This window comes from Halichoerus grypus, chromosome 3, assembly GCF_964656455.1.
Source record: "Halichoerus grypus chromosome 3, mHalGry1.hap1.1, whole genome shotgun sequence".
NCBI classification, from domain to species: domain Eukaryota; kingdom Metazoa; phylum Chordata; class Mammalia; order Carnivora; family Phocidae; genus Halichoerus; species Halichoerus grypus.
Genome location: NC_135714.1, coordinates 101,214,582 through 101,286,670, shown reverse-complemented (window position 1 = coordinate 101,286,670; position 72,089 = coordinate 101,214,582).

The window sequence follows — 72,089 nt, the reverse complement described above, 5'->3', positions numbered from 1 at the left end:
GGAATCTTTTGCTAGTTTCCGTATGACGTAGCAGAGGTGAAATAGTAGCCGAGTACTTTTCTAGATGAGCCACAATTTGCAGAGGAAAGCCAATGTGTTTGGAGCCATGGGAGCTCATATTGCCCAAGCCACCTAGGATGCGCCAGTCATGAGCAGAGGAGCTGACTGTTGTCGCCATTGTGTAGCGAGGAAACCATGGCTTTACCCAAGGTTACAAGTCCCTCAGGGATTAGACTGAGAGTTGAACCCTGACTGGTAAAGCTCCAAAGCCCAGGTTCTTTTCTATCGTATCACACGACTCTTCTGTCTCTCGTTTAGTCAGTCTAGTGTTTAGTCTCCTGGAGGGGGAAGAAGTGACTCGACTGCTCCGAGTTTCCCGTTTAACGACACCCCTTCCCAGACCCCAGCAGAGTAGGAAAAAGAACTCTGCCACTCCACAGGGGCCTAATGAAAATGTGCACTCCACAAAGTTCCATCCGTCAGAGTTACTACTGCACATGTCCGGTTCAAAGTAGGGATTCTACCCCTGGGGGACAAAAATGAGAGCTCTCATTACCTTTTTTATCAAGTTGTCTTCCAATTCCAAGCTGCCCGATTTAGGTGGGCAAAGAAGGCTTGGAGCTATACATGCTGATAAATTATAAGCTGTCATCTGATTGGATGAGGAATGTTGCTCAATGTTGTATAACACTCCAAAAAGGTATCGCAAGAGAACAACATTTGCTCTTGGCAGCTGGGCTAAAAGCCTAAGGTCAGAAAAATACACTTTTAAATTAGGCAAGTGATTCCACTTAGGAGGTTGGAAATACAGAGACAGGGAACAGGATAGATCCTTGTGTATCTAGCACACAACCCGCTGTAGCAGAGTTCCAGGCATGAATGTATACAAAATTGTTGCACTGAATTCAGTTCCTGAGCCAGATAAACACTTCTCTGGTTAGTTAAATGTTTGACAGACTCTTAAGGTCATAGCCCTGGCAGTCGATGCTCTTGCATCTGTCCTGGACCAGGGGATGTCGTCTACCAGTTTCATGGATTCAGAAGGTGTAAAACGGCCAAGGATTCCACATTAATAACATCAGGAGAAGAACAATAAGAGCCCTAAAGCGTGCCTCTATTCTGAAGCTGACCCCCATGGGTGTGAAGAATTGAAACTCTCTGGAATCGGTCATGATTTTAGTGGGCAAAGCTGCAAAACGTAAGCCAATGTTCTCCTAATAGGATGTTGGCTGTATTTCGGAGATGTGACCAGAGTAGAGTAATTATTGCATCATTACCTCTGGGCTGCAGTTATCTTCTCCTGTTCGTTCCCTTGATCAATAACACCGAGCCATTTGTCATAGAGATCGGTTAACAATACACTTCCTGGGATATTTCTAAGAAAATCCTTATGGAGATAAAAAAATATGTATATATATTATAGAAAATATGTATTGGAAATATTACAGAGAAAATATGTAGTTAAAAAATTCAGTTCAGCCCCCACTTCCTTCACAGATAGCCAAACTGTGACCCACACGGAGCTCGCCTCTGACTCTCCGTTGACTGGCACACGCAGGAGCAGGTGCTTGGATTTTCTCCCGCTAAAACTTAGAGGCAGAAAAGCAGAGCTTAGGCTGTGGTGGAAATGAACATAAAGCTCCCTTCTATCATCTGGAACTTATTTTTTGTGTGTGCTTTTTTTGCAAAGTACCACAAACTGACAGGGTCTGGCTATAGACCATGCTAAATCCTATTAGCTTCTTGGACAGAAACACACATATCCATGTTGCTTGTTTTAAACACAGTGCTAGCTCTTAATTCTAGCAAGAAAAGTTCTGAAACAATCAAAACACAAACAGGTGGGCTCTTGCACACATATTAGGAAAGAACTAGGTCTTCTCACTCGGGGTATGTGTGCTCCCTGGAAGAAAGCTTCTCTCATAATTGCTTCATTCTTCCTTTTCTTAGCTGTCTAAAAGGCGAGAGTCTACTGGCAGACTCACTGTGGTCCTGAGGATAGATTCATTTCTAGTCTAGGCCAATTCTCCAGTTAGTTTGACATGATATTATCAAGGCCAAGATAGCAGAGACTGATTCTCCACCAAGATCAGTCAACTTCAGGAAGAGAAAACTTTAGAAATGTCTAAACACTATACCCACAAGTGCTCACCCTCTTCCTAGTCGGTGCTTATCACACGGAATCAGGAAAGAACCTACTCACTCTTGCTAGAAAATCGATTCCATGTGTGCACCTTACAGAGGGCAACACCCATCTTGCTACCTAGTGTATCATCATTCTTCTCCTGTCTCCTGATGCCTATATGTATATTACTACTGGATATCACTATGGCCCCAGTGTAAGAGTGGTTACCTAAGTCATTTCTGGACTTTGCTATTTATCACATCTTCGAACATTCATGGGGGACAAGGGAAGACCAAATGTGACTGAGATTCTAAGACTGTACTCATTACTACATTAACATAGGGTTGTTCAGAGTTGGTAATAAGTGCCAAGGTGGATGGATTAAATTCTTTCCCTGTTCTATTTCTTGTGGAAACTTTGCCTTCATTAGGAGGGTGGTGAGGATGTTTGCTTTGGTAAACCACTGTTTATGTATGTGTCAGTGCGTATTTTGAAATTTATTATCATGACTTGTAGTCATTTCAGTATTAGTATTTTGCATGGAGACTTCAGGAGTGAAGGTGGGGAGGGCGGTGTGTGGTGAAAACAGAAAGTATTACTAACATATGGGGCTTTTAACTCCTAAAGTAGCTTCCTTAAATTTTGAATTTGTCAAGCGTTTTTCAGTTTGTCAGGTTCTTAATCTATTATGCCCATTATGGTCCTTGAGCAGTCATGATGAAGGACACCAATCATAGCTTCAGTTACTCATGTGTGCATAATGCTAGAACCTTCCCTACCTTTAAGACGGATGCGACCACATGAACAGATTCGTTGTACGGGTTCACTTTGACCCCAGAATTGAGTTTGTCCTTGAGGATTCTGCAGGATTTTATATTGGCTGATTTGCTGAAGATGCCTTCTGTGAGTGGCCCTCTTCGATTAAGAAAGGAAAGCATACCCTGTAGGAAGAAAAGAAAAATATATGGCATCTCATATCCACAAACGCAGAGCACAAGCTTGCCTCCGTTTTGAAAGAGGAGGGGAATGTCATGGCACACTGTTTTAGAGCAGGAAGGACGAAAGTCAATTTAGATTGGTTTTTTTTTCAGTGTCTCTCTCTATACTTTCTACCCAAATATCCATTTTACAGTCATACACTGAAACATTTTAAACACTTCTTTTAATCAGATTTTCCTTTCCATTGAGTTTACACTTTTAAGTCAAACTTCTCTGCTTCAAGGCCTTTGCGGAATCACCGTCTGTTTCCTACTTTACCATTCTTTTCTCATTATTCCCTTACATAGATGCTCTTCCCCAAGTAGGGAAGTCGATTTAGGAAATACTCATTTCCCATTTGTTTATTTCTCTTTAAGTGCCTGTATACTCCATTCCTACTTGTTCTATTTCCTTCCCTCTTTTAAAGTCAGGCTCAAAAACTCTCTTGTCCTTCTCTGATTACCCTCCCTTCTCATGAGTCTTTCATTGTCTTTTGCTCTATGTTCATGTCCTCTCCCTGCTGTGTAGAAAGTTAATGAGGGCTGCACTCAGGGAATCCAACGGATCTGAAGTCTATTATGCTACGTATCTATTGTGTGAGCTGGGGCACATACATACTGTACTGAGGCTTTTCTGATTCGTTTGGGAAGTGCGGAGGATGATAATCCTAGCTAGCCCCTAAATTTGCTGTGATGCAAGGAACTGGGGGAGTAGCTAGCAGGTAACATGCTAGCTAATATGATACATTTCTTCATGTCTAGCAGAACGTTCCCTCCATCCCGTACCGTGCTTGCAGAGACACCGAATACTCAGTGAATGTCAACACTGACAATTCACTATAGCAGTTTGAGATAACACAGCCCAAACTCTGGGGCTTTCATGTGACATACTCTGTTAGGATTAACAGATTCCTATTTGCCAGAGGATGAGTCTATGCTCGTGTCAGATGTTTGCAGTTGTTAGACTGAGTAGACTCCGCTGAAGGAGACTTGAGACTAATGTGAGTTCAGGAAGGCAATGAAGGGAGAGTGTGAAGCTGAGCTGGACTCTCAGAGACTCACATACACAGCGTCCAGTTTGACTGATCTGAACAGGCCTCCGTGGGTCTTTGTGGAAACAAGACACAAGTGGAATGGACAACAATGTCTTTTCCTGTTGTATTTGCCTCATGACTCTGCTGGACCTAAATCAGATTCTGTTCTTTGCAATAACAGTAACAGAGCTTCTCAGCCAAAGCCAGGGGCTGTCTAATGACTTCTCCATTTGGGGATAGATTTGGTTGAGGACGCTTGGCCTCTCAGAGTTTCCCCTCCTCAGGAGGGCTATAGAAGACCAAAATGAGATGACCTACCAGAATTGGGAAGGCCAGGTTGTCTTTATCACACACATCCGTGAGGGAAACTCCAAAGAGCTGTCCTGGCTTTGCAGAAGGTGGGGCTGTGCCCTGGTTGTCCTGGCAAGTGCTGCAAGCCCGACCAAAGGCCCTGTCTCCGAAAGAACGGCTTTTCACTGTCTTCTGGCCGGAGTCTAAGGAAGAAGTGAGAGTACTAGTAGTAGTAGTTGTTGTTTAATACGCTGAACCTTCTTTTTCCTTCTTTTTTTTTTTTAAAGATTTTATTTATTTTTTGACAGAGAGAGAGAGACAGCGAGAGAGGGAACACAAGCAGGGGGAGGGGGAGAGGGAGAAGCAGGCTTCCCTCGGAGCAGGGAGCCCGATGCGGGGCTCGATCCCAGGACCCCGGGATCATGACCTGAGCTGAAGGCAGACGCTTAACGACTGAGCCACCCACGTGCCCCAGACTCATCTTAATTCCTGATGACTTGTATTTTCCTAAAGGTTTCCTCAAAGCAATGTGGTAAGCATCATAAAACCAAGAAATGTCAAAAACATGTAGGGATTGATGATACGTGTCTCCAGGTTCTGAATCGAAAGTCTACCTTCTAAGGTGGACTGCTGCCAGTTAGCTGTGATTAGCTAGGCTCAAATCATACTAGCTCTAGTCTCAGGGGCACTTCTCCTAGTCCTATTAATGGCTTTTTTTGGATTACATCCATCATCTTATTTAATCTACACAACAATTCTAAGATTTAGACCTTATTTTTATCCACATTTTAGAGATGAATAAACTGATGCTGAGCTAGAATAACTGGCCAAAGATAATATAGCTGGTAAATGGGGGCACAGGACTTTACACTCTGGAGAGGTTGTTTGACATCAAGTCAAGTCCTTTTCTCTCAATGATGCCAGTTCTTTTCAACCTGTTCCAAAGGGCACTGGAATCCTGTGGTGCCTCAAGAGCCCCTGAGCGAAAAGAGGAGGGAGGAGAAGAAAAGCCCCTTGCTCTGGCTTCAACCAGAGCACATCTAATATACATAAATATATACATTATGTTTATATATTTATATAGTATAAGTATCTAATGATATATCATATATATAACTACATACATATGTATGATGTTATATATATATATATATAGCACCCGTTTAGAATTTTGTTAGAAAATATTCCCAGACACTGTAGCATACCATGATGAGTCCTAATGCCGTTATGATCTGCACTAGAAACTTCTTGAAGTCAGAGACCTCATCTTATCCTTTCTTTGGTCTCACAACAGTGTGGAACCTCCCTTGACCTGTGAGCCAGCCTTCGGAACAAGGAGCAGATGGAAATCATTGCCCTGGCGATGCTCTGGGCTCCAGAAGAGCGCTGTCTAAGCATCTCCCATGACCCCTGGCAACCTTGCTGTCTGCTTCTCACTAAAGCCAATTAAATGATTCCCGGTACCTGCAGCCTTCTCGCTGTTAGCACGACTCATTGAGTTCTCTCCCAAGAGGGAAGTGATGTCTTCTCCAAATATTCTGAGGCAATTTTCAATGAGAAATGCGACAAGAGAAATCTGTAACACAAAAAGACAAAAATGGGGTGCTGTCTTTCATAGGGCATAGTGATAAATCACATTTTGTATATAGACCTTGGATCTAAGAAAAAATGTGAAAGACTTCCCAGAAAAATTCAGAGTTGAGAAAAATACAGAGAGACCAGGAGCGCCTGGGTGGCTCAGTCAGTTAAGCGTCTGCCTTCGGCTCAGGTCATGATCCCAGGGTGCTGGGATCAGCCCTACATCGGGCTCCCTGCTCAGCGGGAAGCCTGCTTCTCCCTCTCCCACTTCCCCGGCTTGTGTTCCCTCTCTCGCTGTGTCTCTCTCTGTCAAGTAAATAAATAAAAGCTTAAAAAAAAACAAAAAACAAAAAACATAGAGACCAGAGTTCTCTAAGAAATAACTTCGAAAGAGTGATACTTTCCTGTGTACTTTGGGTACACATTTTAAAATACTGCTCATCAGTGGGCTAAAGTTATAATGCGTGGCCTAGTTTAATAGCTAACATTTTGGGATCAGTGGTGACGTCTTGAAGCCTAGGATACATTTCGGGGCCCCTCAGTTGAGCGTCTGACTCTTGATTTCGGCTCAGATCACGATCTCATGGTGGTGAGATCCAGCCCCACTTGGAGCCAACTTTGGGCTCCGTGCTCAGCGGGGAATCGGCTTGGGCTTCTCCCTCTCCCTCTCCCTCTCCCTCTTCTTCTGCCCCTGCCCCGCTCACGCTCTCTCTTTCCCTCTCTCAAATAAATACATATCAAAAGATAAATAAAACTAGGATCATTTTCAAAGTAGCCTACCTTAGTAAAGTTTACTTAGTTTTTGTTTTTACATTTTGTTTCCAGTTTTATTGAGCTGTAACTGATGTATAACATCTTATTAAACTTTATAAAGTATGAACAAAAACTTAAGAAAACCATTTCTTAACTGAAGAAGTATCTCAAAGTTGGGAAGCAGAGATTTTTGTGGGGTTGTGAGGGAAAACCCACACAGCTGGAGAGAAAACGTATCTGTCTGTCTAACTTCAGTCCCTTCTCATGCATTGCTTTGCCTCATGCTGGCTCTCTGTGTGCGCTTGGGGAAGACCTGTCATCTTGTTAGGATGTTCTGGAATCTTTTGCTAGTTTCCGTATGACGTAGCAGAGGTGAAATAGTAGCCGAGTACTTTTCTAGATGAGCCACAATTTGCAGAGGAAAGCCAATGTGTTTGGAGCCATGGGAGCTCATATTGCCCAAGCCACCTAGGATGCGCCAGTCATGAGCAGAGGAGCTGACTGTTGTCGCCATTGTGTAGCGAGGAAACCATGGCTTTACCCAAGGTTACAAGTCCCTCAGGGATTAGACTGAGAGTTGAACCCTGACTGGTAAAGCTCCAAAGCCCAGGTTCTTTTCTATCGTATCACACGACTCTTCTGTCTCTCGTTTAGTCAGTCTAGTGTTTAGTCTCCTGGAGGGGGAAGAAGTGACTCGACTGCTCCGAGTTTCCCGTTTAACGACACCCCTTCCCAGACCCCAGCAGAGTAGGAAAAAGAACTCTGCCACTCCACAGGGGCCTAATGAAAATGTGCACTCCACAAAGTTCCATCCGTCAGAGTTACTACTGCACATGTCCGGTTCAAAGTAGGGATTCTACCCCTGGGGGACAAAAATGAGAGCTCTCATTACCTTTTTTATCAAGTTGTCTTCCAATTCCAAGCTGCCCGATTTAGGTGGGCAAAGAAGGCTTGGAGCTATACATGCTGATAAATTATAAGCTGTCATCTGATTGGATGAGGAATGTTGCTCAATGTTGTATAACACTCCAAAAAGGTATCGCAAGAGAACAACATTTGCTCTTGGCAGCTGGGCTAAAAGCCTAAGGTCAGAAAAATACACTTTTAAATTAGGCAAGTGATTCCACTTAGGAGGTTGGAAATACAGAGACAGGGAACAGGATAGATCCTTGTGTATCTAGCACACAACCCGCTGTAGCAGAGTTCCAGGCATGAATGTATACAAAATTGTTGCACTGAATTCAGTTCCTGAGCCAGATAAACACTTCTCTGGTTAGTTAAATGTTTGACAGACTCTTAAGGTCATAGCCCTGGCAGTCGATGCTCTTGCATCTGTCCTGGACCAGGGGATGTCGTCTACCAGTTTCATGGATTCAGAAGGTGTAAAACGGCCAAGGATTCCACATTAATAACATCAGGAGAAGAACAATAAGAGCCCTAAAGCGTGCCTCTATTCTGAAGCTGACCCCCATGGGTGTGAAGAATTGAAACTCTCTGGAATCGGTCATGATTTTAGTGGGCAAAGCTGCAAAACGTAAGCCAATGTTCTCCTAATAGGATGTTGGCTGTATTTCGGAGATGTGACCAGAGTAGAGTAATTATTGCATCATTACCTCTGGGCTGCAGTTATCTTCTCCTGTTCGTTCCCTTGATCAATAACACCGAGCCATTTGTCATAGAGATCGGTTAACAATACACTTCCTGGGATATTTCTAAGAAAATCCTTATGGAGATAAAAAAATATGTATATATATTATAGAAAATATGTATTGGAAATATTACAGAGAAAATATGTAGTTAAAAAATTCAGTTCAGCCCCCACTTCCTTCACAGATAGCCAAACTGTGACCCACACGGAGCTCGCCTCTGACTCTCCGTTGACTGGCACACGCAGGAGCAGGTGCTTGGATTTTCTCCCGCTAAAACTTAGAGGCAGAAAAGCAGAGCTTAGGCTGTGGTGGAAATGAACATAAAGCTCCCTTCTATCATCTGGAACTTATTTTTTGTGTGTGCTTTTTTTGCAAAGTACCACAAACTGACAGGGTCTGGCTATAGACCATGCTAAATCCTATTAGCTTCTTGGACAGAAACACACATATCCATGTTGCTTGTTTTAAACACAGTGCTAGCTCTTAATTCTAGCAAGAAAAGTTCTGAAACAATCAAAACACAAACAGGTGGGCTCTTGCACACATATTAGGAAAGAACTAGGTCTTCTCACTCGGGGTATGTGTGCTCCCTGGAAGAAAGCTTCTCTCATAATTGCTTCATTCTTCCTTTTCTTAGCTGTCTAAAAGGCGAGAGTCTACTGGCAGACTCACTGTGGTCCTGAGGATAGATTCATTTCTAGTCTAGGCCAATTCTCCAGTTAGTTTGACATGATATTATCAAGGCCAAGATAGCAGAGACTGATTCTCCACCAAGATCAGTCAACTTCAGGAAGAGAAAACTTTAGAAATGTCTAAACACTATACCCACAAGTGCTCACCCTCTTCCTAGTCGGTGCTTATCACACGGAATCAGGAAAGAACCTACTCACTCTTGCTAGAAAATCGATTCCATGTGTGCACCTTACAGAGGGCAACACCCATCTTGCTACCTAGTGTATCATCATTCTTCTCCTGTCTCCTGATGCCTATATGTATATTACTACTGGATATCACTATGGCCCCAGTGTAAGAGTGGTTACCTAAGTCATTTCTGGACTTTGCTATTTATCACATCTTCGAACATTCATGGGGGACAAGGGAAGACCAAATGTGACTGAGATTCTAAGACTGTACTCATTACTACATTAACATAGGGTTGTTCAGAGTTGGTAATAAGTGCCAAGGTGGATGGATTAAATTCTTTCCCTGTTCTATTTCTTGTGGAAACTTTGCCTTCATTAGGAGGGTGGTGAGGATGTTTGCTTTGGTAAACCACTGTTTATGTATGTGTCAGTGCGTATTTTGAAATTTATTATCATGACTTGTAGTCATTTCAGTATTAGTATTTTGCATGGAGACTTCAGGAGTGAAGGTGGGGAGGGCGGTGTGTGGTGAAAACAGAAAGTATTACTAACATATGGGGCTTTTAACTCCTAAAGTAGCTTCCTTAAATTTTGAATTTGTCAAGCGTTTTTCAGTTTGTCAGGTTCTTAATCTATTATGCCCATTATGGTCCTTGAGCAGTCATGATGAAGGACACCAATCATAGCTTCAGTTACTCATGTGTGCATAATGCTAGAACCTTCCCTACCTTTAAGACGGATGCGACCACATGAACAGATTCGTTGTACGGGTTCACTTTGACCCCAGAATTGAGTTTGTCCTTGAGGATTCTGCAGGATTTTATATTGGCTGATTTGCTGAAGATGCCTTCTGTGAGTGGCCCTCTTCGATTAAGAAAGGAAAGCATACCCTGTAGGAAGAAAAGAAAAGTATATGGCATCTCATATCCACAAACGCAGAGCACAAGCTTGCCTCCGTTTTGAAAGAGGAGGGGAATGTCATGGCACACTGTTTTAGAGCAGGAAGGACGAAAGTCAATTTAGATTGGTTTTTTTTTCAGTGTCTCTCTCTATACTTTCTACCCAAATATCCATTTTACAGTCATACACTGAAACATTTTAAACACTTCTTTTAATCAGATTTTCCTTTCCATTGAGTTTACACTTTTAAGTCAAACTTCTCTGCTTCAAGGCCTTTGCGGAATCACCGTCTGTTTCCTACTTTACCATTCTTTTCTCATTATTCCCTTACATAGATGCTCTTCCCCAAGTAGGGAAGTCGATTTAGGAAATACTCATTTCCCATTTGTTTATTTCTCTTTAAGTGCCTGTATACTCCATTCCTACTTGTTCTATTTCCTTCCCTCTTTTAAAGTCAGGCTCAAAAACTCTCTTGTCCTTCTCTGATTACCCTCCCTTCTCATGAGTCTTTCATTGTCTTTTGCTCTATGTTCATGTCCTCTCCCTGCTGTGTAGAAAGTTAATGAGGGCTGCACTCAGGGAATCCAACGGATCTGAAGTCTATTATGCTACGTATCTATTGTGTGAGCTGGGGCACATACATACTGTACTGAGGCTTTTCTGATTCGTTTGGGAAGTGCGGAGGATGATAATCCTAGCTAGCCCCTAAATTTGCTGTGATGCAAGGAACTGGGGGAGTAGCTAGCAGGTAACATGCTAGCTAATATGATACATTTCTTCATGTCTAGCAGAACGTTCCCTCCATCCCGTACCGTGCTTGCAGAGACACCGAATACTCAGTGAATGTCAACACTGACAATTCACTATAGCAGTTTGAGATAACACAGCCCAAACTCTGGGGCTTTCATGTGACATACTCTGTTAGGATTAACAGATTCCTATTTGCCAGAGGATGAGTCTATGCTCGTGTCAGATGTTTGCAGTTGTTAGACTGAGTAGACTCCGCTGAAGGAGACTTGAGACTAATGTGAGTTCAGGAAGGCAATGAAGGGAGAGTGTGAAGCTGAGCTGGACTCTCAGAGACTCACATACACAGCGTCCAGTTTGACTGATCTGAACAGGCCTCCGTGGGTCTTTGTGGAAACAAGACACAAGTGGAATGGACAACAATGTCTTTTCCTGTTGTATTTGCCTCATGACTCTGCTGGACCTAAATCAGATTCTGTTCTTTGCAATAACAGTAACAGAGCTTCTCAGCCAAAGCCAGGGGCTGTCTAATGACTTCTCCATTTGGGGATAGATTTGGTTGAGGACGCTTGGCCTCTCAGAGTTTCCCCTCCTCAGGAGGGCTATAGAAGACCAAAATGAGATGACCTACCAGAATTGGGAAGGCCAGGTTGTCTTTATCACACACATCCGTGAGGGAAACTCCAAAGAGCTGTCCTGGCTTTGCGGAAGGTGGGGCTGTGCCCTGGTTGTCTTGGCAAGTGCTGCAAGCCCGACCAAAGGCCCTGTCTCCGAAAGAACGGCTTTTCACTGTCTTCTGGCCGGAGTCTAAGGAAGAAGTGAGAGTACTAGTAGTAGTAGTTGTTGTTTAATACGCTGAACCTTCTTTTTCCTTCTTTTTTTTTTTTAAAGATTTTATTTATTTTTTGACAGAGAGAGAGAGACAGCGAGAGAGGGAACACAAGCAGGGGGAGGGGGAGAGGGAGAAGCAGGCTTCCCTCGGAGCAGGGAGCCCGATGCGGGGCTCGATCCCAGGACCCCGGGATCATGACCTGAGCTGAAGGCAGACGCTTAACGACTGAGCCACCCACGTGCCCCAGACTCATCTTAATTCCTGATGACTTGTATTTTCCTAAAGGTTTCCTCAAAGCAATGTGGTAAGCATCATAAAACCAAGAAATGTCAAAAACATGTAGGGATTGATGATACGTGTCTCCAGGTTCTGAATCGAAAGTCTACCTTCTAAGGTGGACTGCTGCCAGTTAGCTGTGATTAGCTAGGCTCAAATCATACTAGCTCTAGTCTCAGGGGCACTTCTCCTAGTCCTATTAATGGCTTTTTTTGGATTACATCCATCATCTAATTTAATCTACACAACAATTCTAAGATTTAGACCTTATTTTTATCCACATTTTAGAGATGAATAAACTGATGCTGAGCTAGAATAACTGGCCAAAGATAATATAGCTGGTAAATGGGGGCACAGGACTTTACACTCTGGAGAGGTTGTTTGACATCAAGTCAAGTCCTTTTCTCTCAATGATGCCAGTTCTTTTCAACCTGTTCCAAAGGGCACTGGAATCCTGTGGTGCCTCAAGAGCCCCTGAGCGAAAAGAGGAGGGAGGAGAAGAAAGGCCCCTTGCTCTGGCTTCAACCAGAGCACATCTAATATACATAAATATATACATTATGTTTATATATTTATATAGTATAAGTATCTAATGATATATCATATATATAACTACATACATATGTATGATGTTATATATATATATATATAGCACCCGTTTAGAATTTTGTTAGAAAATATTCCCAGACACTGTAGCATACCATGATGAGTCCTAATGCCGTTATGATCTGCACTAGAAACTTCTTGAAGTCAGAGACCTCATCTTATCCTTTCTTTGGTCTCACAACAGTGTGGAACCTCCCTTGACCTGTGAGCCAGCCTTCGGAACAAGGAGCAGATGGAAATCATTGCCCTGGCGATGCTCTGGGCTCCAGAAGAGCGCTGTCTAAGCATCTCCCATGACCCCTGGCAACCTTGCTGTCTGCTTCTCACTAAAGCCAATTAAATGATTCCCGGTACCTGCAGCCTTCTCGCTGTTAGCACGACTCATTGAGTTCTCTCCCAAGAGGGAAGTGATGTCTTCTCCAAATATTCTGAGGCAATTTTCAATGAGAAATGCGACAAGAGAAATCTGTAACACAAAAAGACAAAAATGGGGTGCTGTCTTTCATAGGGCATAGTGATAAATCACATTTTGTATATAGACCTTGGATCTAAGAAAAAATGTGAAAGACTTCCCAGAAAAATTCAGAGTTGAGAAAAATACAGAGAGACCAGGAGCGCCTGGGTGGCTCAGTCAGTTAAGCGTCTGCCTTCGGCTCAGGTCATGATCCCAGGGTGCTGGGATCAGCCCTACATCGGGCTCCCTGCTCAGCGGGAAGCCTGCTTCTCCCTCTCCCACTTCCCCGGCTTGTGTTCCCTCTCTCGCTGTGTCTCTCTCTGTCAAGTAAATAAATAAAAGCTTAAAAAAAAACAAAAAACAAAAAACATAGAGACCAGAGTTCTCTAAGAAATAACTTCGAAAGAGTGATACTTTCCTGTGTACTTTGGGTACACATTTTAAAATACTGCTCATCAGTGGGCTAAAGTTATAATGCGTGGCCTAGTTTAATAGCTAACATTTTGGGATCAGTGGTGACGTCTTGAAGCCTAGGATACATTTCGGGGCCCCTCAGTTGAGCGTCTGACTCTTGATTTCGGCTCAGATCACGATCTCATGGTGGTGAGATCCAGCCCCACTTGGAGCCAACTTTGGGCTCCGTGCTCAGCGGGGAATCGGCTTGGGCTTCTCCCTCTCCCTCTCCCTCTCCCTCTTCTTCTGCCCCTGCCCCGCTCACGCTCTCTCTTTCCCTCTCTCAAATAAATACATATCAAAAGATAAATAAAACTAGGATCATTTTCAAAGTAGCCTACCTTAGTAAAGTTTACTTAGTTTTTGTTTTTACATTTTGTTTCCAGTTTTATTGAGCTGTAACTGATGTATAACATCTTATTAAACTTTATAAAGTATGAACAAAAACTTAAGAAAACCATTTCTTAACTGAAGAAGTATCTCAAAGTTGGGAAGCAGAGATTTTTGTGGGGTTGTGAGGGAAAACCCACACAGCTGGAGAGAAAACGTATCTGTCTGTCTAACTTCAGTCCCTTCTCATGCATTGCTTTGCCTCATGCTGGCTCTCTGTGTGCGCTTGGGGAAGACCTGTCATCTTGTTAGGATGTTCTGGAATCTTTTGCTAGTTTCCGTATGACGTAGCAGAGGTGAAATAGTAGCCGAGTACTTTTCTAGATGAGCCACAATTTGCAGAGGAAAGCCAATGTGTTTGGAGCCATGGGAGCTCATATTGCCCAAGCCACCTAGGATGCGCCAGTCATGAGCAGAGGAGCTGACTGTTGTCGCCATTGTGTAGCGAGGAAACCATGGCTTTACCCAAGGTTACAAGTCCCTCAGGGATTAGGCTGAGAGTTGAACCCTGACTGGTAAAGCTCCAAAGCCCAGGTTCTTTTCTATCGTATCACACGACTCTTCTGTCTCTCGTTTAGTCAGTCTAGTGTTTAGTCTCCTGGAGGGGAAAGAAGTGACTCGACTGCTCCGAGTTTCCCGTTTAACGACACCCCTTCCCAGACCCCACCAGAGTAGGATAAAGAACTCTGCCACTCCACAGGGGCCTAATGAAAATGTGCACTCCACAAAGTTCCATCCATCAGAGTTACTACTGCACATGTCCGGTTCAAAGTAGGGATTCTACCCCTGGGGGACAAAAATGAGAGCTCTCATTACCTTTTTTATCAAGTTGTCTTCCAATTCCAAGCTGCCGGAATTAGGTGGGCAAAGAAGGCTTGGGGTTATACACGCTGATAAATTATAAGCTGTCATCTGATTGGATGAGGAATGTTGCTCAATGTTGTATAACACTCCAAAAAGGTATCGCAAGAGAACCACATTTGCTCTTGGCAGCTGGGCTAAAAGCCTAAGGTCAGAAAAATACACTTTTAAATTAGGCAAGTGATTCCACTTAGGAGGTTGGAAATACAGAGACAGGGAACAGGATACATCCTTGTGTATCTAGCACACAACCCGCCGTAGCAGAGTTCCAGGCATGAATGTATACAAAATTGTTGCACTGAATTCAGTTCCTGAGCCAGATAAACACTTCTCTGGTTAGTTAAATGTTTCACAGACTCTTAAGGTCATAACCCTGGCAGTCGATGCTCTTGCATCTGTCTTGGACCAGGGGATTTCGTCGACCAGTTTCATGGATCCAGAAGGTGTAAAACGGCCAAGGATTCCACATTAATAACATCAGGAGAAGAACAATAAGAGCCCTAAAGCGTGCCTCTATTCTGAAGCTGACCCCCATGGGTGTGAAGAATTGAAACTCTTTGGCATCGGTCATGATTTTAGTGGGCAAAGCTGCAAAACGTAAGCCAATGTTCTCCTAATAGTATGTTGGCTGTATTTCTGAGATGTGACCAGAGTAGAGTAATTATTGCATCATTACCTCTGGGCTGCAGTTATCTTCTCCTCTTCGTTCCCTTGATCAATAACACTGAGCCATTTGTCATAGAGATCGGTTAACAATACACTTCCTGGGATATTTCTAAGAAAATCCTTATGGAGATAAAAAATATGTATATATATTATAGAAAATATGTATTGGAAATATTACAGAGAAAATATGTAGTTAAAAAATTCAGTTCAGCCCCCACTTCCTTCACAGATAGCCAAACTGTGACCCACACGGAGCTCGCCTCTGACTCTCCGTTGACTGGCACACGCAGGAGCAGGTGCTTGGATTTTCTCCCGCTAAAACTTAGAGGCAGAAAAGCAGAGCTTAGGCTGTGGTAGAAATGAACATAAAGCTCCCTTCTATCATCTGGAACTTATTTTTTGTGTGTGCTTTTTTTGCAAAGTACCACAAACTGACAGGGTCTGGCTATAGAGCATCCTAAATCCTATTAGCTTCTTGGACAGAAACACACATACCCCTGTTGCTTGTTTTAAACACAGTGCTAGCTCTTAATTCTAGCAAGAAAAGTTCTGAAACAATCAAAACACAAACAGGTGGGCTCTTGCACACATATTAGGAAAGAACTAGGTCTTCTCACTCGGGGTATGTGTGCTCCCTGGAAGAAAGCTTCTCTCATAATTGCTTCATTCTTCCTTTTCTTAGCTGTCTAAAAGGCGAGAGTCTACTGGCAGACTCACTGTGGTCCTGAGGATAGATTCATTTCTAGTCTAGGCCAATTCTCCAGTTAGTTTGACATGATATTATCAAGGCCAAGATAGCAGAGACTGATTCTCCACCAAGATCAGTCAACTTCAGGAAGAGAAAACTTTAGAAATGTCTAAACACTATACCCACAAGTGCTCACCCTCTTCCTAGTCGGTGCTTATCACACGGAATCAGGAAAGAACCTACTCACTCTTGCTAGAAAATCGATTCCATGTGTGCACCTTACAGAGGGCAACACCCATCTTGCTACCTAGTGTATCATCATTCTTCTCCTGTCTCCTGATGCCTATATGTATATTACTACTGGATATCACTATGGCCCCAGTGTAAGAGTGGTTACCTAAGTCATTTCTGGACTTTGCTATTTATCACATCTTCGAACATTCATGGGGGACAAGGGAAGACCAAATGTGACTGAGATTCTAAGACTGTACTCATTACTACATTAACATAGGGTTGTTCAGAGTTGGTAATAAGTGCCAAGGTGGATGGATTAAATTCTTTCCCTGTTCTATTTCTTGTGGAAACTTTGCCTTCATTAGGAGGGTGGTGAGGATGTTTGCTTTGGTAAACCACTGTTTATGTATGTGTCAGTGCGTATTTTGAAATTTATTATCATGACTCGTAGTCATTTCAGTATTAGTATTTTGCATGGAGTCTTCAGGAGTGAAGGTGGGGAGGGCGGTGTGTGGTGAAAACAGAAAGTATTACTAACATATGGGGCTTTTAACTCCTAAAGTAGCTTCCTTAAATTTTGAATTTGTCAAGCGTTTTTCAGTTTGTCAGGTTCTTAATCTATTATGCGCATTATGGTCCTTGAGCAGTCATGATGAAGGACACCAATCATAGCTTCAGTTACTCATGTGTGCATAATGCTAGAACCTTCCCTACCTTTAAGACGGATGCGACCACATGAACAGATTCGTTGTACGGGTTCACTTTGACCCCAGAATTGAGTTTGTCCTTGAGGATTCTGCAGGATTTTATATTGGCTGATTTGCTGAAGATGCCTTCTGTGAGTGGCCCTCTTCGATTAAGAAAGGAAAGCATACCCTGTAGGAAGAAAAGAAAAGTATATGGCATCTCATATCCACAAACGCAGAGCACAAGCTTGCCTCCGTTTTGAAAGAGGAGGGGAATGTCATGGCACACTGTTTTAGAGCAGGAAGGACGAAAGTCAATTTAGATTGTTTTTTTTTTCAGTGTCTCTCTCTATACTTTCTACCCAAATATCCATTTTACAGTCATACACTGAAACATTTTAAACACTTCTTTTAATCAGATTTTCCTTTCCATTGAGTTTACACTTTTAAGTCAAACTTCTCTGCTTCAAGGCCTTTGCGGAATCACCGTCTGTTTCCTACTTTACCATTCTTTTCTCATTATTCCCTTACATAGATGCTCTTCCCCAAGTAGGGAAGTCGATTTAGGAAATACTCATTTCCCATTTGTTTATTTCTCTTTAAGTGCCTGTATACTCCATTCCTACTTGTTCTATTTCCTTCCCTCTTTTAAAGTCAGGCTCAAAAACTCTCTTGTCCTTCTCTGATTACCCTCCCTTCTCATGAGTCTTTCATTGTCTTTTGCTCTATGTTCATGTCCTCTCCCTGCTGTGTAGAAAGTTAATGAGGGCTGCACTCAGGGAATCCAACGGATCTGAAGTCTATTATGCTACGTATCTATTGTGTGAGCTGGGGCACATACATACTGTACTGAGGCTTTTCTGATTCGTTTGGGAAGTGCGGAGGATGATAATCCTAGCTAGCCCCTAAATTTGCTGTGATGCAAGGAACTGGGGGAGTAGCTAGCAGGTAACATGCTAGCTAATATGATACATTTCTTCATGTCTAGCAGAACGTTCCCTCCATCCCGTACCGTGCTTGCAGAGACACCGAATACTCAGTGAATGTCAACACTGACAATTCACTATAGCAGTTTGAGATAACACAGGCCAAACTCTGGGGCTTTCATGTGACATACTCTGTTAGGATTAACAGATTCCTATTTGCCAGAGGATGAGTCTATGCTCGTGTCAGATGTTTGCAGTTGTTAGACTGAGTAGACTCCGCTGAAGGAGACTTGAGACTAATGTGAGTTCAGGAAGGCAATGAAGGGAGAGTGTGAAGCTGAGCTGGACTCTCAGAGACTCACATACACAGCGTCCAGTTTGACTGATCTGAACAGGCCTCCGTGGGTCTTTGTGGAAACAAGACACAAGTGGAATGGACAACAATGTCTTTTCCTGTTGTATTTGCCTCATGACTCTGCTGGACCTAAATCAGATTCTGTTCTTTGCAATAACAGTAACAGAGCTTCTCAGCCAAAGCCAGGGGCTGTCTAATGACTTCTCCATTTGGGGATAGATTTGGTTGAGGACGCTTGGCCTCTCAGAGTTTCCCCTCCTCAGGAGGGCTACAGAAGACCAAAATGAGATGACCTACCAGAATTGGGAAGGCCAGGTTGTCTTTATCACACACATCCGTGAGGGAAACTCCAAAGAGCTGTCCTGGCTTTGCGGAAGGTGGGGCTGTGCCCTGGTTGTCCTGGCAAGTGCTGCAAGCCCGACCAAAGGCCCTGTCTCCGAAAGAACGGCTTTTCACTGTCTTCCGGCCGGAGTCTAAGGAAGAAGTGAGAGTACTAGTAGTAGTAGTTGTTGTTTAATACGCTGAACCTTCTTTTTCCTTCTTTTTTTTTTTTAAAGATTTTATTTATTTTTTGACAGAGAGAGAGAGACAGCGAGAGAGGGAACACAAGCAGGGGGAGGGGGAGAGGGAGAAGCAGGCTTCCCTCGGAGCAGGGAGCCCGATGCGGGGCTCGATCCCAGGACCCCGGGATCATGACCTGAGCTGAAGGCAGACGCTTAACGACTGAGCCACCCACGTGCCCCAGACTCATCTTAATTCCTGATGACTTGTATTTTCCTAAAGGTTTCCTCAAAGCAATGTGGTAAGCATCATAAAACCAAGAAATGTCAAAAACATGTAGGGATTGATGATACGTGTCTCCAGGTTCTGAATCGAAAGTCTACCTTCTAAGGTGGACTGCTGCCAGTTAGCTGTGATTAGCTAGGCTCAAATCATACTAGCTCTAGTCCCAGGGGCACTTCTCCTAGTCCTATTAATGGCTTTTTTTGGATTACATCCATCATCTAATTTAATCTACACAACAATTCTAAGATTTAGACCTTATTTTTATCCACATTTTAGAGATGAATAAACTGATGCTGAGCTAGAATAACTGGCCAAAGATAATATAGCTGGTAAATGGGGGCACAGGACTTTACACTCTGGAGAGGTTGTTTGACATCAAGTCAAGTCCTTTTCTCTCAATGATGCCAGTTCTTTTCAACCTGTTCCAAAGGGCACTGGAATCCTGTGGTGCCTCAAGAGCCCCTGAGCGAAAAGAGGAGGGAGGAGAAGAAAGGCCCCTTGCTCTGGCTTCAACCAGAGCACATCTAATATACATAAATATATACATTATGTTTATATATTTATATAGTATAAGTATCTAATGATATATCATATATATAACTACATACATATGTATGATGTTATATATATATATATATATATATATATATATATATATATATATATAGCACCCGTTTAGAATTTTGTTAGAAAATATTCCCAGACACTGTAGCATACCATGATGAGTCCTAATGCCGTTATGATCTGCACTAGAAACTTCTTGAAGTCAGAGACCTCATCTTATCCTTTCTTTGGTCTCACAACAGTGTGGAACCTCCCTTGACCTGTGAGCCAGCCTTCGGAACAAGGAGCAGATGGAAATCATTGCCCTGGCGATGCTCTGGGCTCCAGAAGAGCGCTGTCTAAGCATCTCCCATGACCCCTGGCAACCTTGCTGTCTGCTTCTCACTAAAGCCAATTAAATGATTCCCGGTACCTGCAGCCTTCTCGCTGTTAGCACGACTCATTGAGTTCTCTCCCAAGAGGGAAGTGATGTCTTCTCCAAATATTCTGAGGCAATTTTCAATGAGAAATGCGACAAGAGAAATCTGTAACACAAAAAGACAAAAATGGGGTGCTGTCTTTCATAGGGCATAGTGATAAATCACATTTTGTATATAGACCTTGGATCTAAGAAAAAATGTGAAAGACTTCCCAGAAAAATTCAGAGTTGAGAAAAATACAGAGAGACCAGGAGCGCCTGGGTGGCTCAGTCAGTTAAGCGTCTGCCTTCGGCTCAGGTCATGATCCCAGGGTGCTGGGATCAGCCCTACATCGGGCTCCCTGCTCAGCGGGAAGCCTGCTTCTCCCTCTCCCACTTCCCCGGCTTGTGTTCCCTCTCTCGCTGTGTCTCTCTCTGTCAAGTAAATAAATAAAAGCTTAAAAAAAAACAAAAAACAAAAAACATAGAGACCAGAGTTCTCTAAGAAATAACTTCGAAAGAGTGATACTTTCCTGTGTACTTTGGGTACACATTTTAAAATACTGCTCATCAGTGGGCTAAAGTTATAATGCGTGGCCTAGTTTAATAGCTAACATTTTGGGATCAGTGGTGACGTCTTGAAGCCTAGGATACATTTCGGGGCCCCTCAGTTGAGCGTCTGACTCTTGATTTCGGCTCAGATCACGATCTCATGGTGGTGAGATCCAGCCCCACTTGGAGCCAACTTTGGGCTCCGTGCTCAGCGGGGAATCGGCTTGGGCTTCTCCCTCTCCCTCTCCCTCTCCCTCTTCTTCTGCCCCTGCCCCGCTCACGCTCTCTCTTTCCCTCTCTCAAATAAATACATATCAAAAGATAAATAAAACTAGGATCATTTTCAAAGTAGCCTACCTTAGTAAAGTTTACTTAGTTTTTGTTTTTACATTTTGTTTCCAGTTTTATTGAGCTGTAACTGATGTATAACATCTTATTAAACTTTATAAAGTATGAACAAAAACTTAAGAAAACCATTTCTTAACTGAAGAAGTATCTCAAAGTTGGGAAGCAGAGATTTTTGTGGGGTTGTGAGGGAAAACCCACACAGCTGGAGAGAAAACGTATCTGTCTGTCTAACTTCAGTCCCTTCTCATGCATTGCTTTGCCTCATGCTGGCTCTCTGTGTGCGCTTGGGGAAGACCTGTCATCTTGTTAGGATGTTCTGGAATCTTTTGCTAGTTTCCGTATGACGTAGCAGAGGTGAAATAGTAGCCGAGCACTTTTCTAGATGAGCCACAATTTGCAGAGGAAAGCCAATGTGTTTGGAGCCATGGGAGCTCATATTGCCCAAGCCACCTAGGATGCGCCAGTCATGAGCAGAGGAGCTGACTGTTGTCGCCATTGTGTAACGAGGAAACCATGGCTTTACCCAAGGTTACAAGTCCCTCAGGGATTAGGCTGAGAGTTGAACCCTGACTGGTAAAGCTCCAAAGCCCAGGTTCTTTTCTATCGTATCACACGACTCTTCTGTCTCTCGTTTAGTCAGTCTAGTGTTTAGTCTCCTGGAGGGGGAAGAAGTGACTCGACTGCTCCGAGTTTCCGTTTAACGACACCCCTTCCCAGACCCCACCAGAGTAGGATAAAGAACTCTGCCACTCCACAGGGGCCTAATGAAAATGTGCACTTCACAAAGTTCCATTCGTCAGAGTTACTACTGCACATGTCCGGTTCAAAGTAGGGATTCTACCCCTGGGGGACAAAAATGAGAGCTCTCATTACCTTTTTTATCAAGTTGTCTTCCAATTCCAAGCTGCCGGAATTAGGTGGGCAAAGAAGGCTTGGGGTTATACACGCTGATAAATTATAAGCTGTCATCTGATTGGATGAGGAATGTTGCTCAATGTTGTATAACACTCCAAAAAGGTATCGCAAGAGAACCACATTTGCTCTTGGCAGCTGGGCTAAAAGCCTAAGGTCAGAAAAATACACTTTTAAATTAGGCAAGTGATTCCACTTAGGAGGTTGGAAATACAGAGACAGGGAACAGGATACATCCTTATGTATCTAGCACACAACCCGCCGTAGCAGAGTTCCAGGCATGAATGTATACAAAATTGTTGCACTGAATTCAGTTCCTGAGCCAGATAAACACTTCTCTGGTTAGTTAAATGTTTCACAGACTCTTAAGGTCATAACCCTGGCAGTCGATGCTCTTGCATCTGTCTTGGACCAGGGGATTTCGTCGACCAGTTTCATGGATCCAGAAGGTGTAAAACGGCCAAGGATTCCACATTAATAACATCAGGAGAAGAACAATAAGAGCCCTAAAGCGTGCCTCTATTCTGAAGCTGACCCCCATGGGTGTGAAGAATTGAAACTCTTTGGCATCGGTCATGATTTTAGTGGGCAAAGCTGCAAAACGTAAGCCAATGTTCTCCTAACAGTATGTTGGCTGTATTTCTGAGATGTGACCAGAGTAGAGTAATTATTGCATCATTACCTCTGGGCTGCAGTTATCTTCTCCTCTTCGTTCCCTTGATCAATAACACTGAGCCATTTGTCATAGAGATTGGTTAACAATACACTTCCTGGGATATTTCTAAGAAAATCCTTATGGAGATAAAAAATATGTATATATATTATAGAAAATATGTATTGGAAATATTACAGAGAAAATATGTAGTTAAAAAATTCAGTTCAGCCCCCACTTCCTTCACAGATAGCCAAACTGTGACCCACACGGAGCTCGCCTCTGACTCTCCGTTGACTGGCACACGCAGGAGCAGGTGCTTGGATTTTCTCCCGCTAAAACTTAGAGGCAGAAAAGCAGAGCTTAGGCTGTGGTGGAAATGAACATAAAGCTCCCTTCTATCATCTGGAACTTATTTTTTGTGTGTGCTTTTTTTGCAAAGTACCACAAACTGACAGGGTCTGGCCATAGACCATCCTAAATCCTATTAGCTTCTTGGACAGAAACACACATACCCATGTTGCTTGTTTTAAACACAGTGCTAGCTCTTAATTCTAGCAAGAAAAGTTCTGAAACAATCAAAACACAAACAGGTGGGTTCTTGCACACGTATTAGGAAAGAACTAGGTCTTCTCACTCGGGGTATGTGTGCTCCCTGGAAGAAAGCTTCTCTCATAATTGCTTCATTCTTCCTTTTCTTAGCTGTCTAAAAGGCGAGAGTCTACTGGCAGACTCACTGTGGTCCTGAGGATAGATTCATTTCTAGTTTAGGCCAATTCTCCAGTTAGTTTGACATGATATTATCAAGGCCAAGATAGCAGAGACTGATTCTCCACCAAGATCAGTCAACTTCAGGAAGAGAAAACTTTAGAAATGTCTAAGCACTATACCCACAAGTGATCACCCTCTTCCTTGTCGGTGCTTATCACACGGAATCAGGAAAGAACCTACTCACTCTTGCTAGAAAATCGATTCCATGTGTGCACCTTACAGAGGGCAACACCCATCTTGCTACCTAGTGTATCATCATTCTTCTCCTGTCTCCTGATGCCTATATGTATATTACTACTGGATATCACTATGGCCCCAGTGTAGGAGTGGTTACCTAAGTCATTTCTGGACTTTGCTATTTATCACATCTTCGAACATTCATGGGGGACAAGGGAAGACCAAATGTGACTGAGATTCTAAGACTGTACTCATTACTACATTAACATAGGGTTGTTCAGACCTGTTAATAAGTGCCAAGGTGGATGGATTAAATTCTTTCCCTGTTCTATTTCTTGTGGAAACTTTGCCTTCATTAGGAGGGTGGTGAGGATGTTTGCTTTGGTAAACAGTGTGTATGTGTCAGTGCGTATTTTGAAATTTATTATCATGACTCGTAGTCATTTCAGTATTAGTATTTTGCATGGAGTCTTCAGGAGTGAAGGTGGGGAGGGTGGTGTGTGGTGAAAACAGAAAGTATTACTAACATATGGGGCTTTTAACTCCTAAAGTAGCTTCCTTAAATTTTGAATTTGTCAAGCGTTTTTCAGTTTGTCAGGTTCTTAATCTATTATGCCCATTATGGTCCTTGAGCAGTCATGATGAAGGACACCAATCATAGCTTCAGTTACTCATGTGTGCATAATGCTAGAACCTTCCCTACCTTTAAGACGGATGCGACCACATGAACAGATTCGTTGTACGGGTTCACTTTGACCCCAGAATTGAGTTTGTCCTTGAGGATTCTGCAGGATTTTATATTGGCTGATTTGCTGAAGATGCCTTCTGTGAGTGGCCCTCTTCGATTAAGAAAGGAAAGCATACCCTGTAGGAAGAAAAGAAAAGTATATGGCATCTCATATCCACAAACGCAGAGCACAAGCTTGCCTCCGTTTTGAAAGAGGAGGGGAATGTAATGGCACACTGTTTTAGAGCAGGAAGGACGAAAGTCAATTTAGATTGGTTTTTTTTCAGTGTCTCTCTCTATACTTTCTACCCAAATATCCATTTTACAGTCATACACTGAAACATTTTAAACACTTCTTTTAATCAGATTTTCCTTTCCATTGAGTTTACACTTTTAAGTTAAACTTCTCTGCTTCAAGGCCTTTGTGGAATCACCGTCTGTTTCCTACTTTACCATTCTTTTCTCATTATTCCCTTACATAGATGCTCTTCCCCAAGTAGGGAAGTCGATTTAGGAAATACTCATTTCCCATTTGTTTATTTCTCTTTAAGTGCCTGTATACTCCATTCCTACTTGTTCTATTTCCTTCCCTCTTACAAAGTCAGGCTCAAAAACTCTCTTGTCCTTCTCTGATTACCCTCCCTTCTCATGAGTCTTTCATTGTCTTTTGCTCTATGTTCATGTCCTCTCCCTGCTGTGTAGAAAGTTAATGAGGGCTGCACTCAGGGAATCCAACGGATCTGAAGTCTATTATGCTACGTATCTATTGTGTGAGCTGGGGCACATACATACTGTACTGAGGCTTTTCTGATTCGTTTGGGAAGTGCGGAGGATGATAATCCTAGCTAGCCCCTAAATTTGCTGTGATGCAAGGAACTGGGGGAGTAGCTAGCAGGTAACATGCTAGCTAATATGATACATTTCTTCATGTCTAGCAGAACGTTCCCTCCATCCCGTACCGTGCTTGCAGAGACACCGAATACTCAGTGAATGTCAACACTGACAATTCACTATAGCAGTTTGAGATAACACAGGCCAAACTCTGGGGCTTTCATGTGACATACTCTGTTAGGATTAACAGATTCTTATTTGCCAGAGGATGAGTCTATGCTCGTGTCAGATGTTTGCAGTTGTTAGACTGAGTAGACTCCGCTGAAGGAGACTTGAGACTAATGTGAGTTCAGGAAGGCAATGAAGGGAGAGTGTGAAGCTGAGCTGGACTCTCAGAGACTCACATACACAGCGTCCAGTTTGACTGATCTGAACAGGCCTCCGTGGGTCTTTGTGGAAACAAGACACAAGTGGAATGGACAACAATGTCTTTTCCTGTTGTATTTGCCTCATGACTCTGCTGGACCTAAATCAGATTCTGTTCTTTGCAATAACAGTAACAGAGCTTCTCAGCCAAAGCCAGGGGCTGTCTAATGACTTCTCCATTTGGGGATAGATTTGGTTGAGGACGCTTGGCCTCTCAGAGTTTCCCCTCCTCAGGAGGGCTATAGAAGACCAAAATGAGATGACCTACCAGAATTGGGAAGGCCAGGTTGTCTTTATCACACACATCCGTGAGGGAAACTCCAAAGAGCTGTCCTGGCTTTGCGGAAGGTGGGGCTGTGCCCTGGTTGTCCTGGCAAGTGCTGCAACCCCGACCAAAGGCCCTGTCTCCGAAAGAACGGCTTTTCACTGTCTTCCGGCCGGAGTCTAAGGAAGAAGTGAGAGTACTAGTAGTAGTAGTTGTTGTTTAATACGCTGAACCTTCTTTTTCCTTCTTTTTTTTTTTTAAAGATTTTATTTATTTTTTGACAGAGAGAGAGAGACAGCGAGAGAGGGAACACAAGCAGGGGGAGGGGGAGAGGGAGAAGCAGGCTTCCCTCGGAGCAGGGAGCCCGATGCGGGGCTCGATCCCAGGACCCCGGGATCATGACCTGAGCTGAAGGCAGACGCTTAACGACTGAGCCACCCAGGTGCCCCAGACTCATCTTAATTCCTGATGACTTGTATTTTCCTAAAGGTTTCCTCAAAGCAATGTGGTAAGCATCATAAAACCAAGAAATGTCAAATGATTGATGATACGTGTCTCCAGGTTCTGAATCGAAAGTCTACCTTCTAAGGTGGACTGCTGCCAGTTAGCTGTGATTAGCTAGGCTCAAATCATACTAGCTCTAGTCTCAGGGGCACTTCTCCTAGTCCTATTAATGGCTTTTTTTGGATTACATCCATCATCTTATTTAATCTACACAACAATTCTAAGATTTAGACCTTATTTTTATCCACATTTTAGAGATGAATAAACTGATGCTGAGCTAGAATAACTGGCCAAAGATAATATAGCTGGTAAATGGGGGCACAGGACTTTACACTCTGGAGAGGTTGTTTGACATCAAGTCAAGTCCTTTTCTCTCAATGATGCCAGTTCTTTTCAACCTGTTCCAAAGGGCACTGGAATCCTGTGGTGCCTCAAGAGCCCCTGAGCGAAAAGAGGAGGGAGGAGAAGAAAGGCCCCTTGCTCTGGCTTCAACCAGAGCACATCTAATATACATAAATATATACATTATGTTTATATATTTATATAGTATAAGTATCTAATGATATATCATATATATAACTACATACATATGTATGATGTTATATATATATATATATAGCACCCGTTTAGAATTTTGTTAGAAAATATTCCCAGACACTGTAGCATACCATGATGAGTCCTAATGCCGTTATGATCTGCACTAGAAACTTCTTGAAGTCAGAGACCTCATCTTATCCTTTCTTTGGTCTCACAACAGTGTGGAACCTCCCTTGACCTGTGAGCCAGCCTTCGGAACAAGGAGCAGATGGAAATCATTGCCCTGGCGATGCTCTGGGCTCCAGAAGAGCGCTGTCTAAGCATCTCCCATGACCCCTGGCAACCTTGCTGTCTGCTTCTCACTAAAGCCAATTAAATGATTCCCGGTACCTGCAGCCTTCTCGCTGTTAGCACGACTCATTGAGTTCTCTCCCAAGAGGGAAGTGATGTCTTCTCCAAATATTCTGAGGCAATTTTCAATGAGAAATGCGACAAGAGAAATCTGTAACACAAAAAGACAAAAATGGGGTGCTGTCTTTCATAGGGCATAGTGATAAATCACATTTTGTATATAGACCTTGGATCTAAGAAAAAATGTGAAAGACTTCCCAGAAAAATTCAGAGTTGAGAAAAATACAGAGAGACCAGGAGCGCCTGGGTGGCTCAGTCAGTTAAGCGTCTGCCTTCGGCTCAGGTCATGATCCCAGGGTGCTGGGATCAGCCCTACATCGGGCTCCCTGCTCAGCGGGAAGCCTGCTTCTCCCTCTCCCACTTCCCCGGCTTGTGTTCCCTCTCTCGCTGTGTCTCTCTCTGTCAAGTAAATAAATAAAAGCTTAAAAAAAACCAAAAAACAGGGCGCCTGGGTGGCTCAGTTGGTTAAGCGACTGCCTTCGGCTCAGGTCATGATCCTGGAGTCCCTGGATCGAGTCCCGCATCGGGCTCCCTGCTCAGCAGGGAGCCTGCTTCTCCCTCTGACCCTCCCCCCTCTCATGTGCTCTCTCTCTCTCATTCTCTCTGTCTCAAATAAATAAATAAAAAATCTTTAAAAAAAAAAAAAAAACAAAAAACAAAAAACATAGAGACCAGAGTTCTCTAAGAAATAACTTCGAAAGAGTGATACTTTCCTGTGTACTTTGGGTACACATTTTAAAATACTGCTCATCAGTGGGCTAAAGTTATAATGCGTGGCCTAGTTTAATAGCTAACATTTTGGGATCAGTGGTGACGTCTTGAAGCCTAGGATACATTTCGGGGCCCCTCAGTTGAGCGTCTGACTCTTGATTTCAGCTCAGATCACGATCTCATGGTGGTGAGATCCAGCCCCACTTGGAGCCAACTTTGGGCTCCGTGCTCAGCGGGGAATCGGCTTGGGCTTCTCCCTCTCCCTCTCCCTCTCCCTCTTCTTCTGCCCCTGCCCCGCTCACGCTCTCTCTTTCCCTCTCTCAAATAAATACATATCAAAAGATAAATAAAACTAGGATCATTTTCAAAGTAGCCTACCTTAGTAAAGTTTACTTAGTTTTTGTTTTTACATTTTGTTTCCAGTTTTATTGAGCTGTAACTGATGTATAACATCTTATTAAACTTTATAAAGTATGAACAAAAACTTAAGAAAACCATTTCTTAACTGAAGAAGTATCTCAAAGTTGGGAAGTAGAGATTTTTGTGGGGTTGTGAGGGAAAACCCACACAGCTGGAGAGAAAACGTATCTGTCTGTCTAACTTCAGTCCCTTCTCATGCATTGCTTTGCCTCATGCTGGCTCTCTGTGTGCGCTTGGGGAAGACCTGTCATCTTGTTAGGATGTTCTGGAATCTTTTGCTAGTTTCCGTATGACGTAGCAGAGGTGAAATAGTAGCCGAGTACTTTTCTAGATGAGCCACAATTTGCAGAGGAAAGCCAATGTGTTTGGAGCCATGGGAGCTCATATTGCCCAAGCCACCTAGGATGCGCCAGTCATGAGCAGAGGAGCTGACTGTTGTCGCCATTGTGTAGCGAGGAAACCATGGCTTTACCCAAGGTTACAAGTCCCTCAGGGATTAGGCTGAGAGTTGAACCCTGACTGGTAAAGCTCCAAAGCCCAGGTTCTTTTCTATCGTATCACACGACTCTTCTGTCTCTCGTTTAGTCAGTCTAGTGTTTAGTCTCCTGGAGGGGGAAGAAGTGACTCGACTGCTCCGAGTTTCCCGTTTAACGACACCCCTTCCCAGACCCCACCAGAGTAGGATAAAGAACTCTGCCACTCCACAGGGGCCTAATGAAAATGTGCACTTCACAAAGTTCCATCCGTCAGAGTTACTACTGCACATGTCCGGTTCAAAGTAGGGATTCTACCCCTGGGGGACAAAAATGAGAGCTCTCATTACCTTTTTTATCAAGTTGTCTTCCAATTCCAAGCTGCCGGAATTAGGTGGGCAAAGAAGGCTTGGGGTTATACACGCTGATAAATTATAAGCTGTCATCTGATTGGATGAGGAATGTTGCTCAATGTTGTATAACACTCCAAAAAGGTATCGCAAGAGAACCACATTTGCTCTTGGCAGCTGGGCTAAAAGCCTAAGGTCAGAAAAATACACTTTTAAATTAGGCAAGGGATTCCACTTAGGAGGTTGGAAATACAGAGACAGGGAACAGGATACATCCTTGTGTATCTAGCACACAACCCGCTGTAGCAGAGTTCCAGGCATGAATGTATACAAAATTGTTGCACTGAATTCAGTTCCTGAGCCAGATAAACACTTCTCTGGTTAGTTAAATGTATGACAGACTCTTAAGGTCATAACCCTGGCAGTCGATGCTCTTGCATCTGTCCTGGACCAGGGGATGTCGTCTACCAGTTTCATGGATCCAGAAGGTGTAAAACGGCCAAGGATTCCACATTAATAACATCAGGAGAAGAACAATAAGAGCCCTAAAGCGTGCCTCTATTCTGAAGCTGACCCCCATGGGTGTGAAGAATTGAAACTCTTTGGCATCGGTCATGATTTTAGTGGGCAAAGCTGCAAAACGTAAGCCAATGTTCTCCTAATAGTATGTTGGCTGTATTTCTGAGATGTGACCAGAGTAGAGTAATTATTGCATCATTACCTCTGGGCTGCAGTTATCTTCTCCTCTTCGTTCCCTTGATCAATAACACTGAGCCATTTGTCATAGAGATCGGTTAACAATACACTTCCTGGGATATTTCTAAGAAAATCCTTATGGAGATAAAAAATATGTATATATATTATAGAAAATATGTATTGGAAATATTACAGAGAAAATATGTAGTTAAAAAATTCAGTTCAGCCCCCACTTCCTTCACAGATAGCCAAACTGTGACCCACACGGAGCTCGCCTCTGACTCTCCGTTTACTGGCACACGCAGGAGCAGGTGCTTGGATTTTCTCCCGCTAAAACTTAGAGGCAGAAAAGCAGAGCTTAGGCTGTGGTGGAAATGAACATAAAGCTCCCTTCTATCATCTGGAACTTATTTTTTGTGTGTGCTTTTTTTGCAAAGTACCACAAACTGACAGGGTCTGGCCATAGACCATCCTAAATCCTATTAGCTTCTTGGACAGAAACACACATACCCATGTTGCTTGTTTTAAACACAGTGCTAGCTCTTAATTCTAGCAAGAAAAGTTCTGAAACAATCAAAACACAAACAGGTGGGCTCTTGCACACGTATTAGGAAAGAACTAGGTCTTCTCACTCGGGGTATGTGTGCTCCCTGGAAGAAAGCTTCTCTCATAATTGCTTCATTCTTCCTTTTCTTAGCTGTCTAAAACGCGAGAGTCTACTGGCAGACTCACTGTGGTCCTGAGGATAGATTCATTTCTAGTTTAGGCCAATTCTCCAGTTAGTTTGACATGTTATTATCAAGGCCAAGGTTGCAGAGACTGATTCTCCACCAAGATCAGTCAACTTCAGGAAGAGAAAACTTTAGAAATGTCTAAGCACTATACCCACAAGTGCTCACCCTCTTCCTAGTCGGTGCTTATCACACGGAATCAGGAAAGAACCTACTCACTCTTGCTAGAAAATCGATTCCATGTGTGCACCTTACAGAGGGCAACACCCATCTTGCTACCTAGTGTATCATCATTCTTCTCCTGTCTCCTGAGGCCTATATGTATATTACTACTGGATATCACTATGGCCCCAGTGTAGGAGTGGTTGCCTAAGTCATTTCTGGACTTTGCTATTTATCACATCTTCGAACATTAATGGGGGACAAGGAAAGACCAAACGTGACAGATTCTAAGACTGCAGTCATTACTATATTAGCATAGGGTTGTTCAGACCTGTTAATAAGTGCCAAAGTGGATGGATTAAATTCTTCCTCTGTTCTACTTCTTTTGGAATCTTTGCCTTCATTACGAGGGTGGTGAGGATATTTGCTTTGGTAAACAGTGTGTATGTGTCAGTGCATATTTTGAAATTTTTTTCATGACTCGTAATCATTTCAGTATTAGTATTTTGCATGGAGTCTTCCGGAGTGAAGTTGGAGAGGATGGTGTGTGATGAAAACAGAATGTATTTCTAACATATAGGGCTTTTAACTCCTAAAGTAGCTTCCTTAAATTTTGAATTTGTCAAGCGTTTTTCAGTTTCTCAGGTTCTTAATCTATTATGTCCATTATGGTTCTTGAGCAGTCATGATGAAGGACACCAATCATAGCTTCAGTTACTCATGTGTGCATAATGCTAGAACCTTCCCTACCTTTAAGACGGATGCGACCACAAGAACAGATTCTCTGTACAGGTTCACTTTGACCCCAGAATTTAGTTTATCCTTTAGATCTCTGCATGATATTATATTGGCTGATTTGCTGAAGATGCCTTCTGTGAGTGGCTCTTTTTGATTAATAAAGGAAAGCATACCCTGTAGGAAGAAAAGAAAAGTATATGGCATCTCATATCCACAAACGCAGAGCACAAGCTTGGCTTCGTTTTGAAAGAGAAGGGGAATGTAATGGTACACTGTTTTAGAGCGGTAAGGACGAAAGTCTATTTAGATTGGTTTTTTTTTCAGTGTCTCTCTCTATACTTCCTACCCAAATATCCATTTTACAGTCATACACTGAAACATTTTTAACACTTCTTTTAGTCATATTTTCCTTTCCATTGAGTTTACATTTTTAAGTCAAACATTTCTGTTTCAAGGCCTTTGCGGAATCACCGTCTGTTTCCTACTTTACCATTCTTTTCTCATTATTCCCTTACATGGATGCTCTTCCCCAAGTATGGTAGTCGATTTAGGAAATACTCATTTCCCATTTGTTTATTTCTCTTTAAGTGCCTGTATACTCCATTCCTACTTGTTCTATTTCCTTCCCTCTTTTAAAGTCAGGCTCAAAAACTCTCTTGTCCTTCTCTGATTACCCTCCCTTCTCATGAGTCTTTCATTGTCTTTTGCTCTATCTTCATGTCCTCTCCCTGCTGTGTAGAAAGTTAATGAGGGCTGCACTCAGGGAATCCAACGGATCTGAAGTCTATTATGCTACGTATCTATTGTGTGAGCTGGGGCACATACATACTGTACTGAGGCTTTTCTGATTCGTTTGGGAAGTGCGGAGGATGATAATCCTAGCTAGCCCCTAAATTTGCTGTGATGCAAGGAACTGGGGGAGTAGCTAGCAGGTAACATGCTAGCTAATATGATACATTTCTTCATGTCTAGCAGAACGTTCCCTCCATCCCGTACAGTGCTTGCAGAGACACCGAATACTCAGTGAATGTCAACACTGACAATTCACTATAGCAGTTTGAGATAACACAGGCCAAATTCTGGGGCTTTCATGTGACATATTCTGTTAGGATTAACAGATTCTTATTTGCCAGAGGATGAATCTAGGCTCGTGTTAGATGTTTGCAGTTGTTAGACTGAGTAGACTCCGCTGAAGGAGACTTGAGACTAATGTGAGTTCAGGAAGGCAATGAAGGGAGACTGTGAAGATGAGCTGGACTCTCAGAGACTCACATACACAGAGTCCAGTTTGACTGATCTGAACAGGACTCCGTGGGTCTTTGTGGAAACAAGAGACAAGTGGAATGGACAACAATGTCTTTTCCTGTTGCATTTGCCTCATGACTCTGCAGGACTTAAATCAGATTCTCTTCTTTGAAATAACAGTAACAGAGCTTCTCAGCCAAAGCCAGTGGCTGTCCAATGACTTCTCTATTTGGGGATAGATTTGGTTGAGGACGCTTGGCCTCTAAAGATTCCCCTCCTCAGGTGGGCTATAGAAGACCAAAATGAGATGACCTACCAGAATTGGGAAGGCCAGGTTGTCTTTATCACACACATCCGTGAGGGAAACTCCAAAGAGCTGTCCCGGCTTTGCAGAAGGTGGGGCTGTGCCCTGGTTGTCCTGGCAAGTGCTGCAACCCCGACAAAAGTCCCTGTCTCCGAAAGAACGGCTTTTCACTGTCTTCTGGCCGGAGTCTAAGGAAGAAGTGAGAGTACTAGTAGTAGTAGTTGTTGTTTAATACGCTGAACCTTCTTTTTCCTTCTTTTTTTTTTTTTAAAGATTTTATTTATTTTTTGACAGAGAGAGAGAGACAGCGAGAGAGGGAACACAAGCAGGGGGAGGGGGAGAGGGAGAAGCAGGCTTCCCTCGGAGCAGGGAGCCCGATGCGGGGCTTGATCCCAGGACCCCGGGATCATGACCTGAGCTGAAGGCAGACGCTTAACGACTGAGCCACCCAGGTGCCCCAGACTCATCTTAATTCCTGATGACTTGTATTTTCCTAAAGGTTTCCTCAAAGCAATGTGGTAAGCATCATAAAACCAAGAAATGTCAAAAGCATGTAGGGATTGATGATACGTGTCTCCAGGTTCTGAATCGAAAGTCTACCTTCTAAGGTGGACTGCTGCCAGTTAGCTGTGATTAGCTAGGCTCAAATCATACTAGCTCTAGTCTCAGGGGCACTTCTCTTAGTCCTATTAATGGCTTTTTTTGGATTACATCCATCATCTTATTTAATCTACACAAGAATTCTAAGATTTAGTCCTTATTTTTATCCACATTTTAGAGATGAATAAACTGATGCTGAGCTAGAATAACTGGCCAAAGATAATATAGCTGGTAAATGGGGGCACAGGAATTTACACTCTTGAAAGGTTGTTTGACATCAAGTTAAGTCCTTTTTTCTCAGTGATGCCAGTTCTTTTCAACCCGTTGTAAAGGGCACTGGAATCCTGTGGTGCCTCAAGAGCCCCTGAGTGAAAAGAGGAGGGAGGAGAAGAAAGTCCCCTTGCTCTGGCTTCAACCAGAGCACATCTGATATACATAAATATATACATTATGTTTATATATTTATATAGTATAAGTATCTAATTATATATTATAATTATAACTACATACATATGTAGTTATATATGTGTGTGTATATATATATATATATATATAGCACCCATTTAGATATTTGTGACAATAAATTCCCAAACACTGTAGCATACCATGATGAGTCCTAATGCCATTGTGATCTACATTAGAATCTTCTTGAAGTCAGAGACCTCATCTTATCCTTTCTTTGGTCTCACAACAGTGTGCAACCTCCCTTGACCTGTGAGCCAGCCTTCGGAACAAGGAGCAGATGGAAATCCCTGCCCTGGCGATGCTTGGGGCTCCAGAAGAGCGCTGTCTAAGCATCTCCCATGACCCCTGGCAACCTTGCTGTCTGCTTCTCACTAAAGCCAATTAAATGATTCCCGGTACCTGCAGCCTTCTCGCTGTTAGCACGACTCATTGAGTTCTCTCCCAAGAGGGAAGTGATGTCTTCTCCAAATATTCTGAGGCAATTTTCAAGGAGAATTTGGACAAGAGATATCTGTAACACAAAAAGACAAAAATGGGGTGCTCTTTTTCATAGGGCATAGTTATAAATCACATTTTGTATATAGACCTTGGATCTAAGAAAAAATGTGAAAGACTTCCCAGAAAAATTCAGAGTTGAGACAAATACGTAGAAACCTGGGGCGCCTGGGTGGCTCAGTTGGTTAAGCGTCTGCCTTCAGCTCAGGTCCTCATCCCAGGGTGCTGGGATCAGCCCTACATCGGGCTCCCTGCTCAGCAGGAAGCCTGCTTCTCCCTCTCCCACTCCCCTGGCTTGTGTTCCCTCTATCACTGTGTCTCTCTCTGTCAAGTAAATAAATAAAAGCTTAAAAAAAACCAAAAAAACAAAAAACTTAGAGACCAGAGTTCTCTAAGAAATAACTTAGAAAGAGTGATACTTTCCCGTGTACTTTGGGTACACATTTTAAAATACTGCACCTCAGTGGGCTAAAGTTATAATGCATGGCCTAGTTTAATAGCTAACATTTTGGGAACAGTGGTGACGTCTTTAAGCCTAGGATACATTTCGGGGCCCCTCAGTTGAGCGTCTGACTCTTGATTTCGGCTCAGATCACGATCTCATGGTGGTGAGATCCAGCCCTACACGGAGCCAACTTTGGGCTCCGTGCTCAGCGGGAAATTGGCTTGGCTTCTCCCTATCCCTCTTCTTCTGCCCCTGCCCCGCTCACACTCTCTCTTTCCCTCTCTCAAATAAATACATATTAAAAAATAAATAAAACTAGGATAATTTTCAAAGTAGCCTACCTTAGTAAAGTTTACTTAGTTTTTGTTTTTACATTTTGTTTCCAGTTTTATTGAGCTGTAACTGATGTTGAACATCCTATTAAACTTTATAAAGTATGAACAAAAACTTAAGAAAACCATTTCTTAACTGAAGAAGTATCTCAAAGTTGGGAAGCAGAGATTTTTGTGGGGTTGTGAGGGAAAACCCTCACAGCTGGAGAGAAAACATATCTGTTTGTCTAACTTCAGTCACTTCTCATGCATTGCTTTGCGTAATGCTGGCTCTCTGTGGGAGCTTGGGGAAGACCTGTCATCTTGTTAGGATGTTCAGGAATCTTTTCCTAGTTTCTGTATGACGTAGCCGAGGTGAAATAGTAGCCGAGTACTTCTCTAGATGAGCCACAATTTGCAGAGGAAAGCCAATGTGTTTGGAGCCATGGGAGCTCATATTGCCCAAGCCACCTAGGATGTGCCAGTCATGAGCAGAGGAGCTGACTGTTGTCGCCATTGTGTAGCGAGGAAACCATGGCTTTACCCAAGGTTACAAGGCCCTCAGGGATTAGGCTGAGAGTTGAACCTTGACTGGTAAAGCTCCAAAGCCCAGGTTCTTTTCTATCGTATCACACGACTCTTCTGTCTCTAGTTTAGTCAGTCGAGTGTTTAGTCTCCTGGAGGGGGAAGAAGTGACTCGACTGCTCCGAGTTTCCCGTTTAACGACACCCCTTCCCAGACCCCAGCAGAGTAGGATAAAGAACTCTGCCACTCCACAGGGGCCTAATGAAAATGTGCACTTCACAAAGTTCCATCCGTCAGAGTTACTACTGCACATGTCCGGTTCAAAGTAGGGATTCTACCCCTGGGGGACAAAAATGAGAGCTCTCATTACCTTTTTTATCAAGTTGTCTTCCAATTCCAAGCTGCCAGAATTAGGTGGGCAAAGAAGGTTTGGGGCTATACACACTGATAAATTATAAGCTGTCATCTGATTGGATGAGGAATGTTGCTCAATGTTGTATAACACTCCAAAAAGGTATCGCAAGAGAACCACATTTGCTCTTGGCAGCTGGGCTAAAAGCCTAAGGTCAGAAAAATACACTTTTAAATTAGGCAAGTGATTCCACTTAGGAGGTTGGAAATACAGAGACAGGGAACAGGATAGATCCTTGTGTATCTAGCACACAACCCGCCGTAGCAGAGTTCCAGGCATGAATGTATACAAAATTGTTGCACTGAATTCAGTTCCTGAGCCAGATAAAAACTTCTCTGGTTAGTTAAATGTTTGACAGACTCTTAAGGTCATAACCCTGGCAGTCGATGCTCTTGCATCTGTCTTGGACCAGGGGATTTCGTCGACCAGTTTCACGTATCCACATCTTGTAAAACGGCCAATGATTCCACATTAATAATATCAGGAGAAGAACAATAACAGCCCTAAAGCGTGCCTCTACTCTGAAGCTGACCCCCATGGGTGTGAAGAATTGAAACTCTTTGGCATCGGTCATGATTTTAGTGGGCAAAGCTGCAAAACGTAAGCCAATGTTCTCCTAATAGTATGTTGGCTGTATTTCTGAGATGTGACCAGAGTAGAGTAATTATTGCATCATTACCTCTGGGCTGCAGTTATCTTCTCTTCGTTCCCTTGATGACTAACACCGAGCCATTTGTCATAGTGATCGGATAAGAGTATAGTTCCTTGGATATTTCTCAGGAAATCCTTATGAAGATAATAAAAATGTATATATATTATAGAAAATATGTATTGGAAATATTACAGAGAAAATATGTAGTTAAAAAATTCAGTTCATCCCCCAATTCCTTCCCAGATACCCAAACTGTGACCCACACGGAGCTCGCCTCTGACTCTCCTTTGACTGGCACACGCAGGAGCAGGTGCTTGGATTTTCTCCCGCTAAAATTTAGAGGCATAAAAGCAGAGCTTAGGCTGTGGTGGAAATGAACATAAAGCTCCCTTCTATCTTCTGTAACTTATTTTTTGTGTGTGCTTTTTTTGCAAAGTACCACAAACTGACAAGGTCTGGCTATAGAGCATCCTAAATCCTATTAGCTTCTTGGACAGAAACACACATACCCATGTTGCTTGTTTTAGACACAGTGCTAGCTCTTAATTCTAGCAAGAAAAGTTCTGAAACAGTCAAAACACAAACAGGTGGGCTCTTGCACACATATTAGGAAAGAAGTAGGTCTTCTCACTCGGGGTATGTGTGCTCCCTGGAAGAAAGCTTCTCTCATAATTGCTTCATTCTTCCTTTTCTTAGCTGTCTAAAAGGCGAGAGTCTAATGGCAGACTCACTGTGGTCCTGAGGATAGATTCATTTCTAGTTTAGGCCAATTCTCCAGTTAGTTTGACATGATATTATCAAGGCCAAGGTTGCAGAGTCTGATTCTCCACCAAGATCAGTCAACTTCAGGAAGAGAAAACTTTAGAAATGTCTAAGCACTATACCCACAAGTGTTCCCCCTCCTCCTTGTCGGTGCTTATCACACGGAATCAGGAAAGAACCTACTTACTCTTGCTAGAAAATCGATTCCATGTGTGCACCTTACAGAGGGCAGTACTCATCTTGCTACCTAGTGTATCATCATTCTTCTCCTGTCTCCTGATGCCTATATGTATATTACTACTAGATATCACCATGGCCCCAGTGTAGGAGTGGTTACCTAAGTCATTTCTGGACTTTGCTATTTATCACATCTTCGAACATTAATGGGGGACAAGGGAAGACCAAATGTGACTGAGATTCTAAGACTGTAGTCAACTACATTAACATAGGGTTGTTCAGAGCTGCTAATAAGTGCCAAGTTGGATGGATTAAATTCTCCCCCTGTTCTATTTCTTTTGGAATCTTTGCCTTCATTAGGAGGGTGGCGAGGATATTTGCTTTGGTAAACAGTGTGTATGTGTCAGTGCGTATTTTGAAATTTATTATCATGACTCGTAGTCATTTCAGTATTAGTATTTTGCATGGAGTCTTCAGGAGTGAAGGTGGGGAGGGCGGTGTGTGGTGAAAACAGAAAGTATTACTAACATATGGGGCTTTTAACTCCTAAAGTAGCTTCCTTAAATTTTGAATTTGTCAAGCGTTTTTCAGTTTCTCAGGTTCTTAACCTATGATGCCCATTATGGTTCTTGAGCAGTCATGATGAAGGACACCAATCATAGCTTCAGTTACTCGTGTGGGGATAATGCTAGAACCTTCCCTACCTTTAAGACGGATGCGACCACAAGAAGAGATTCGCTGTACAGGTTCACTTTTACCCCAAAATTTAGTTTCTCCTTTAGATCTCTGCATGATATTATATTGGCTGATTTGCTGAAGATGCCTTCTGTGAGTGGCTCTTTTTGATTAATAAAGGAAAGCATACCCTGTAGGAAGAAAAGAAAAGTATATGGCATCTCAAATCCAGAAACGCAGAGCACAAGCTTGTCTTCGTTTTGAAAGAGGAGGGGAATGTATTGGCACACTGTTTTAGAGCGGTAAGGACGAAAGTCAATTTAGATTGGTTTTTTTTCAGTGTCTCTCTCTATACTTTCTACCCAAATATCCATTTTACAGTCATACACTGAAACATTTTTAACACTTCTTTTAGTCATATTTTCCTTTCCATTGAGTTTACACTTTTAAGTCAAACATTTCTGCTTCAAGGCCTTTGCGGAATCACCGTCTGTTTCCTACTTTACCATTCTTTTCTCATTATTCCCTTACATAGATGCTCTTCCCCAAGTAGGGAAGTCGATTTAGGAAATACTCATTTCCCATTTGTTTATTTCTCTTTAAGTGCCTGTATACTCCATTCCTACTTGTTCTATTTCCTTCCCTCTTTTAAAGTCAGGCTCAAAAACTCTCTTGTCCTTCTCTAATTACCCTACCTTCTCATGAGTCTTTCATTGTCTTTTGCTCTATTTTCATGTCCTCTCCCTGCTGTGTAGAAAGTTAATGAGGGCTGCACTCAGGGAATCCGACGGATCTAAAGTCTATTATACTACTTATCTATTGTGTGACCTGGGGCACATACATACTGTACTGAGGCTATTCTGATTCGTTTGGGATGATAATCCTAGCTAGCCCCTAAATTTGCTGTGATGCAAGGAACTGGGGGAGTAGCTAGCAGGTAACATGCTAGCTAATATGATACATTTCTTCATGTCTAGCAGAACGTCCTCTCCATCCCGTACAGTGCTTGCAGAGACACTGAATACTCAGTTAATGTCAACACTGACAATTCACTACAGCAGTTTGAGATAACACAGGCCAAACTCTGGGGCTTTCATTTGACATATTCTGTTAGGATTAACAGATTCCTATTTGCCAGAGGATGAGTCTATCCTCATGTCAGATGTTTGCAGTTGTTAGACTGAGTAGACTCCGCTGAAGGAGACTTGAGACTAATGTGAGTTCAGGAAGGCAATGAAGGGAGAGTGTGAAAATGAGCTGGACTCTCAGAGACTCACATACACAGAGTCCATTTTGACTGATCTGAACAGGCCTCCATGGGTCTTTGTGGAAACAAGACACAAGTGGAATGGACAACAATGTCTTTTCCTGTTGCATTTGCCTCATGATTCTGCACGACCTCAATCAGATTCTACTCTTTGCAATAACAGTAACAGAGCTTCTTAGGCAAAGCCAGTGGCTGTCTAACGACTTCTCCATTTGGGAGTAGATTTGGATGAGGACGCTTGGCCTCTCAGACATTCCCCTCCTTAGAGGTCTATAGAAGACCAAAATGAGATGACCTACCAGAATTGGGAAGGCCAGGGTTTCTATATAACACACATCCATGAGGGAAACTCCAAAGAGCTGTCCTGGCTTTGCGGAAGGTGGGGCTGTGCCCTGGTTTTCCTGGCAAGTGCTGCAACCCCAACCAAAGGCCCTGTCTCCGAAAGAACGGCTTTTCACTGTCTTCTGGCCGGAGTCTAAGGAAGAAGTGAGAGTACTAGTAGTAGTAGTTGTTGTTTAATTTGTTGAACCTTCTTTTTCCTTTTCTTTTTTTTTAAAGATTTTGTTTATTTTTTGACAGAGAGAGACAGCGAGAGAGGGAACACAAGCAGGGGGAGGGGGAGAGGGAGAAGCAGGCTTCCCTCGGAGCAGGGAGCCCGATGCGGGGCTCGATCCCAGGACCCCGGGATCATGACCTGAGCTGAAGGCAGACGCTTAACGACTGAGCCACCCAGGTGCCCCAGACTCATCTTAGTTCCTGATGACTTGTATTTTCCTAAAGGTTTCCTCAAAGCAATGTGGTAAGCATCATAAAACCAAGAAATGTCAAAAACACGTAGGGATTGATGATACGTGTCTCCAGGTTCTGAATCGAAAGTCTACCTTCTAAGGTGGACTGCTGCCAGTTAGCTGTGATTAGCTAGGCTCAAATCATACTAGATCTAGTCTCAGGGGCACTTCTCCTAGTCCTATTAATGGCTTTTTTTGGATTACATCCATCATCTTATTTAATCTACACAACAATTCTAAGATTTAGACCTTATTTTTATCCACATTTTAGAGATGAATAAACTGATGCTGAGCTAGAATAACTGGCCAAAGATAATATAGCTGGTAAATGGGGGCACAGGACTTTACACTCTGGAGAGGTTGTTTGACATCAAGTCAAGTCCTTTTCTCTCAGTGATGCCAGTTCTTTTCAACCCGTTGCAAAGGGCACTGGAATCCTGTGGTGCCTCAAGAGCCCCTGAGTGAAAAGAGGAGGGAGGAAAAGAAGGCCCCTTGCTCTGGCTTCAACCAGAGCACATCTAATATACATAAATATATACATTATGTTTATATATTTATATAGTATAAGTATCTAATGATATATCATATATATAACTACATACATATGTAGTTATATATGTGTATATATATATATATATATATATATATATATATATATAGCACCCATTTAGACATTGGTTACAATAAATTCCCATCACTGTAGCATACCATGATGATTCCTAATGCTGTTATGATCTGCACTAGAAACTTCTTGAAGTCAGAGACCTCATCTTATCCTTTCTTTGGTCTCACAACAGTGTGGAACCTCCCTTGACCTGTGAGCCAGCCTTCGGAACAAGGAGCCGATGGAAATCACTGCCCTGGCGATGCTCTGGGCTCCAGAAGAGCGCTGTCTAAGCATCTCCCATGACCCCTGGCAACCTTGCTGTCTGCTTCCCCCAAAGCCAATTAAAATATTCCCGGTACCTGCAGCTTTCTCGCTGTTAGCACGACTCATTGAGTTCTCTCCCAAGAGGGAAGTGATGTCTTCTCCAAATATTCTGAGGCAATTTTCAATGAGAAATGCGACAAGAGAAATCTGTAACACAAAAAGACAAAAATGGGGTGCTCTTTTTCATAGGGCATAGTTATAAATCACATTTTGTATATAGACCTTGGATCTAAGAAAAAATGTGAAAGACTTCCCAGAAAAATTCAGAGTTGAGAAAATTACGTAGAAACCAGGGGCACCTGGGTGGCTCAGTCGGTTAAGCGTCTGCCTTCAGCTCAGGTCATCATCCCAGGGTGCTGGGATCAGCCCTACATCGGGCTCCCTGCTCAGCGGGAAGCCTGCTTCTCCCTCTCCCACTCCGCCTGCTTCTGTTCCCTCTCTCGCTGTGTCTCTCTCTGTCGTGTAAATAAATAAAATCTTAAAAAAAAAACAAAAACCAAAAAACATAGAGACCAGAGTTCTAAGAAATAACTTAGAAAGAGTGATACTTTCCCGTGTACTTTGGGTACACATTTTAAAATACTGCTCATCAGTGGGCTAAAGTTATAATGTGTGGCCGAGTTTAATAGCTAACATTTTGGGAACAGTGGTTACGTCTTGAAGCGTAGGATAAATTTCGGGGCCCCTCAGTTGAGCGTCTGACTCTTGATTTCGGCTCAGATCACGATCTCATGGTTGTGAGATCCAGCCCCACATGGAGCCAACTTTGGGCTCCGTGCTCAGCGGGGAATCGGCTTGGGCTTCTCCCTCTCCCTCTCCCTCTTCCTCAGCCCCTGCCCCGCTCACGCTCTCTCTTTCCCTCTCTCAAATAAATACATATCAAAAAATAAATAAAACTAGGATAATTTTCAAAGTAGCCTACCTTATTAAAGTTTGCTTAGTTTTGGTTTTTAAATTTTGTTTCCAGTTTTATTGAGCTGTATCTGATGTATAACATCTTATTAAACTTTATAAAGTATGAACAAAAACTTAAGAAAACCATTTCTTAAGTGAAGAAGTATCTTAAAGGTTGGAAGCAGAGATTTTTGTGGGGTTGTGAGGGAAAACCCACACAGCTGGAGAGAAAACGTATCTGTCTGTGTAACTTCAGTCCCTTCTCATGCATTGCTTTGCCTCATGCTGGATCTCTGTGTGAGCTTGGGGAAGACCTGTCATCTTGTTAGGATATTCTGCAATCTTTTGGTAGTTTCCGTGTGACATAGCAGAGGTGAAATAGTAGCCGAGTACTTCTCTAGATGAGCCACAATTTGCAGAGGAAAGCCAATGTGTTTGGAGCCATGGGAGCTCATATTGCCCAAGCCACCTAGTATGTGCCTGTCATGACCAGAGGAGCTGACTGTTGTCGCCATTGTGTAGCGAGGAAACCATGGCTTTACCCAAGGTTACAAGTCCCTCAGGGATTAGGCTGAGAGCTGAACCTTGACTGGTAAAGCTCCAAAGCCCAGGTTCTTTTCTATCGTATCACACGACTCTTCTGTCTCTCGTTTAGTCAGTCTAGTGTTTAGTCTCCTGGAGGGGGAAGAATGACTCGACTGCTCCGAGTTTCCCGTTTAACGACACCCCTTCCCAGACCCCATCAGAGTAGGTTGAAGAACTCTGCCACTCCACAGGGGCCTAATGAAAATGTGCACTTCACAAAGTTCCACCCGTCAGAGTTACTACTGCACATGTCCGGTTCAAAGTAGGGATTCTACCCCCTGGGGGACTAAAATGAGAGCTCTCATTACCTTTTTTATCAAGTTGTCTTTCAATTCCAAGCTGCCGGAATTAGGTGCGCAAAGAAGGCTTGGAGCTATACACACTGATAAATTATAAGCTGTCATCTGATTGGATGAGGAATGTTGCTCAATGTTGTATAACACTCCAAAAAGGTATCGCAAGAGAACCACATTTGCTCTTGGCAGCTGGGCTAAAAGCCTAAGGTCAGAAAAATACACTTTTAAATTAGGCAAGTGATTCCACTTAGGAGGTTGGAAATACAGAGACAGGGAACAGGATAGATCCTTGTGTATCTAGCACACAACCTGCCGTAGCAGAGTTCCAGGCATGAATGTATACAAAATTGTTGCACTGAATTCAGTCCTGAGCCAGATAAACACTTCTCTGGTTAGTTAAATGTTTGACAGACTCTTAAGGTCATAACCCTGGCAGTCGATGCTCTTGCATCTGTCTTGGACCAGGGGATTTCGTCGACCAGTTTCATGGATCCAGAAGGTGTAAAACGGCCAAGGATTCCACATTAATAACATCAGGAGAAGAACAATAAGAGCCCTAAAGCGTGCCTCTATTCTGAAGCTGACCCCCATGGGTGTGAAGAATTGAAACTCTTTGGCATCGGTCATGATTTTAGTGGGCAAAGCTGCGAAACGTAAGCCAATGTTCTCCTAATAGTATGTTGGCTGTATTATGGAGATGTGACCAGAGTAGAGTAATTTTTGCTTCATTACCTCTGGGCTGCAGTTATCTTCTCCTCTTCGTTCCCTTGATCAATAACACCGAGCCATTTGTCATAGTGATCGGATAACAATATACTTCCTTGGATATTTCTAAGAAAATCCTTATGGAGATAAAAAAAATATGTATATATATTATAGAAAATATGTATTGGAAATATTACAGAGAAAATATGTAGTTAAAATATTCAGTTCATCCCCCACTTCCTTCACAGATAGCCAAACTGTGACCCACACGGAGCTCGCCTCTGACTCCTCGTTTACTGGCACACGCAGGAGCAGGTGCTTGGATTTTCTCCCGCTAAAACTTAGAGGCATAAAAGCAGAGCTTAGGCTGTGGTGGAAATGAACATAAAGCTCCCTTCTATCATCTGGAACTTATTTTTCATGTGTGCCTTTTTTGCGAAGTACCACAAACTGACAGGGTCTGGCCATAGACCATGCTAAATCCTATTAGCTTCTTGGACAGAAACACACATTCCCATGTTGCTTGTTTTAGACACAGTGCTAGCTCTTAATTCTAGCAAGAAAAGTTCTGAAACAATCAAAACACAAACAGGTGGGCTCTTGCACACATATTAGGAAAGAACTAGGTCTTCTCACTCGGGGTATGTGTGCTCCCTGGAAGAAAGCTTCTCTCATATTTGCTTCATTCTTCCTTTTCTTAGCTGTCTAAAAGGCGGGAGTCTAATGGCAGACTCACTGTGGTCCTGAGGATAGATTCATTTCTAGTTTAGGCCAATTCTCCAGTTAGTTTGACATGATATTATCAAGGCCAAGGTTGCAGAGACTGATTCTCCACCAAGATCAGTCAACTTCAGGAAGAGAAAACTTTAGAAATGTCTAAGCACTATACCCACAAGTGCTCACCCTCTTCCTAGTCGGTGCTTATCACACGGAATCAGGAAAGAACCTTCTCACTCTTGCTAGAAAATCGATTCCATGTGTGCACCTTACAGAGGGCAACACCCATCTTGCTACCTAATGTATCATCATTCTTTTCCTGTCTCCTGATGCCTATATGTATATTACTACTGGATATCACTATGGCCCCAGTGTAGGAGTGGTTACCTAAGTCATTTCTGGACTTTGCTATTTATCACATCTTCGGACATTATCGGGACAATGGAAGACCAAATGTGACTGAGATTCTAAGACTGTACTCATTACTTCATTAACATAGTGTTGTTCAGACCTGTTAATAAGTGCCAAGGTGGATGGATTAAATTCTTTCCCTGTTCTATTTCTTTTAGAAGGTTTGCCTTCATTAGGAGGGTGGCGAGGATGTTTGCTTTGGTAAACAGTGTGTATGTGTCAGTGCGTATTTTGAAATTTATTATCATGACTCGTAGTCATTTCAGTATTAGTATTTTGCATGGAGTCTTCAGGAGTGAAGGTGGGGAGGGCGGTGTGTGGTGAAAACAGAAAGTATTACTAACATATGGGGCTTTTAACTCCTCAAGTAGCTTCCTTACATTTTGATTTTGTCAAGCATTTTTCAGTTTGTCAAGTTCTTAAACTATTATGCCCGTTATGGTTCTTGAGCTGTCATGATGAAGGACACCAATCATAGTTTCAGTTACTTGTGTGTAGATAATGCTAGAACCTTCCCTACCTTTAAGACGGATGCGACCACATGAACAGATTCGCTGTACAAGTTCACTTTGACCCCAGAATTGAGTTTGTCCTTGAGGATTCTGCAGGATTTTATATTGGCTGATTTGCTGAAGATGCCTTCTGTGAGTGGCCCTTTTTGATTAATAAAGGAAAGCATATCCTGTAGGAAGAAAAGAAAAGTATATGGCATCTCATATCCACAAATGCAGAGCACAAGCTTGCCTTCGTTTTGAAAGAGGAGGGGAATGTAATGGCACACTGTGTTAGAGCGGGAAGGAGTAAAGTCAATTTAGATTGGTTGTTTTTCAGTGTCTCTCTCTATACTTTCTACCCAAATATCCATTTTACAGTCATACACTGAAACATTTTTAACACTTCTTTTAATCAGATTTTCCCTTCCATTGAGTTTACATTTTTAAGTCAAACTTCTCTGCTTCAAGGCCTTTGCGGAATCACCGTCTGTTTCCTACTTTACCATTCTTTTCTCATTATTCCCTTACATAGATGCTCTTCCCCAAGTAGGGAAGTCGATTTAGGAAATACTCATTTCCCATTTGTTTATTTCTCTTTAAGTGCCTGTATACTCCATTCCTACTTGTCCTATTTCCTTCCCTCTTTTAAAGTCAGGCTCAAAAACTCTCTTGTCCTTCTCTGATTACCCTCCCTTCTCATGAGTCTTTCATTGTCTTTTGCTCTATGTTCATGTCCTCTCCCTGCTGTGTAGAAAGTTAATGAGGGCTGCACTCAGGGAATCCAACGGATCTGAAGTCTATTATGCTACGTATCTTTTGTGTGCCCTGGGGCCCATACATACTGTACTGATGCTTTTCTGATTCGTTTGGGAAGTGCGGAGGATGATAATCCTAGCTAGCCCCTAAATTTGCTGTGATGCAAGGAACTGTGGGAGTAGCTAGCAGGTAACATGCTAGCTAATATGATACATTTCTTCATGTCTAGCAGAACGTTCCCTCCATCCCGTCCCGTGCTTGCAGAGACACCGAATACTCAGTGAATGTCAAAACTGACAATTCACTACAGCAGTTTGAGATAACACAGGCCAAACTCTGGGGCTTTCATTTCACATATTCTGTTAGGATTAACAGATTCCTATTTGCCAGAGGATGAGTCTATGCTCGTGTCAGATGTTTGCAGTTGTTAGACTGAGTACACTCCGCTGAAGGAGACTTGAGACTAATGTGAGCTCAGGAAGGCAATGAAGGGAGACTGTGAAGATGAGGTGGACTCTCAGAGACTCACATACACAGAGTCCATTTTGACTGATCTGAACAGGACTCCGTGGGTCTTTGTGGAAACAAGACACAAGTGGAATGGACAAGAATGACTTTTCCTGTTGTATTTGCCTCATGACTGTGTAGGACCTAAATCAGATTCTGTTCTTTGCAATAACAGTAACAGAGCTTCTCAGCCAAAGCCAGGGGCTGTCTAATGACTTCTCCATTTGGGGATAGATTTGGTTGAGGACGCTTGGCCTCTCAGAGTTTCCCCTCCTCAGGAGGGCTATAGAAGACCAAAATGAGATGACCTACCAGAATTGGGAAGGGCAGCTTGTCTTTATCACACACATCCGTGAGGGAAACTCCGAAGAGCTGTCCTGGTTTTGCGGCAGGTGGGGCTGTGCCCTGGTTTTCCCGGCTAGGGCTGGAGCCCAGACAACAGACCCAGTCTCTGAAAGAACGTCTTTTCACTGTCTTCCGGCCGGGGTCTAAGGAAGAAGTGAGATTAGTAGTAGTAGTCGTTGTTTTATTCGCTTAACCTTCTTTTCTTTTTTTTCTAAAGATTTTATTTATTTTTTGACAGATAGAGAGACGGCGAGAGATGGAACACAAGCAGGGGCAGCGGGAGAGGGAGAAGCAGGCTTCCCGCCCAGCATGGAGCCTAATGCAGGGCTCAATCCCAGGACACCGGGATCATGACCTGAGCCCAAGGGAGACGCTTAACAACTGAGCCACCCAGGCACCCCGCTTAACCTTATTTTCACCATCCCCATTCTACGGTACATTCATTGCAATGGCTAGAATAGGGAAACAGGCATTTGTTGTGTAGAATTCTCCATTTTTTGAAATTGGCCAATAGCATTCTTATGGTGTTAAGATTTCTTCCCCAGATCCTGCAAACTGATGGTGAAACCTAGAGACTTGATCAGACTTAGTGTCAATGCTTTCAATGCCATCTACTGCCTGTTGTGCTTTATCTTGAGGCACTTAACTTGTTGTTTGTTTCCTATTGGTAAGTATGATTAGTGGATTCATCCAGTGTCAGATCCGATTTTAAAAGCTCAAAAGATCTGGTATTCAAATCAAGCTGAGTTTGTTAATCATCTGCTTTCACAGTGAGTCTCCTCCCAGCCTTAGGTTTCCTCTTTGGCTTTCTGAGTGCTCAACTTTTTTTTTTCTTTTAAGATTTTATTTATTTATTTGGCAGAGAGAGACAGCAAGAGAGGGAACACAAGCAGGGGGGGATTGGGAGAGGGAGAAGCAGACTCCCACTGAGCAGGGAGCCCGATACAGGGCTAGATCCCAGGACCCTGGGATCATGACCTGAGCTGAAGGCAGACGCTTAACGACTGAGCCACCCAGGTGCCTCTGAGTGCTCATCTTTCTATGATCAAAAGGATCTGCCTTTCATGACATGATCCGCCTGACCCCACTTCTCAGGCAGCCTCTGGTGTCTCTGCTCTCGGCCATCCCCAAGGATGACTTCCTGCAGTCAGGGTTCTTGGGAAATAGTCATTACATGCTGGCTATGTGGTAAGATTCCAGGTGACTGTGTTTTCTTATGATACCCCACCAAGCTACCCAGAGATGATTTTTTTTTTTTGTAAATTATGTTTGATATTTACTGAAAAGAGTCTAATCCACAATGAATTGCACCCAATTCCTCACACATACTCAAACATACATGTATATACACCATACCAGTACAAGGCTTGAAAGAAAACATACAAAAAGAAAAACAATGAGAGATTATGAATGCCTGATTTATCCCCAATTTCCAGAGAAGATTTTGAATTACCCAACATTCCCTATCAAAGGAATGCAGAAGAAGAGCTTTACAAAGAAAAGGTGATCCGCAGTGAAAAGCTGAGTTGAAAGTTTCTACTGCTCAGCTATGAATGTTTTCCTTATAAGATACCTTAACATTTGCTTACATAATCTGCTTAAATAACTGAATTCTTTAAAAGTCCACAGAGGAGCCAAGCTGTAGAAGGATAAACAAATGAGCAACATTTCACCAAACACCCATAAACACCTGTCCACTGGGCTTTTCTGGGATGTAGTGAGTGCATCACCATATCCACTCACGTGGGTGGCAACACTCATGGCACTTGACCAGAGAGACCAGGATCTAAGAACCAGAAGCATCCTGGTTCTGCCACTTAGTTAGATTACTCAAAAGTTTTTAAGCTTTGGTTTGCTTAACTTTAACATAAATGCTGCTGCCTACAACTCGTTGAACTAAATGTAATGTACTACTCAGCACAAGGCATGGCTCATGGCAGCCTTGATAAAAGTAATTTCCTTGCTCAGAAGGCCTCAGGCAGTCTAGACATCAGTCTCTTCCCCCTCCAAAGCAGACATCACTCCCATTCTCTATTTGATTTTGCAACCTCTAGAAGGTAGGCAATCATGAAGGATTGCTACCACTTTACTTAACTAAGGCTCTTTCTTCCTGCCCTGAAATTGATTCCCCTACCATTTTAAAAGGAGTGAAGAAAGAAAGCAAATACATTCTTAAATCCAGGAGGAGATTCCTGTCCATCAAAATGTATGCATTTGCTGAAGACACATGTTAATATGTAAGTTGAGTTGTTGTATGCAACCTGGGTTCCCTACTCTTCCCCTAGTTTTATTATTTCTAAAACTACCCAAATATATTCCATTATTCAGCTTTAATAAGAAGAATGCTCTTAAGAAGAATGTTGTATCCCTTGGTACAAAGCTATATATCTAGCTACTCTATGAGTATATACAGAAAATAAGTACACATTGGGTCCTATACTTTCTCCAAGGTATTTTCAGCCTTAGCTGGATGTTTTATAATGTACATTATTTGCTGTTAGAGTTCATGTTGCCTCTATTACTAATAAAAATATATGCTATAGCCATGAAAAATATAGGAATGATTAAACAAGCTAACTTTATGGAAACCTATTCTTTCTTAAACAGCCCTGGCAAGATTTGGGTTAATGTTTCCTAATGCTTGAATTAGGGTATGAATATTAAAAAATAAAATTTTGGAAACTTTGTGCTTATAGAATAACAATCATAACAATAAAATACTTTCTATTTTGGCCCAATACTTCTCAGATGAATAACACATTTTCATCAGAGAAAACAAATATCAATGGGAGAATACTGGAATGCTAGGGAAAAAAATAGCAAGAAGGAAGATTAAAAAGCCCTGACCACAAACATTCAGTCTAGCTCCAGCCTTGACCTGTGTCTGAAGCAGACATGGAAGGTGGGGGCAGAATTGAGACTTGAATTCTAACTGTAACCCCAAGGCCACTTCAGCCTAAGCCCGGAATAAATCCAATTCAGTTCCATAACTCTTTACTCCACTGGAGTTCTTCCATTCCAGGTGCATCTAAGCCATGCAGTCATTTGATTCCATCCTGTGATGGCCTGAGATACTAGATAAAACCCTGGAATAGGGAAGACCTGTTTCCAGGCCACAAACAGCTTGTGCTCTAAGAAGACACACAGATGTGTACTCACACAATTATATGTAGAAAGTGTTCTGGGGATACAGAGAAAGGAGTAACAGTCTACCTAGGAGAATTAAAACAAGCACACAACCTTCCTCGAAGTGAGTTGGGTCTTAAGACCTTTGGGTTTCTCTAAGCTTGATTCTGTGCAGTTTTGGGGTTCTTGCCTCTACGGTTCCTCCCCACCCCTCACAGAGAGAGTGAGCTCTGTGTCCTGAATTTGTGGTCAAGAGTGGAGACATGAGCCAAGAGAAGACACGTGAAGAAAGGGAAGGGGCTCACCTCTCCCTTGCTCATTCTGCGTTGGGTGCCTGGGCTTCAGGATGAACTGGCCTTGCATCTCTGCGAACCCCTGCTCCAGAAGGAGGGACTCCTGGAGGGTGGAAGGAGAGATGGAGTCCTCTGGTGTCTGCGGCAGCAGTGTGGTAGATGGAAGATGGCTCATTTTAATTCCATAGGGATCTTCATGTCCTATATGGAAAAAATATAGATTCAGGCTGATGGTGATGGCTCTGATCAAATCCCCCTTACCGTGAGTGTATGCATCACACTGGTATATGCTGCTATTCTGCTGGGGCTTCTGGCTAAAAAGGGCTGTGCCTCCTGAGTGAGCATCATATTCGCTCTTGTTGGGGACACCCTGCAAAAAGCAGGTGCCCAAGGAAAAGATTTTAAAAAGAGAAAAAAAATTTAAAGCATGTTACTTTACTCGGAATACAAAGATTCATCAGCGCATTGCACAATGCTGACTTTTGCTGTGTTTCCATCTGAGAATATTTAAGGCCTTCTAGTTTCTGCCTTGACACTAACGAGATCTGCACATCTTAGGCAAATTACTTGGCCCCTCTGAGCCTTACATTCATCCTTTGAAATGCTTGCCCTCACACAAACTTATAAGGATCAGAGTAAATATATTAATACGCATTGGTGGTTAATATTTTTTAAGTAATTGAACATATATATTAAGAATTGCTAACCTCTCTCACATAATGTCAGTTGAACAGATTTTTTTTCATTTCGTTTTGTCAATTTCTAGAGCCAGAGCTACTCAAGGGCAGTGGGATGGGTTGCCTTTATGCTTTATACTTCCCTCCCACTGCTGCCCTGCCTCCAAGGGGAGTCCTGCCAGGTGATGATCAGAGGGAAGGCTGCACAGTGTTGGGAACCCAGAAGCAAAGTGCAAAACGATGTTTACAGAGTGGAAAACTGCACCCAGAGTCAGTGAGAGTTGCCTGCCAAGTGATTAGTTTTGTTCTTGTATGCTTTAAATTGTTTCCTCTCTATAGAATTCTCAAAGACCCTGTGCTATATGACATGGATCTCATTTTTTAAGAACAGAATGGAAGTTCTCTTTCTGTCACTTCTGATTTATTATTGAATGTAACTTGAGGAGCTTTTGCTGTTCCTTCTCATCTGTCATAGATGCAGTGTCAGTGATGTGTTCACAAGAATCACAGTGACTTCCCTCTTTTAAGGAAAAAGAAGCTTCTACGACAGCAATACAACCAATTCACAAAGATAACCAGGAGATAATCCGCAATTGAGAATTGAGAGCATTGTTAAAAAATGCATTTTGATTGCTGCTAATGGATCATCATGAATGACAGGCTCTCCGGATTCCTTAGAGCTGCCTTGGTGTGTGAAGCTGCTCAAAGTCTAAAAAGTTATCATCTATATTGTTTTACCTAAATTAATGCACTTTATTAAAAGAAATATATTTAAGTATTTGACTTTTTTCCTTTTTGTTGTTGGCCAACTTTTACAGAGATGTCAATATTAATATGAAACATGGAATGGTGGGGGGGATTTTTTTCCTCAGCTATGCCCTTGGTGACTCTCTGTATCCTAAGACTGGGAATATACATTTCATAGAAAGAAATTGGTTATTTAGATTTCCAGATCACTTGAAAATATTCTTTAGATAACTTGGAAAACAGTAATAGCCTCATGGGATTATTTTCTTTTTAAGATTTTATTTATTTCTTTGTCAGAGAGAGAGAGAGAGAGCACAAGCAGGGGGAGCGGCAGGCCAAGGGAGAAGCAGCTCCCCACTGAGCAAGGAGCCCAGGACCCTGGGATCATGACCTGAGCCAAAGGCAGACACTTAACTGAGCCACCCAGGCATCCCGCCTCACAGGATTATTAAAAAGATTTAAAAAAATGCATGTAAGAAGGAATGCTCTAAGATTTCTAGCAGAAATCATTGTCACCATTACCATACATTACTATACTTCAAGGTCTGCTGCAGATCCTCTCTTTTTTCTCTTGTTTTTTAATCCTTCTATTTCTGGTAAGCACTGAACAATTTTGCTAATCCAAAGATTTTTTTTTAGAGAACTTGTGCTAATAACTATTTTAGGAGAGCTGTAATCTGTTTATCAATAACCTTAAGAACAGTGATGGAAAAAGCCTGAGAAACAGCAAAGTGCAGGTAGTTTAGTCAGTGAAGACTTGAGGAGTTTAAATGTGATTATCTCATTTTCCTCATGATGCTGAGAAAACTTCTGGGCACAGAGCAGGTGTTAAACACATACCTATACCTGGATTCAGAGACATGATTGGATTTTAGTGGATTCTCACAGAATAGAGGCTATTTAGTTGTTAGGAACTGGAATTCAAGACTGAATATGAAAAATAAATGTATGGGAAAAAGAAATTCCGATTCTTTGCTTTCATACCTAAGTGAGTAAATAAGTAAGTAAACACTAAACAAAACAATGTTTAAGACAGCTCTGTTTGTCAGGTAAAATGAAGTAGAAACGAAAAATTTACATTTCTCTCCCTAACTAGACCTTAAGCTGATGAATGAAGAGATGTCCTCAGTGCCTGGGAAAAAGTAAGTACCTGGTAATTCTTTAATAAACGTGAGAGTGAATATTGCATGTGATTTTTACTTTTAAGGGTATTTAAGCTTAAGACAGAACAACCATTACTTTGAGATGTAGAGTTACAATTTTGAACCTAATCAATCCCATCTTAGATTTTCCCTGACACTTACCAATGAGTGGGTGTGGGGACGCTTCCTTGCCAGCACTCACCGACAGCTGGTAGTCTTTCTCAGAGCCCTTGGAAACAAAAAGAACTATGCATCATAACAAATCTTTCACAGTACTTGAAGAACACATTTCCTTTGCATATCTATGTTTCCAGAAAGAAGGAATTGGGGCCAGTATAAATGCTATTTGGTCCATGGAGGTAGCTACAGTACTTGTTAACTTGTTCCCTCATAGCCTCCAGTGGACCGTCCCAGGTTCTTGTCATTTTTGATAAAGGCCAGGAAACCGCAGTACAATCAGCCCCTCACTGTGTGGGTGGCCCATGGCATAAGAAATCACAGTTGTGCCCCTTCACTAAGGAGGAAAGTTCTAATCTCGGAGTCCTGCCTTCCGCTGTCTCTAGATTCCTTGGATAATGTTGGCTTTTGCCGCCAAATGTCCCTGCCCTGACATGCATATTGTCCAGAGAGCCATATACCCTGCTGTGACTATTCCCGAGCAAAGTAACTTGAAAGGCATCAATAGCTCAGCAGCCCTGGGCAAAAGGAGACAAACGCCCAAGAGGCCTTGAGGAGATAGCGGACTGAAGTCAGCCACTGGCTTTGGTGCGGGCAAGCCCCACTTCAGGGAGAGGAAGAACAAGGACTCTCACCTAGACGACATATCAGATGCAGAAAACAATCACTCCCAGCAGAATTACCGCCCAGTAAACCTGGAAGTCCTACTTGAAACAAACACATCTAAATTATAAAGATCGCGGAACTATTTTAGAGAGTCTTCCAGGAGACTAAAGCAAAAAATGTTCGACATGGAGTTGTTGGTGATAGGTACTATGCTTGCCCTTGACTCCTGATTAAAAATCAGGGTCTTGCCCTTATGAAGAAAGGTCATAGGTATGGACACAGACACACACAGACACACAGACACACACACATAGCTGAATCTGCTCAAAACTGTATTGCATATAAGATGTGAGAGCTAATAAGGTAGGGTAGGGTTTGGAAATGCTATGCTGGAATCCCTTAAATCAGGCATACATAAAGCCAAATAGCCCCAATTCTTCATTAAAACAGAAATTCTTTGTGTGGTGAGATTGATCACTTTATGCAAAGGAAAATCACAAACATGAAATAAAATGAGCTTCATCATTAATCAATCTCCCCAACTTCATCCCTAAAACCACTCACTCTCTTTCTAAGACTTAATTCCTGTTTAGGGTATATATATCATACAGGTTAGAAATCAATGTAGATATGTGCTTTACTCAGTACATATAAATTCAATTTTATTTCAGATATATTATTAAATTTTGTTTGTACAGAAATCATTGATTTCTTATGCCAAATTCCAGTTGCTCTGAATTTTTTAGGGGCTTTATTATACCATTGGGTCAGACAGAATTTAAGTAAGAATCTTGTAATTATGTCATGTCATAATAGCAAGACATCTTTGCATTTATAGAGGATTTTATATAAGAAGCGGTGCTTTACAAGTGCTCCCTTCAGTTCTGTCCATCTGACTATCACTCTCCCTCTCTTTTCCCTTAGAAAACCTCATCCTCAAATATGTCCATGTCTTTCATCAAAAAAAAAAAAAAAAAAAAAAAATCCAGCAACTCACACCAGCACCATCAAAACATAAAGGAACAGGCAGTTAAAACCAAAACAAGATGAAAGTGATATGTACGCAACTGCCCCCAGATCCATGGTCTTATTCAGAACTTGCCCTCTTTACCAGTTCATAAGGGGTGTGAGCCGCCTCATCCCAAGGAACTGCACCAAGAGGAGGTAGCTTCTAGCCATGTGGTCTTTATGTCAAAATGTACAACAAAACATATAAGTTAGGATTCCTCTAACTGGGATTGAGTCCTTGCGTGATGACCAGGGTAAATAGGGATGGGGAGGAATCAGGAACGAAGACACAGATAGAAGAGTCCAATAGAGGAGGAAATATTTAGAAACTTAGAAATATTTTATTGTCTGTGTATAAAATATATACAATAAACTGCATGTTGTTATTAGCACTCTAAAATTATAGCCCAATTTTATGCTATGATTTCGAATTCGCAGAAAATTTAAAATGGGAAGACAAGAAGAGCACCCATGTATAGGCTAATAATATAGCTTTGCTGCCTTCAATTTCTAAATCTGGGGGACAAAATATGACTATGATATCTATAATAATCAGCTGTCTTATAATGGGAGGTACACAACACACACACACACAAATCTCAAAAGTCAAAGTTGGTTTTTAAATTAAAAATAGTTTGCAAGGCAACTTATGGTTATTCCTAGCATTGGTAGTGACATGTTGATAATGTCATTCGCTGTGTCTGAATTTGTTCCTGTTACAGTTACAGACTGTAAAAAAGAAATAAGAAAAATTGCTATAAATTTTTAAAAATTTAAAGCAGTGACCAAATAATTATTGTCAAATTATTATCCATACTCTAAAGGCAAAGCTTGTTTTCAGTTAATGACAAAGTAAAGCATATGTAGAGCACACACCCTTAATTATATCTTCATTTCTTTACAGAACATGAAGCTAGTAGGAAACATTTCAGTAAAACATGTATTTCCCTTCAAGGATTTGTGGCTTACAAAATATAGCAGCTTAAGCAAGAAAGAGAAAAACAGAATTCCACGAGGGGACATGAACTGACCCTCAGCTCCATAATGCTATTTCCAAAATAGAGAGGGGAGATAGTTTAAAAAGGAGGAGCTAGATACTTTTCTCTCTTCGCAATTACATACTCAGTTTCAGCAAAATCAGAATAAGAACTGTCTGTGACAGACATTTAAAAAAAAAAAAAAACTACTATTTAGTCAGTACTTTCTTTGTGTCATCATGGTTACTAAGATTTCCATTGTTGAAATCTGTTGAGACAAATAAAACCAATGAGTCTAGGAAATGAGACTGAAAATTTTAGAAGTTTATATTCCATTCGCAACTCTGACAGTGAGTAGTTACTTATAATATCTCTCTATCACACCTTATATTGAGAAACTGCTCCATACAACAAGGAAAACAGTTATTGAAAATTATCTGAAAGGGACTGATAGGAATCTGAGATGATATCTATAAAACTATCCGAATTCCAAAAGACATTTTAAAATAGGACAATATGTAACCAACTATGCATACAGTTTTTATAACATTATTAGGCAATGAGGCCTGTGTCCTTTGAGAAACAGTGCATGAAGAAGACAAGCAACAGAAGTGGACACTCACAGTCCTTAAAAATATTAAAAACAAAGTTAAAAGAAACTTGTTCTTTCATTGTATTTTTCTTCTTAGGAATTGAAATGCAATTGCTTGATATGACAGATGGCCCAAAAGTTGTTTGATAATCGAACTTTTATAAACACAAGTGTTCATTGATTTCAAACTACTTGAGCTTTAAGGATTATTAAAAAAAAGTGTTCAGAACCTAGCAGTAGGACTCAGAGCACCCAAACTCAAGGATATCCTATGTTAAATTGTCAGGGAGGGGCTTCCTATGTTAAATTGTCTAGAGGATTCAAGACTGGGTCTTAGCTTGAAATTTAGTTAGAAGTAATGGCTCTGCTATTTTTTTTTTTAAGATGTCTGAAAGCCTTTCAATACAACTTAAAAACTTTCCCACGAATTTTTTTTTTAAGATTTTTATTTATTTATTTGTCAGAGAGAGAGCACAAGCAGGGGGAGCCACAGGCAGAGAAGGCAGAGGGAGAAGCAGGTTCCCCTCTGAGCAGGGAGCCTGTTGCAAGACTCCATCCCAGGACCCGGGGATCATAACCTGAGTCGAAGGTAGATGCATAACTGACTGAGCCACCCAGGCGTCCCTCCCTTGAAATCTTTTTAAAGAAAAAAAAAAAATCTCTTTTGAAATACTAATAATCACTTTTTAATTTATCTGGTCTGCAAGATAATGGTTTTCATGGTATAAGGAACATACTATGTTCAAAATAGTAATTCCAGAGACGTATGTATATTTTCCTGCATGTTGTAGGTTCTCCAAAACAGATAAATTCCAGTAGATAGAGCTCTCTGTAAACAAATAACTTCAGAAAAATAAGCTGTTTTTTGGAAATAATTTAAAAGAAAAAGAAATGTTACTTTTTGTTTTATATGAGTCAAAGTGTTACTTAATATATGAAGAACAAGGAAAATGTGATCAATTCTCAAGAGCTGAAGCCAACCCTGAGATGATCTAGATGTTCAGGCTGTTAGCCAAAAACAGCTATTACAATAATGCTCAATGATACAAATGAAAATATGCTCACAATAAACGAAAGAGGCATCTTAGCATAGAAACTAAAAATATTTAAAAATAGAAATTTTTTATCTGAAAAATATCTTAAAGAAAAAATTTACTGACTAGGCTACATTGCATAATGGAGATGACAAAAGGAAGTCAGCGATTTGAAAATAGATAATAGAAATTATCCTGTCTGAAGAAGAAAAGGGGAGAAAAAGATTGAAAAAATTAAGACCCTGAGGGATCTATGAGCAATATGAAAGGGTCTGATATACATATAACTGGACTCTCAGGAGGAGAGAAGAGAGAAAATGGGGAAGAAAATATTTGAGGTAATAATGATTAAAATTTCCCAAATTTGGTGAAATTAAATTTATAAATTCAAGAAGTTCAGAATATGCCAAATAGGACAGATTCAAAGAAAACCATGCTGTGATACTTGATAGCCACACTGCTAAAAACCAAAAATAAAGAGAAACTCTTGAAAGCAGCTAGAGAAAAATGACAAATCACCTACAGAGGATTAATGTTTGATTGATCCCAGACTACTCATCAGAAAGCACAAAGACAAAAAGACAGTGGAACAGCTTTAAAGGGCTGAAAGGAAAAAGTTTGCAAACAAAATTCTACATCCCTCAAAATATCCTTCAAGAGTGAGTGTGAAATAAAGCCATATTCAGAGAAGAGAAATTAAGAAAATCTGTTTGCACCAGATCTGCACAAGAAATGCTAAGGATCATCTCTCTCGGATGAAATGAAAACAGTGTTAGAGGGAAACTTGGATCTTTAGGAATGAGTGAAGAACATTAGAAATGCTTATTTTGTGTAAATTATACATAAATAAAGTTGATTTTTAAAGATTTCAAGGTAATTTTCCATGGAAAATTCTGAATGGAACCCACTGCCACAGCTGAAATCAAAGCAGGCAGAGACAAGAGTGTGCTCTGCTGCTAGAGAACCCTCTGGCCTTATCTCCTTCATGCAATGCATCTACCTGGTGCTTAGAAACCAATCAAAATATTTGCGTGGCTTTTGCTTTGGCCACGAATAGCTACCACTTTTTCCACCTTCAAGTACTCTTTTGTGTGATCTAGAGCTACTGTAAAGTATAACAGGAAAAAAAAAAATGTCACTTAAAGATACCCAAAGTATCTTGTTCATCATTGCAAATGTCTTGGCTACTGCACTACAATTTCAGAAATCAAATTTTATACAAATAATGGGCAACTGGTTTGATTTTTTCCCCCAACAGCCAAAAGAAAATGAGATAGAAATATGCTGATCCCTTAAAAGTGTCATCCCTCTGAGCTCAATTCAACCCTGATATTCCTTGGAACAAAAGACCTTTCAAAACCCCTCTGCAGTTGATATAACTACTAAGTGAAATACCTGACCCTTGAGTAGATCCTGTACTGGAAAGGAGACATTATTGAGGTCAACTGACAAAATGGGAACATGGAAGGCAGAGTAAAGTATTACACCGATGTTAAATTTACTAAAGGTGATAACTGTATGATGGTGATATAAGAGGATATCTTTATTCTTGGGAAATACTTAGGTTTAAGGATAAAGGGCCATGGCATTTGTATGACCCTCAAAAATAAGTATAACATACACATAATAGGGACAGAGAAAGAAAATAAATGATAAAGCAAGTGGAGTAAAATGTTACTAATAGCTGAATCTAGGTAAAGGGTGCATGGGGTGTTTTTTGTTTTATTTTTATATCTACAACTTTTCTGTGAGTTTACACTTATACCAAATAAAACACCAATGGGGGGAGGGTGGAGAACTGTGGAAACAATCCAAGCCATTCTGTACATAAGTAGTAACCATTGGAAAAAAAGGTTTAATTCTAGTAGGAAATACCTGCATGTGAAAATCACCTTATTACAAGCCAGTGTTATTGCTATTAGAAAGATCCAGAGAAATATTATGGATACTTAACACGCAATACTCTTTCCATGCTTAAGTACTGTGGCATGGATTCCTCTCGCTTCATATTACCTAGGATTCACTCTTTATGTATACAAAGACACGTGTAGACAGGAAAAGACATTTTCCCACATGGTACTTTTCTAAATACTCTCTCTCTTCTTATCTTTTGCTCTCTCCTTCCTACCTCCCCGTCTCTCCCTCCCTCCCTCTCTCTATCTCCATCTCCATCTCCCTCTCTTTCATTCTATCTGAATCAGGAACATGGAATTTAATTTTTGGTCTTAAAAACACTTACACAGGCACAGTTCTTGATGTCCTCAGTGAAGATTCTGAGAGGAATGCTTTTTGGCTGGTCCTTCTCTTTGGCTAGATTGATGTACCTAATCAAATTCAATAATAACCCCAAATAGAGTAGGATGAATTAGCTATTAGCTTACTTTCAAATTGATCTATGTGGCTAAAATTTTCAACATACTCTGTTATTTTTAAATGCATGTAAATAAACTCAGCAAAACCAAATTATGGGTTGGGAGAAAACATGCAAAACTATTTCAGGAAAATAAGACATGACTCAGAAAACAACAGGTTGCTCTTGTCATGTAAGATGTGAGCAGCAGATCCAGTCATCAAAGCTTTCCTGCCTAGACTGGAGGGCCCAGCACCTTCAAGGGTAGGAATGAGAAGGTGCTTTGAGCATCACTCAGGAGACTAAATTGCACTGAAGAAAATTTAATATGTATCTTTTGAGAATAATGTTAGCTCCAATCATTAGGTCTGAGAGAAGGGGAAGATGAGAGTGATAACCAGAATTTCATCAAAAATAAGCAATATGTGCATGTAAATAAGAGCAGATTATTTGCAGTAGCAGCCAGGGTACATCTAAATAAGAAATTATTTGAGGATAGTCTAACAATTTCTACTAAGTAGGGGAAGCATAGTGTGTGGGGGCGCTGCTTTGAAGGGATTTATTCTTTTCTCATGGGTTAAAGATGTATAGTATGTATAGTGACAAGATACCTTTGAAGGAAAGAATGCCATTTTTCCTTTTGTTCCGAAGAACTGCAATTTAAAAAAATGGGAAGAAAAAATTAAGATACATACAATACTTATACTAGCAAAATAAGATCACCATTCCAGAAAAAAATATCAGCAGCCAGTTGTTAAGGATGTGGATGCATGTGTTAATATCATACTGTCCTCATAGTTGGGCTTTGGAGGGACCCCACTCTTTTATGAGCGTATTAAAGCAATGGGAAGTAGATCCTAAAGTGGAAGAAAAGTTGGTTTTGAATCTGAACACTTAATTGTAACTATGTGATGCAAGCTATGCGATCATGGGCACTTTGCTTAACTGCGCTGATCTTCAGTTTCCAGAACTGGAAAAGGGTTAATTATACCCCGAGTGTTCCTGCAGCTGCAAGTGCTATTCAGATATAAAGAACATTATTATTCAAATTAAATCATACTTAAGGAATTTGGCATTTGGATGGAACTATCTTGGCCCAGAAACAAGAATATCTTTTTAGGAAAAAACACCTGTAATATTTTTATTTCTTCATCCACACAGCAGCTTGGAATGTGTTAAATTAGTTTCTAGAAAACATTCTTCATTACTGTGATCCTCTGAGCAAGATCAATCCAGCTAGTGCTAAACTACTAAAGGTTAGTCTTTTCTCAACTAAAGTTTTCACAGCATTTAATATCCAAAGTTGCGAATGTTTTAAGCCTCATTCATACATGGCCTTACCACTTACTAGCGTTTTTTTACTGTGGGAAACTACACAAAATAAAATTGACCATTAGTGACCTTTAGTACATTCACAGTTTTGTGCAACTACCGTGACTGTTTAGTTCTGGAACATTTTTTCACCCAAAAGCAAACCTGTGTCCATGAAGCAGTCAGTCACTCTTCCTTCCTTCCTGTTTCTAGCTCCTGTACCATATTTTGTGTATTTGTTGATAAACACTTGGGTTGTTTCTACTTTTTTTTGTTTGTTTGGTTTTTGGCTATTGTCGACAATGCTGCTATGAACGTTTGTGTATCAATTTTGTGTGCACCTATGTTTCTCTTGGGTATACATCTGGAGGTGGCATTGCTGGGTCGTATAGTAATTCTGTTTGACTTACTGAGGAACCATCAAACTGTCCACAGTGGCTGCCACATTTTATACTCCTCCCAGCAACACTGCTCCCCAACCCCTCCATCGCTGTTTCAGGATTTGTCCCATCTGGAAAATGGAACGCCCACTTCGCGCCCCAGCCTGCCTATGCGCATGGACACAGCTTCTAGTTAGCCATGCTGATCTGCAGAACAGTAATAATAACAAATAGCAAAAGCACTAGGTGCCAGGAATTGTTATAAATGCCTTCTATATGTTTACACAGCTTTTTAACTAATATAACCTGTAGAAGCCTGGCTTCCACATTTTCCTCCTTGTTAGGGAAAAAAAGTTTCTTGGAAACTCCCCTGTCAAAGACTTTATACATTCCCAATTGAAACTGGTTCCTTCCATTTGCAACATGGAGAAGACAGTAAGCAAGAGGAACTGAGAATCTTTACAGAAATACGTCGTGGAAAAGAAGACATGCGGAGAGCATATAAATACATATTTCTTCCCAATAAGCTTTGAAAATTTTTCATCAAGTCAACGCTGCATTATAGGGCTTAATAAATTAACAACTTGTAAACATTTTCGTTGTCTTCCCTTTGTGATGACGTGTGGCATTTTGGTGGAGTGGGGTGAGGAGAAGAAAGGAGGGTGTTAAGTGCATGTGATGAACACTCATTGTGCAAAACAAGAATGAGACTTGGGGTGTGGTTGTTTCAAACAGCAGATGTAAGTGTTGCACCACCCCTGTAAACTCAGGAGTGTCTGCTCAGGATGTCCGGGGTAGAGAGTCACATTCCCCATCCTCATGTCAGCCTAAGAATGTGTCTTGCACAACTAACCTCTACTCAACGCAATCATACTGTTGTTTTCGATGGTCACCTCTCTAGAGACACCAACTAAGATAAGCAGTACACAGCAATTCAGGCAACCTCATATTCAATGACATGATTAATTTCTTTGTATAATTACATACTACTTTTAAAGGAATGAACTTGGGAGTATAAGAGCAATTTTTCAAATTTAATTGGACTCTTTAATAGTACTTGCTCAAGAAAAATATGCCAGTGATTTGGAAACACAGATACCCCCTGGGAATTAGGGGGCAGGATATTGGAGAGGGGTTCTAGAACCTCACTCTCTTGATTCTCCTTCCATATGCCTAAAACACCCAATTCCTCAAGTGGCTCCTAGAGCCCATCTGAAAAACCACTGATCAAAACCAAAAGAAATTACTCCAATAGTTCCCACTCTACGTTATCTACTTGCTCCCATTTGTACATACCTTTTGGGGGAAAGTACAAGGCAAATGAGTGTCATTATGGGAAGTCAAAAAGTGAGTCACTGGCTTGATATATAATCAGATTAAAATGTTTTTCTTTTTAACCCATGTAAATACAAGACCAAACGGTCGGTCTTACCTGAAGGTGGCCACAAAGGTCACCGTGGGCCAGCCCAGGATAAAGGACCTCCCAGCACAGATGTTGGCATCCTCCACTCTGTCCATACAGTTGGCAGTCCACACGGTGTTCAGTGGTATTTTATTTTTTATCTTAAGTTTTTTCTTATACCTAGAAAGATACCCAAACAAGACCTCTGTCAGTTTGTTTCATAAATGTTATGGGAACAGCCGTGCTCATCAGAGACCAGTTCTCACTGCTCCAGGGCACAGCATGCCTCCCTTGTCTCTATTACCCTCTGTGCCCAGCACAGCAAATGGTGACATGACCTTTACAAAGTGTGTGTTGAGCGAAGTCTGGCCCTAGGAAGGCCCTGAAAACACTTCCTCAAATGGCAGCAAGTGGCCATTTTTCTGAATGTTGAGTGTTGAGTAAAGACGATATATTGCAGAGCTTTTTCAGAAAACCATTAATTCATTTATTATTGTTAGAATTTGTTTCTTATTATATATAGTTTTATGGTTATTATTAGAGTTAATTATTCATTTATGACTTGCTTACTTCAAAAAGTATTTGAGGGGCTGAACAAAGCTACCTGTACACGATTTATAAAAATAGTCATACAATTTTTTTCTTAAGAGAGACAAACCAGGGGGCGCGCCTGAGTGGCTCAGTCGGTTAAGCATCCAACTCTTGGTTTCGGCTCAGGTGGTGATCTCAGGGTCTTGAGATCGAGTCCCCGTGTAAGGCTCCCCTCTCAGTGGGGAGTCTGCTTCCCCTCTCCCTTTGCCCTTCCCCCCGCTCACGCTCATTCTCTCTAAAATAAATAAATACATAAATAAATCTTCAAAAGAGAGAGAGAGAGAGAGAGAGAGAGACAAACCAAGAACAAAAAATAAACTTGGATCAGAAAGATTTAAAAGTTATTTTCAACCTTAATTAAAAAAAAAATACTTTCTAGCCTTTAAAGCATAGGTTATTTTCAATTTCCCTTCTTAAAATTTTATCCATATCATTTTCCCTTAGATTCTGGCTAAAACTGAAAAACTGTTAGCCTACAGATTGAGCCCAATTTAAAAATCATCAATCCATCAATCAATCAATCCCAGATCAGTGGTCAGGAGGTCGTATATGTGAGTGATGGATACTTCCCATTTCTCTGAGGAGTCAGAAGGTGATCAACTTTGTCAGTGGTGAAACTGCTTTTTGACAATTTCTGCCTAATCTTCTTTGATCTCTAACATGAAAACCACCATATTGATTAATTTGGTTAATTCACAACTTTAACTCTCAGGTGGGCTTGAGATTTAAATAGTTATAAGCCCTCTGAGGGATGCTTAGGGAACTTGGACACACCACTCTGGAACTCCTTCCTATTCAGAAACACATGTGGAAACACTAAACTAAAATGAGATCAAAGACACCTCATGTGCAAAAATCCCTATGACTCCAATGATTCATGGAACAATTAAAGCTAAGACTCTCCAATGGGTTTTATGAAAGAAAAATAATTTTGCTGGAAGCGCACTTGAAGGATAATCTAGATTCAAAGTTTATGACACAATGAATAAAGTCATCAGATAAAATCATTATCAGATATCAGATGTCTGATTATCAGATAAAATCATTTTTCTAGATAGTAACTCCAAAGGCGTTGCCAAGGTAAAAATATATGGCTAATGGGAAAGATAGACATATATCTGTTTGTTTTCACAGATTTTTTTTTTGTTTTTCTAATGTAGGTATCTGTGTGTATACAGACACCTGAGGTACTGTGTGGAAACTTCCAAATACATTGACCTGGAAAAAGGCATCTCAATAATTCTCTCCTTAGTTCAAGAAAGCGCCAAGATTATCTACTCCAAACCAAGGAGTTATCCCAAAGCCCAGAGCATGGTTTCTACTGTCCTATAACATTTGGAGCACTTACCATATGCCAAGCACTGTTCTAAATATTTTATAAATACAAATATAAAAAATTTAATCCTCAAACAACTACACTAGGTGGTCTTTATTAGCTCCATTTTACAAATAAGGAAACTCACAGAAAGGTCAAAAAAATTGCCAAAGGCAAGAGAGTTTGAACCCAGACAGCCTAACTCATGAGCCCATGTTTGTAACCACTTGGCCTCTGTGGGTGCTGACCTATCGTTCCATGAACTACCCTTCTCATGTTTCCTACCCTCACTCAGCCTCACTTCGGTCCCCAGAGCCATCAGGCTTTCTCATGGGATTGTCTGGGGAGTGAGAGGATAGATCTCAAGACATTGTATTAACAAAGCTACTTGCTAGCTTGGAAATATTTAAAGTTTATTACAACAAAGCTTCATACTTCAGTGGATTCTTCTAGGGTCTTACTGCATTTCTTCACTCTCAATCACTGACCCAACTGGATTATCTCAGTAGAAATTGGAAAGTATTAATCTAATGGAAACTGACTTGAGGAGAAGAAAGAGGAGGAGAAAGAACTGTGGTTTTTATTTCTAAAAATAGTCCTTTATTATATTTGTATTAACATGATGGATATCACTCTTGCTTTCTGTTACCTCAACCTTTATACCAGAAGGGAAGCCCCAGTGCACTGTGGAAATTTACAGGATTCTAGGGAGATTTCCCCTGTTCTAAGAAAGGGGTATCCTTTTACAGATGTTGGGAGTGGGGGTCATGGTATATTCTGTAAGTAATTCTTTGTAATTTCACGCATAATGAGTTAATAGTCATCTTCATCTTTTGACCTAATTTAAATTCATTTTTTGTTTCATTTCATATTCTTTAATACCTACATATGAGGCATGTGATGTCTAAAGAACTAAGTTCAGTCCCTTCCTTTTTGTAAATTCTTCATGGGCCTCTACTAGTATTAATATCTTAATATTTATCAAGCAGATACTGTTCTTAAAAATAAAGTAATAATTTTATTTGAAAAATAACTTATTTAGTATTCTAATGAATATCAAAAGTAATAAGGAAGGTTCCATCTGACCTCAATTCTTGAGAAATTTCTAAAGGTGTATGAAAAAAATCCCCAAACAATTTCCACTATTATTGACATCTTGTACGACTAGAGAAATATAATTTCTTTGTGAAGAAACAAACATTTAAATTCCTTTTACGATTACACACAAACTAAAATTCACTAATTCTGACAGAATAAATAGGTAGCAATTAGTCAACTACTTACCCAATCTGTGTTAATTTCTATAGCGTCAACCTAAAGATGAGAGTTTCCAGCTGAAGCCTGCAGGTGAGCTGAGGTAAAATGGAACCTGGGTCACCCCAACCCCTTCTTCTTATAGCTAATTGGAAAACGTAGGCCCTAAATTCAGATTATTAATTTGAACAGATTGATTCAGGGCATAACACAATCCTCCAAGAACAAGGATGACAGGGATGAAACAAGGTTGTTAATGCAGGAGCTATTTCTTTTTAGTTGTTTCCTTCTAGAAAAAAAAATGTAAACTTTTCCAATATTAACAGTGATCATAAATATACCCAAATATTTACTATGGGAATGTTCTCATAGTCGTTTTCTAAAAACTGTGGCAAAAACTTGTACGCGGCCACAGCATGAAGTGCTGCTCGTGACTGCTAGGGACAGAATTGTGTCCCCTCCCCCACTGCTCCCCACAGTCTTACCGTGAAGCCCTCTCTGCCAATATGACCATGTTTGGAGAGAGAGCTTTTAAGCGGTAACTAAGTGTAAATGGGGCCATCAGGGTAAGGGCTTAGTCCAGTAGGATCGGTGCCCTTGTAAGAAGAGGGAGAGAGAGCTCTGTGTGTGTGTGTGTACATGCAGGCGCTGAGGAAACCCCACAGGGCATAGGCCAGAGGGCAGCCATCTGCAAGCAGAAAGACAGCTCTCGTGGGAACCTGACCCTGATGGTGTCCCGAACTTGGACTTCCAAAAATCTGTGTTCTCTCTCTGTCAAGGGCCTTGGTTTTAGAAACCAAATTCAAGTGCCTGAGATCACTTACATTTTCTAATATTCCTAATGGATGTAAAAAGTATATAAGATAATCTTTCAGGAGCTGAGTCTCTTAAAGAGAACATTATTAAATACATTGATGTAGATTTTGTCACATCATAAAAACCCTTGCGTAGACACAAAGACCTATCTCAGAAGCAATATGTGAAGAGGAAAAATGTTGCACTTCTTTTGTAATAGTGAACCAATCAAAATAAAAAATTCAGCTCTTAAAAGGATGCAGTTCTCTCATGGAGAAAGAACACTGCCTTTATATAAAATCTTTTCAGCAGAACACCGTAGGTTCCGTAAAACCCGCTGCGAGGTAAGCAGTATCCAGGACAATAAACGGCTCTAGTAGGAAAAGAAAGGTCTTCTCCTCTCCCTAAGTGCGATAATAATTACAAAGATGAAAACAAAGTGAAGGACAACCTGTTCCCCTTATAAATCGAATGTGAGTGGTCTGCAAGGTCCCAAGGAGCAGGAAAGGAGTTTGCTGTTTGTTAGCGTGTCTCGGGCTGAGCATGGAAGAGTAGGTGTGGCATGGTGTGGCAGGAAGAGTGTGGCCTTGGGATGAAGGCAGGCCTGGCTTGGAGTCTCTCCCACCATTTCCCTGTGGATGACAGGTCCATTCCTGAGACTTCCTCCATCCCCATTTTCATTTCTGCAGCCGGTGGATGATAACAATACTGGCCTTGGAGGGCTGTGGGGAAATCACACGAGGAATCTGTAATGCTCCTCGTGTGGTCCCCAGCATGCGTCCCACACATTTTAGTCTCCTGTACTCACCTTGGTTAAATAAAGAGAATGGTAACTACTCTGCTTTTTTAAAAATAATGATGTGGCCCTCTATCGGGAGGAGCAGAGTGCGTCACATGGACCTCATGTCAGGACCTGGACAGTCTTTTTCTCTCTGTCCTCCTCATGACATCACCACCTCCAAGGCTACATCTGTAGGCAATATCACTCATCTCAAATATATTTTACTATTTCTGTCTTTGCCTCTGGTTTTTTTTTTTTTTCTTTTTTTTTGGACAGCTACACTACCGTCATTTCTCAGTTCACTAAGCATTCTGACCTATTTCTTACCAGATACCAAGCAGATTGGAGTTGTTTACTCACCGTAAAGGAAAGGTTGATTTCAATAATGAAAGAGAATCTAGGTGTTCATGGAATGTTGTATGAAATTCAGAAAAATAGAAAGAATAGAAACAGCAGCACCACACGTAGAATAAAAGCCTGTACTTTGAAAGAAACGGACCTAATTTCAAATGTAGACTCTACTCATCACTAATATGGTGACCTGGGCAAAACCTTCAGACCTCTGATTTTCAGAGTTCTCCTCTAAAATAAAAATAATCCCATCTCACAGCGTAGTTGTAAGGTTGGAGAAGATTACATACATGAAGTTCTTAGCATAACATCTGTCATGTAGTAAGCCCCTGATAAATTATCATTAATGTCACTCAGATTGAGTATAGCATTTTGCCACATTAGTACTTGCATGTCTTACTAATGGCATGGCATAACTGGGAGCTGGTGAGGGCAGCAAAATAAAGGGGGGTAGTTTTTTTTCTGGTGACTAAAAAGCTTCTTGGTATTTGGTTTGTTGGAATAGTCTTTGTCTTTCATGATGTTTTGTGAATAATGAAAACAGAGACAGAGCAAGTAAACAGCTGACCTCCCACCCACCTGCTTTTGGACACTTATTGAGCAATCATCAGGTTCCAGGCTGGATATCAGCTGCATTTGTGTTCAGGGTTGAGAGGAAAGTACACGCAGTTAGTTCTGTCTCCAGCATATATTCCAAATCTGTCTGCTGCCTCCTTCCTTTTTACTGCACTCCTATCCTGGAGCCCTTGAGAGCAGCCATCAGGACTACTGCCTCCCCTAACCAGTCTCCCTGCTCCCACTCTTGCTTAAGCATCCATCCATTACCTAGCAACAGTCAGAAAAATTTGCTAGAGCTATAAATCAGATTCGGTCAGTCCTAGTTAAAAATGCCATGGCAAAATGTGTCCACTTTCACCATGGCCTGTGCAGACCGTGTGTGACTGGACCCTGAGCGCAGTATCACATCTGATCGCATGCCCCATGCTTCGGCTCCCATCAAACCAGCCTTCCTGAGCCCCTCCCCCCAGGGGTCAGGTTGCACCCACGTAGCCTGCCGGTCCCTCAGCCTAGAAGGTTCAGGCACCTCGTCTAGGAACGTGGCTGCTTCTCATCCCATAGATCTAGTTTCAGTGCTGCCACCTCAGAGAGGCCCTCCTGGACTACCCCTCTCTCAAACGTTCCCATCATCTCCACACAGCCCCCTGTCTACCTTCTATCAGAAGCACTAATCACAATCTATAATTACCCCTCTTATTTTTATCATTTGTCTGTAAGTTCCAGGCAAGAGAGACACTGCTTGTCACATTCTCTATTGTATTCTCTGCAGGCAGGGGAGGGGGGGGTATGGCACGAAACAAGACCTCCATAAGTACTTGTTGAATGAATGAAGGATCAAAACATGGGCAAAAACAAAAGAAAAAAAATGTCATGTCTTCTTATGGTAAGGGTTAATGGAAATGTAACTTCGTGATCATCACGAGGGCACGTTGCTTAGTATACATACTTGGTATCGGACACCAGCAAGAAATCGCTGAACAAGAAGAGGTGCCGCTTCTGCCTCCTCCAGCCTCTCTTGAGCTCGACGGGGCCGTGGATAAGCAGGGTAGGGGCGGCACCCTCAGATGATGTAGTGCTTTTGCTGCGGGCGTCCACCTCAACAGAAGAGCTCTTCCTGCAACCCACCAAACACCACGGAGCAGCTAGTTACTAGTCAAATATACAATAGAGTTGTATGCTAAATGTCAAGGTTCGCACAACACTAAAATTCAGTCTCAACCCCGAAAGCAGAGCTCCAGAGCTCACATTCAGGGATCGCTGAGTTATAGAAAGCTATTGAAAGAGATGAGGTCGGACGTCTGGGTGGCTCAGTCGGTTAAGCGTCTGCCTTCAGCTCAGGTCATGATCCCAGGGTCCTGGGATCGAGCCCCACGTCGGGCTCCCTGCTCAGCGGGGAGCCTGCTTCTCCCTCTGCCTCTACCCCTCCACCCTGTTTGTGCTCTCTCTCTCTCTCTCTCACATGCTCTCTTTCTCAAATAAATAAACACAATATTTTGAAAAAAGAGAGAGAGATGAGGTCACTTGGTGAACTGATACCGATGGAGAACAGTTTCAAGGACAAAGCCCTTGGGCATGCCAACACTCAGACGTGGGGTGGAGAAAGCAGCAAAGCTAATCATGAGCTGTTAGGAAGGGGAGAATCAAGAGGTAGAGTGTATTACAAGAAGGCAAACAACAACAAACAGGACAATTTGTGGCCTAATATAAAACAAAATGATATGGTGTGTGTGTGAAGAATTAATTACAATTTGCTTTCATGTTAAGATAAAAATGAAGACAACTGAAGATTCTGGAAATTTACTTATCTAAATCTATCTAAATCTTATCTAAATCAATATTCAAACTTGGGGGAAAAATTCTCAAAGATCGGCGAAAATACTGGAAACATCAAAAAGTTTCTAAACACAAGAGTTTAGCTGTTACTTGGCTGAGCTCTGACTGAGCTCTGATAGGACTTTCTGGTCGTCATAGGTAAAACAACTAAATTGAACAGAATGCAAAAGTTCTTTCATAAATAGGACAGATATTTTCATAGACCTGGGAAAATTCTCTCTCGTGGAGCCAAGAAAGTGTCTCCTCCGAGAAAGTAAGCCCTGCTCTCTTCAGCTCAGCGGCACTGAATCTTACGAACCTGAGTAGCTTTTCATGAAGCTGGTGCTGAAGTTACTCATTAGTTTACATGTATTAGAAGAAACAAAAGAGAACAACACTCCCTGTTACTGTCAGTCTGTTTTGAGGCTCAAAAAGAGTATATCAAAAGACTACCTTCCGCGGTGAAGCCTTGAACGAGCACCTATAAGTTCAGCATGTTTTCTGAATGACGTGAACATCCTTTTGTCTTCAGTTCTCAGGACTGAAAATCAAGTGAGTCTACAGCACTAGGCAGAGTACTGTAAAATGCTTGAAGCCTGAGGATTCCACAGTAACCTGGGATCACTACCATTATGATGTCACGGATCTAAGGCTCATGCCATAACTGCCAAACTGACATACTTGTTTCCCTGATTTGGCCTGCACGTTTTGATTTTTTAAAAGTAATCTTTTTTTTTTATTTTGAGATAACTATAGATTCATATGTATCTGTAAGAAATAATACAGAGAGATTACATCAATTTTCTACAGATAGAGACTTCCAGACACTTCCATCACCACAAGGATCCTTCCTATTACCCTTTTACAACCACACACACTTCCTTCCACCTCCCCCACCTCTTTAATCCCTGGCAATCACGAATCTGTTCTCCATGTGTATAATTTTGACATTTCAAGAACGGTATACAGAGGGGATCATATAGTATGTAACATTTTTGTGATTTGCTTTTTTCCACTCAACATAACGGGAGAGTCATCCGGATTGCCACAGGTGCTCACAGTCCATTTCTCTGTGTCTCTTAGTAGTATGCCAGGATACGGCTGTATCACAGTTTGCTTCACCACCTGCTGAAGGAATTCTGGATTGTCTGCAGGCTTGGGCTTCCACTAATAAAGCTGCTGTAAACATCTGTGTACAGGTTTTTGTGTCAGCGTCGGTCTTCTCTTCTCTGGGCTAAATGCCCAGGAGTCCAATTGCCAGGTCCTAGGGTAGCTGCTCTGTTTTGTTTTTTAAGAAACTGTCTAACTGTTTTCCAGAATGGCTCTGCCATTTCACATTCTCACCAGTACTGCGGGAGTGATTCAGTTTCCCCACAGCCACACTAGCATTGGGTGTTGTCATTTTTTATTTTAGCTGTTCTGATAGCTGTGTCGTGATATCTCACTGTGGATTTAACGTGCATTTCCCCAATGGTTAGTGATGCTAAACATCTATTTGCCATGTGGACATCTTCTTCAGTGTGACGGAACCTACAGTAGTCTGTTAAAAACATTTTCCGTG